At 39.8% G+C, this 72,089-nt stretch overlaps 1 protein-coding gene across 1 annotated transcript; it reads right to left on the bottom strand.

Annotated features, from left to right (window-relative positions):
* Positions 1-38,280: 38,280 nt before the first annotated feature.
* LOC308427543 (ATP-binding cassette sub-family G member 3) lies at positions 38,281-71,553 on the bottom strand (the record flags this gene model as incomplete). The annotated part of the gene is made up of 15 exons (XM_080925690.1): positions 38,281-38,989; positions 41,116-41,201; positions 42,299-42,388; positions 47,940-48,094; positions 51,067-51,191; positions 52,551-52,640; positions 57,316-57,398; positions 60,624-60,871; positions 62,313-62,414; positions 63,202-63,353; positions 66,927-67,063; positions 67,970-68,122; positions 68,614-68,728; positions 69,322-69,381; positions 71,351-71,553. 15 exons carry the CDS (start codon positions 71,551-71,553, stop codon positions 38,800-38,802), a joined length of 1,989 nt encoding a protein of 662 aa, XP_080781816.1. The 3' UTR covers positions 38,281-38,799.
* Between the last annotated feature and the right edge of the window lie 536 nt (positions 71,554-72,089).

The raw sequence follows: 72,089 nt of genomic DNA, 5'->3' as shown, positions 1-72,089 counted from the left end.
TAATATTACTCTACCATCAAATGTTCAGTGGTGCCAAAAGCACTCTCCACACATCAATAGTATATAGGAACATAAAACTTTCTAGGACAAACTCTTCCTCTACAGGCAAACATGTAGATGAAGATTATTATCAATGGGATAAACTAACCTGTACTACTGAATGTTTGCAACTTATACTGCTTTAGCTACAATTTCGTTTTCCACTATTTTTGTAATTTTTAAAAAAATATTCATCATTCATTTAAAGTATGACAAAAACTTAGTAGAAAAACATATTCACATACTTTACACAAAAATTCCTTTGCATTATTGGTAATTTTTCTTTATTTTGTAAAATTTGACAATTTCATACATGTTCATAATACATTTCAGCCATTCCTGCTCTGTCCCACCTGTCTTATCTCCCTTACACTCCCCTCAAATACTCCTCTTGAAAAGTCTCTTTCTCACATTCACATCTTTGGGTTTGTTTTGTGGCCCACAGAGGTTATCTTTGGGATCCGGACTGTCACCATTTCAGTTCACCACATTGGAATACTCTCTGACTAATGCTGGCTGTAGCATTTGTCCATGCTTATGATGATGAACATTCAGAAGGTAGTTTGTTATCACATCTATTTAAACAATTGTAGACAATTTCTCCCCCAGTACCCAAGAACTTCTAATATCTTAACCTGTAATAACTTTACATAGTTAATAGTTAAGAAGATAATCATTATACAAATTAAAGCCAAGTGATTTTCTCAGAAGCCCCATGATGAGTGATCAATGCCCTGGATCATCAAGAATTCTTCACCAGTGCATCTGTAATTCAACACACACAAAGTTAATGTCAAAGTTTATTCAACATATTTACTGTTGCTTCCCTTAAAAATTCATACTTTCAACACATTAAAAATTACTCCCTTTTATTTAAATGACAGTAGTTATGATCTGATATGTACAGGGTCATTTGACTTATCTATGTGGATAAATGATATTGTACCAATTGGATAAGAGTATTTGGTGTAGTCTTTGATGTGGAGAGTTAATTGAGATCAAAACAGGGTATAATGTCGGGATGCACATGGAATTGAGATTTGTGTGTGTGCAAGGTGAGCAAACAACCTGCCAAGGGAATGTGAGGGATAATAACACACTAGGACAGTCATGGACCAACCGGGGCAGGTGTAGAGGACCGCCTGGGTCAAAGGAAGCCAGGGTCTGTGAGTACATGGGGGTGGAGTGAAGCTGCTGAGGTAAAGATATCTTGTAGTGCCATGTGTCCCCACATTGGGCACCATCTGTTGCAGTAAATAATAAGTTTTGCTTCCAAATGTGTTATGTATAATGTCAACCGACTGAAACTACTTGAGTCTGTCACCTTAGTTAATTTCTGAAACTATCCAGAGAAGTGTAGCTGCGATATCCACTTAAAAGCATACAGGATGAAGGCCAAAAACTGTGGCTAGTTTACACAGTCACGCTATGATCCAACACTGTAGTCTTCATGGTGACCTTCTTTTCTAAGTCTGTAATGCTGTTCTCTTCAATAGGTAAAAGCATGGATCATGTATTGTTTTTACTCCTGAAGCAGAAACCCCAAGCTCTTTACTGATGCAGAAATTCCAGAGAAATTAAAGTTTTGTCAGCATTTTGCTGACCCAGCTGACAGTCATGCACAAGAACAGGGGCATGGGATTAGAGATCTGGGACCAGAGGAGATTAAGAGGTTGAAGCAGGAGTCAGTGAGTTGCTCCCAGATCCTGTAGTAAGACTGAAGGGACAACCACAGCTGCTTACCTAGAAGACATCCCTAGAAGTGCAGACTGAGCCTGTGGGAGCAGTTGGGAGCACAGCAGCACACAGTGGCCCTGACACAGGTTAGGACAGGAGCTGCTGCTAAGAATTCTGCATACAATTACATCTGCTGCCTGTGTATTTCCATCTCTGGGACCCCTGTTCCCTTGCATTTCTTAGGATTTAGCAGATAACAAATCTTCTGAAAGAGCACATTTCTTCCCCTTTTGAGGACAGAGTCTGTGGGTAGACTCCTCTGCTTCCATTTTCCTAGCCATGTCCCCCTTACAAGGAACTGGTAAGAAGGTTGTATTCAAAAGTCGCCAGTCCACATTAGAGGAGAGAAGATGTGAGGAATAGGATCTGTCTCCAAACAGGTATTCTTATCAGCATTGAAAATGAAAACTAGAATTGCTATTATTTATTATTTTGAATATCCATGAGAATTATGAGAATATTCTTCTCTCCCATTTATATCAAAATCAATTATGAGAATAATCAGAAGATAATGGTATTCTGACTTTAAAAAAGTTTAATTTTACCAAAAATCGGTGTTTGTATTTTAATAATATTACCCCCCCCCCAAAAAAAAGATTTTTCTCAATGCAGAAATATTTCTTTTCTTGCAGGTCATATTCTCTGATAGAAGATTTTACACACACACACACACACACACACACACACACACACACACTTTTGATTTTTTGAAGTCTTCTAGAGTTTGAGGCAGAAGAAAGACCCTGAAAACTGGCAGGCAAACTCACATTTTTGTTCTGTCATTAACAGGGTCAGCTACATACCCCCGCCCTGTCTGATCCAGGGACCAGGAACACAACATTGGAACCTCTAATTCTACCCAGCGAATTTGGGGCGCAGAACAGGGCTCGGTCCAGCTACCACCTGGACCAGTGGAGATCCAGAGACACAGACCAGATACAAGGGAAAGACAAGAACATATTACTGACAACAAGATGGCAAGAGGAAAGCAAAAGAGTATATCCCAAGGAAACCAAGACAACCTGGCAACACCATAACCCAGGTCTCCCATAACAGCAAACATTGGAATGCCAAACACTCCAGAAAAAGAAGACTCAGACCTGAAATCATACCTCAAGACGCTGATAGAGATACTTTTTTCTTTTTATTTTTTTTTTACAATTTATTTTAAAAAACAAAGATAAATGTACAGATTTTAAGCATTTTTTTTGCATAGAAGTATACAATACCTTTTTGTCAGTACTAGGTTTTTTTTTTTTTTAGAGGTTTGATAGTTTGATTATGATCTTACTAGTTACAATGAGCATAAAGTACATGTAAAAGAAGATGTAACCTGAAAATAGTCAAAGTTTTATTGGTGTGTAAAGATTTTTTTTTTTACAATGAGCAAACATTACATGCAATACAGGGTGTAACCTGGAATTTGTCAATGTGTCCTTGGTGGGTAAGGATTGAGCATGGCTTTTTTGTTTTGTTTTGTTTTGTTTTGTTTTTTTGTTGGACTTCACACGGTCTGTGAGTTGTTTCTGGGGCACTGCTATCCTCTGGGGTTAGCATCCCACTATCAGTGACTGCATATTATGTCTGTTCTTTTGTGACTGGGTTATCTCACTCAGGATGATATTCTCTAGATGCAGCCATTTTCTTAAGAATTTGTTTAAGTCATTGTTTCTGGTGGCTGAGTAGTATTTCATTTTGTAAATGTACCACAATTTTTGTATCCATTCATCTACTGAAGGACATCTGGGTTCTTTCCAACTTGTGGATATTATAAATAGAGCTGCTATGAACATTGTGGTGCATGTATCTTTGTTGTGTATTAAAGTGTCTCTGGGGTATATGCCCAGAAGTGGAATAGCTGGGTCTTCAGGTAGTACTATATCTAATTTTCTGAGGTATTGCCAGACTGATTTCCAGAGTGGTTGTATCAGTTTACTACCCCACCAACAGTGGAGAAGTGTTCCTTTTTCTGTGCAACCTCGCCAGCATCTGTTGTCATCTGTGTCCAGGTCCAGACCGGTTCAGCCCAGGTCCAGACTGGTTCAGTGCAGAATTTTATCAGACATTCATTGCTGACATAACACCAATACCCTCCAAACTTTTCCACAAGATAGAATCAGATGGAATACTACCTAACTCATTTTTTGAGGCTACAATAACCCTCGTTCCTGGACCACACAAGACCCTACAAGGAAAGAAAACTTAAGACCAATCTCACTTATGAACATTGATGCAAAAATACTCAACAAAATACTTGCAAACCGAAGCCAAGAACACATCAAAAAGATCAGTAACCATGACTAAGTAGGCTTCATCCCTGGGATGCAGGCATGGTTTAATATAAGGAAATCCATCAATGTAATTTACCATATAAGCAAAGTCAAAGAACAAAATCACATGATCATCTCACTAGATGCTGAGAAAGCATTTGACAAAATTCAACACCCCTTCACATTAAAAGTCCTGGAAAGAACAGGAATCCAAGGTCCATACCTAAACATAATAAAAGCAATATACAGCAAACCAAAAGCCAACATGAAACTTAACTGTGGGAAACTTGAAGCAATCCCACTAAAATCAGGGACTCGACACGGCTGCCCACTCTCCACCTACCTATTCAACATAGTCCTGGAAGTCCTGGCTGGAGCAATTAGACAGCAAAAGGAGATCAAGGGGATACAAAAGGAAAGGAAGAGGTTAAAAACATCACTCTTTGCCGATGACATGATAGTGTATTTAAGTGACCCCAAAAATTCCACCAGAGAACTCCTACAGCTGATAAACAAGTTCACCAAATGGTTGGATACAAAATTAACTCAAACAAATCAGTAGCCTTCCTATAGTCAAAGGACAAACATGTGGAGAAAGAAATTAGGGAAAAGATACTCTTCACAATAGTCACAAAAACTATGAAATACCTTGGTGTGACTCTAAGCATGTGATGGCAAGGTATGACAATAACTTCAAACCTCTAAAGAAGGAAATTGAGGAAGATCTCAGAAAATTGAAAGATCTCCAAGCTCATGGATTGGAAGGATCAACATTTTAAAAATGGCCATCCTACCAAAAGCAATCTACAGATTCAATGCAATCACCATCATAATTTCAACCCAGTTCTTCATTGAGTTGAAAAGATCAATGTGCAATTTCATATGGAGTAACAAAAGACCTACAATAGTGAAATCCATCCTCAACAACAAGAAAACATCTGTGGGAATCACTATGCCTGACCTCAAGCTATATTACAAGGAAATTGTGCTGAAAACTGCATGGTACTGGTACAGAAATAGGCATGTGGATCAATGGAATAGAATAGAACATCCAGAAATGAGCCCTCATATATATGGTCACCTGATTTTTGACAAAGGAGCCGTATACATTCAATGGAAAAAGGACAGCCTATTCAACAAATGGTGCTGGTCCAACTGGCACTCAGCATGTAGAAGAATGAAAATAGACCCTTTCTTATCTCCTTGTACAAAGCTCAAGTATAAGTGGATCAAAGATCTCCACATTAAACCAGATACACTGAAACTATTAGATGAGGAAGTAGGGAAAACCTTAGAACACATAGGCACAAGAGAAAATTTATGAACAAAATACCAATGGCTCAAGCTTAAGTTCAAAGATTAACAAATGGGACTTAATGAGATTGCAAAGTTTCTGTAAGGCTAAGGACATTGTCAAGAAAACAAAACGGCAGCCAACAGAATGGGAAAAGATCTTTACCAACTCCACATCTGATAGAGGCCTAATATCCAAAGAATTCAAAAAGCTTGACACCAGAGAATCAAAGAACCCTATTAAAAAATGGGGTACAGAGCTAAACAAAACTTTCTCAATTGAGGAATATGGAATGGCTGAGAAACATCTAAGGAAGTGCTTGACATCCTTGGCCATCAGGGAAATGCAAATCAAAACAACCCTGAGATTCTACCTCACACCAGTCAGATTGGCCAAGATCCAAAACTCAAATGACAGCTGATGCTGGCGAGGTTGCAGAGAAAGAGGAATACTTATCCACTGTTGGTGGGGTAGCAAACTGATACAACCACTCTGAAAATCAGTCTGGTGATACCTCAGAAAATTGGACATAGTACTACCTGAAGACCCAGCTATTCCACTTCTGGGCATATACCCCAGAGACACTTTAATATACAATAAAGATACATGCACAACAATGTTCATAGCAGCTCTATTTATAATAGCCAGAAGCTGGAAAGAACCCAGATGTCCTTCAGTATATGAATGGATACAAAAATTGTGGTACATTCAAACAATGGAATACTACTCAGCCACCAGAAACAATGACTTAACCAAATTCTTAAGAAAATGGCTGCATCTAAGAATATCATCCTGAGTGAGATAACCCAGTCACAAAAGAACAGACATAATATGCAGTCACTGATAGTGGGATGCTAACCCCAGAGACTCGCACTGCCCCAGAAACAAATCACAGACCATGTGAAGTCCGAGAAAAAAACAAAACAAAAAAAAGTCATGCTCAATCCTTACATAAGAACACTTTGACAAATTCCGGGTTATACCCAGTATTACATATACTTTTTGCTCACTGCAAAAAAAAAAAAAAAAAAAATTGTATTGATTGATATTTTCTACAACAATCTTTTCTTTCTGTTAAACTCTCTAAAATGTTTTTCTAAAGTCTTGGACAACCGAGGGACTATTGCTTGCAAATTTTTCACTGCCTTATTTACCATGTGGAAAGAGTTTGGTTAAACTCTGTGTAGTAGAAACACTGTGCTTCTCCTTTAGATGTTTTGTGTACTATTGTTCTTTCTAGGAAACCCCATTGTGGTCTTTATTGTTGCTATGTGCCCTTTTACCAGTAAAAGACACTCTATGAAAAAGAAAAAAAAAAACAGGGTCAGCTCTTAGACACCCTACCTTATACATTTAGAAATCCTTTCACATTGCTAACCTATCAGAGAAGCCCATGTTAAACTCAAATATTTTGAAACAAGCAACTCAAATCCACAATCAAAACACCAAAACTCTTTTTCTAAGAGGCCCTAAAAATTCTTTCTGCATATTACCTACAACACAGAGAAGTAGGGTCAAGATATGTGTCCTCTGGTGCACAGAGAATCAGGCCAGGGAACAGGGAAAGGACAGAGTGTTAACCCTGAACAGGCAGGTCCCTTTAAGTCTACTAGCATTCTATTCCCCGTTATAACATGGAAATCAAGCTTACATTACATAGTTCTGACATCTACTGACTTCTTCTGTTTTGTATTCTGGACAGAAGTTTTGTGACAGGAATTCATAGTGCAGCAAAGCCTGTAGAGAAACAGGGAATTGGAACTTACATTTCCATATGTTTTAAAAGAATAAGCACAGCTATAAATTCAAGTACAATCTTTACCACTACTTGCAAAACATTAAAAAATAACCTACCAAGTTCATAGTCTGCTCAGCACACTAGTGTCCCTGCCTGGACAGCTCCAGAATTCAGAAGCTAGTGATTGAAAGAATGTTGTTTCCCATTGGCTAAAATGTGAAAACTCTAAATTACCCCACACATCCTTCTTCTTTGCACTCTAAGAAACACTCCACTGACTTAAATACCAACCAGTGAATACACATGAAGGGACCCATGGCTCCAACCACATATGTAGCAGAGTATGGCATTGTCTTGCATCACCAGGAGGAGAAGCCTTTGGTCCTATGAAGGTTTGTCTCTTCAGTGTAGGGGAGTTCCAGAGCAATAAAGTGGGAGTGGGTGGTTGGGAGTGGGTGGTTGAATGTGGTCACATCTTCATGGATGCGAGGGGAGGGGGAGAAGAGAAAAGAAGATAACATGTGAAATGTAAATACATAAAATATATAATAAAAATATTAAAAAAATAAAACCTAAATGAAACCTACTCCATATGAAAGAAAAAAAGAAAGAGAGAGAGAGACAGAGAGAGAGAGAGAGAGAGAGAAACACTGAGCTGCTGAGAAAGCTGTGAAGCCAGTATGGCTGTGGGTATTATTCAGTTTCTGTTAATTTCCTGATATGAAATATACATTGTAGTTTCTGTTCTGTCATTGATTCTTCATTGGGCAGAAACACTGTGGCTTGTTTCTTCTTCATCATATCATCTACCTTTCTTCTTTGCTCTGAGCTTTCTCTCCCTCTTCAATTATCTCAAATAACACATGATAGGGGAAAGGCACACGCTTGACTTACTGATATTAGGCTAAGTAAAACTAATACGAAAATGTTCATCTTTTGCTCCTGGAAGGAAATTCCTGGGCAGGAGACAGTTCGAGATTATAACTGATGAAAGGACTTGGGTGGGATTCATTTCATGCACTATAATTAGAGAACTCAAGCACAGTAACAGAGAGGACAGCTTACCCTCAATACCTAATGAAGGATGCTAAAGTACTGAATCCATGAGAGGTAGGGCAGGAAGCTTCCAGAGTACAGTGACAGGCCTGAAAAAAACTACATAGAGCAGAACCACTAGTTAGAACCAATGGTTAAGAATTCTAGATAAGTTGATCCCTCTCCAAGACCCCCACACATCCTTCTGACCAATTCTGCTCTTGACCCTCAGATCAGATCTTTAAAAATCGTTCTTCCAATTAACTCTGAACCAAAGTCCTCACTCTTGGCAAAGCCAAGCTTCTCTGTGGCTTTTAATAGTAGGATCTGTCACCCCACTCTGTAGACACCAGAACATATAGATGCTTATGCTATCTTTAAGATGGCATGCAATCTGCACACATCCCTTAAGCTCTCAACAGTTCCATGCTGCATCCATGTGAAAGTCCACCTGCCTACCTCCATCGTGTTTCAGTTCAGATCTCATGTCAGGGTTTTTAATTATCTCCATCCCCGTTTCTGTTTTGCCAAGTTACACATTTTTCACACACATTTGGCACAAACCTGTGTAGACTCCTACCTACTCTTGGTTTCTATTGGTGTTAAAAAAAAGTCTTCATGACCAAAAGTATGTGGGCAAATGGGTTTATTTACCTGGCCACTCTGACCATAATCTGGAGGAAAGAGCTGAAGCAGAGACTCTGAAGGATGCTGATTACTGGCTCATACCCATTGCTAATGTAAGACCCTCAAAGCAAGGACCCCCATGCTTTGTCCCAGGAGAGGCTACACCCCAAACCACTCATGAGAAGTGGTCTTGATGCAAAGTGCAAGAGGATTTTTATTCCAAGTGAGCTGGGCCCAACAACAATACACCATGCAAGGGTAGAGGACTGCAGAGCCTGAGTTCAGGATCGGAACAGCATTTATAGGATTCACAACTAAACCAGGGAATCACAGACCAATCATGGCAAAGCCCGCAATTCATAACCCAATCATTTTACATCATTTAAGTGAAGGAAAAACAATAGCAAGTTGAAGGTTCAGACAAACACAATCCTCACCAATGGTTTTAGACTCTTCTGCCATAGGTAGACTCCTTCCCGATGAACGGTACATATTTCTGTGATTGTCTGAGGATACAAACGAGAAGCAGGCCTGACAGAGTACATAGAGCTCTTTAGACCATGTTCCTAAGAAACAAATGAACATGTTGAGCTGAGGATCAGTGTTATCTGTAATGAATGAAGAAAGAAACAGAAGAGAAGGCAGACTTTACTTAGTTTAAAAGAGTATTATGATATGGTATGAGTTCAGAGGCAAAAACACATGACCAGTGATCACCATTAACACCTCTCCCTCCCCCCCTCTGTGTGTGTGTGTGTGTGTGTGTGTTAGAGAGAGAGAGACAGAGAGAGAGAGAGAGAGAGAGAGAGAGAGAGAGAGAGAGAGAGAGAGAGAGAGAGAGAGAGAGAGAGGGTTTGCATGTGGTGGCATATGTGTGAACTTGTGGGAGGTAAAAACACCAATGCACATCCAGATTGAGCTGCTCTGTAACAGGGCAGCCAAAATATACAGTTGGTTCTAGGAACAGTGTCAGTAATGTGCAGATCGCTTCAAAGCACAAAGCCGGTACCTAGTATAAGGTTCTGAACATATGGGAGAGCTCAAGTGGGCCATTTCAAGTTGGGCTGATTGTGGTCAGCAGAAATCCTGAGGATGGATTTGTAAGTTTGTGGCCTGTCTATGTGACAATGCACACCTCAAGTGGCCTGATGGTGGCTCAGTGGGGACCCAAAAAGGGCACTGCATTGTTCATAGCTCTGGTGTTTTGGACAAGCATACTAGCTTGGTTTCCTGACAAGGTTTCAATCATCCCTGTGTGAGGAGGAATCAGGATGGAGATGCAGAAGGAGGATCAAGATCCAGGTGCTCTTAGTTGGTTGTAGGTAGATATGAATATTATAAAGCAAAGTGTATAGTATATGAGGGCTAAATATGGAGAGGTTAAACATGGAAATTTTGGAACTTTGCAGATAAAGTTTTAAAACTCAAGGGAAAGCATCCCTAGCCGACTAAATGAACTGAAATATAAACTACCTGGACTTCAAAGACATGGTGATGAGTTATTGCTCTCAGAGAAGAAAAACAGAAAAAATAATATGCCCAGAGACCTAAAACCTAAAATACTCTCAATACAAAATTGTATTAAAAATTTTAAATCACACAGAAGAGTATTTCCTCTTACACAATGTTAAATAAATGAATATTTAAATAAATTACTATGATAAAAATGATCTGGTGATGCTGGCTGGTGGTGATAAATTATTTCTTGAAAAACATACTTGTTTGTTAAATTAACATTGCTATATTAACTTGTATCTTCTATTCTATTATTTAAAGTAGCCGACAATTTGATTGTTGAAACTGAAATGGTATTGCATCTATGGCTTATTTTCTAATAAACACTTTATTGAATATATTTGCAGAAAAATAGCTGCAAAAAATAATTTGTAGAAAATACATACTGGACGAAGCCACCTAGGCCCTGTTGGGAACAATGATACCATTTCAGGATGATTGCTCTTGCAGTAATCTGCCCTCCAAAAAAAAATGCATAAAGGGTGCATGGAAGTTTGAGTTCAGATCACCTGCATTCACTTTCTTCAAGGACTGCTGAAATCAATACAGACACACCTGGGGGGAAAAGGGCTCTTGTTTTGCATATATCCTGGTCTCCTTATCGCAATCATGGTCTCCTGGATGTTAAAGATGTTCTGAGGCTTTATAAGGGCTTAAACATTAAGATTTCTTTCCAAGTCATTCCTTCTTGTAAAAGATATTTTATCTCATATAAGATGCAGAAAAAAGGGTATGAATCCATTTTCTGCCATGAACTGTCAAAATTCATCTCAGAATTGGCTCAATTATCTACACCTTCTATGGTGACAGTGGAAAAGGTCTTACCCTACAGACCTCAACATATCTCTCCCATAAAAGGCCCACCTGAGCTTCCAGAATGCCACCTGAAAAGCTAAGAGCCATCCCTGCTGAGCTGAGCTGGAGCCCCCCATTGTCCCTGATCCCTGAGGTCCTCAAACTTGGTTCTTTGCTCTTCTGCTACAACTAGTGATTCATAAATGCCTAAGTCACATAACCCTTCCTACTAGGCCCCTACCCACTCAAAGGTCAGGGAATCCCTGAACCAGCTCTGGACTCTCTTCTCATCTCTGACTGCTTTCCCCATCCCTGAGCAGTGTCTTGGCAATCACCTGAAGCCCAACACCTGCCAGGTGATGTTATGGGAAAAGAGTCACGAATGTCCCAAGTTCTCCTTAACAAGAGGCTCAGCCTACTGGAAAAGCGAACACAGACTGACAGAATCACTGGCCAATCAGGTCCTGCATGAGGGCCTGCAAGTCAGAAGGGGGAGGGTAGTTTTGGGAACCAAATTGCAGGGTTTATGCACTTGAGCAGGTGTCCTTGAATTGGTGTGTTGTACTTTGACCTCTCTACTGAGTACGGAGGGAAGCTTCCACAGGCCCTGAAGTTTCAACATGGCCAGAATATGCTCACTGCCCACACAGGTGAGGAATGGGGGTTGTTTTTGGGTCCCACTCAGGGCAGGATGGGAACAGGCAATTGACCCAACCACTAGACCCTTGGTAGTGCCTGAATAACTTCAGTATCTGGGCTGAATCTGTGCAAAGCATTTTGAGCAGTGGCAGTGTATACAATATCCTTGGCAGGATGCTAATGGCAGACAGGCTTAGTTTCTCTAATAGCGTCCACATTCTCTTCTCTTCCATTTAACATTGTTTGTGATTGATACGGAATTAATTTTGTCTAGCTTGTAAAAGGCATCCCACGTAAAGAAAGAACATTCTTTCAGGATTTCTATTTTGTTTTTTTAAAGCAACAACAACAAATCATACTAATCAGAATATGCAATATTCATTTGAACAGCTGCAAGTGTAGCCTTTTATCGAATTGTTTCTGAGACAATTTGTTATCACCTGCTTCCCATTCTCTTGCTCTCCAGGTCAATGACTCTGCATTCCTCTCAATTAAACTTCCTAAATTCTTTAGTTAAAGGGCTATATCACAGGCCAGCTTTAGAATTATTCCTTCACGGTGAAAGGAAAGTATTTGCATGTGGATCATGGCTTTTACCTTCAGATCAGAGTAGGGTGAACAGTTTACTGTGTACACTGCAGGGTGAAAGTGTGTTGACAAGAAATGGCTCACAGAGTGAAGTTTAAGGAGCCCTCTGAAGGGCACCCTTAAGAAGAGGACTTAAAATGAGGTGAAGTCATCCACTTTGTATTTCTCCAGCATTTGTTAATTCATATGTGTGAGTAGAAACTGAGTGTGTAGTTACACTTTAATTTCATTGTCTTAGAGGATCACAGGTCTGATCAACTATTTGTTCCTATTCTCAATGTCTCTGGGGAATTAAGAATGTTGTTCCGTTTTCTCGACTCTTTTATTACTTGATTCTCTTTGGGACAATTCCTTCTGTAACTCAGTCTTGCCTCCTACTTTTTAATGTCCTTGAACACCAAATCCTGCTTCTGCTACCAAATACATGGAGAGAATCTTGTGAATCATTCCAGGGGATTAGTAGTTAGTAGTCAGCAAGAAAAAAAGAGATGATGGAATGAATGTCCCCCCACCACGCTGACCTCCATGGAAAAACTGTAAATAAATATGGATTTCAGTATAAATTGGATTTACTGAGCTATTTTGAATTGCTATTTAATTACAACACTATTTTGCTTTTCTTCTTTTATTATGTTTTCATTTTTCTTTCAACTTTCATTCAAGATACACTAAATTAATTTTTTCATTTAAAGTAGATTACTGTCTCATAAAGTATATCAGCAGCATTTTCTCCTCTCTCTACTCCTTCCTCCTCTCTTATATTGCTCTTCCCAAGATCCCAATCCCCTCTTTTTCATCATTAGAAGGGAGCAGATTTCAGAGGAGAGCCAAGCCGAACAAAGAAAATAGAAAAGACGTGTTGAAAGTCCCCAGTGTGAGGCAGGACATGACAAGCATATAGGAAGAAAAGAGCATCAAGATCAAGAAAAGGAATCAGAGCCATACTTCCTCCCAGTGGCAGGGCTACTACAAATAACCAACATTATCAGCACAGCACATAGAGTGAGACCTGGCTAGGGCTGTGCAAGCATTGTTTCTGTCATTTATGTGTCTGTGCGGCTCCTGAAACCTCAGCCAGTGTAGGGACTGTTTTCCTTTTGATGTCCACTTCCTCACAGTAAACTAAATATTGGTTGGTCACTCAGGAAGTTCCTTATCATTTGGGATCATCACATTTTACAGGCAGGAAAATGCAGGTGGAGATTGTTATAACTTATATTGTGTCCATAACTGAAATTTTGATGGCGATTGCATTGAATCTATAGGTTGCATTAGGCAAGATAGCCATTTTTACTATATTAATCGTGCTGGTCCATGAGCATGGGAGATCTTTCTGTCTTCTGAGATCTTCATCAATGTCTTTCTTCAGAGACTTGAAGTTCTTGTCATACAGATCTTTCACTTGCTTGGTTAGAGTCAAACCAGGATATTTGATATTATATGCAACTTTTCCCTTTTTTTCTCTCTCAGCCTTTTGTTCTTTGAGTATAGGAAGGCTACTGATTGACTTTAGGATTTCCCTTGGTGTATTCTTAGAGTCACTAAAATATCTATAACATATCATTAGCAGATAGTGATATTTTGACTTCTGCCTTTCCAGTTTGCATTTCTTGATTTTCCTTCATTATACAGTTGCTCTGGCCAGTCTTCAGTACTATATGGCTATATAGAATTGGTAGAAGTGTGGGCATCCTTGACTACTCCCTGATTTTACTGGGATTAGTTTATATTTCTGTCCATATAATTTGATGATGGCTACAGGATTGCTGTATATTGCTTTTACTATGTTTAGGTATGGGTCTTGAATTCTTGATGATTCCAAGACTTTTACGATGAAGGTGTGTTTAATATTGTGAAATGCTTTCTTACCATATAATGATGAAAACATGTGATTGTTTTTCTTTGACTTTATTTATATTGCTGATTACATTGATAGATTTCCACATATTGAATCATGCTGACATCCTTGAGATGAAAGCCCACTTGATCATGGTGAATGATCAATTCATGTATTTTTGAATTTGGTTTCTGAGAATTTTATTAAGTATTTTTAAATTGATATTCATAAGAGAAATGAATCTCAAATTATCTTTCTTTGTTGAGTCTTTGTGTGGTTTCGGTATAAGTGTACTTGTGGCTTCATAGAATGAATTGGGTAGTGATCCTTCAGTTTCTGTTTTTTTTTAATACTTTGAAAAGTATTGATATTACATCTCATTTGTAAGCCTGGTTGAATTCTGCACTAAACCCAACAGGTCCTCTGCTTTCATTGATTGGGAGACTTTTAATGAATGCTATTATTGCTTTAGGGGTTGTGGGACTATTTAGATGGGTTATCTGATCCTGATTTGCCTGTAGTACATGGTATTTGTCTAGAAAATTGTCCATTTCCTCCAGCATTTCCAGATTTGTTGAGTGTAGTTATTCCTGTTTTGCTAAGTATTGATAGGATGTAGGAGTTCTCTGGTAAAAATTTTGGGCGCACTTGAGTATACTATCATATCATTTGCAAATAGTGGTACTTTAACTTCTTCCTTTCCAATTTGTATTCCTTTCACTTCCTTTTGTTGTCCAATTGCTTTGAATGGGACTCCTAATAATGCATTGAACAGGTAGGGTGAAAATGGGCCGAATTGCCAGGTCTTCAGTTTACTATATACCCTATTTCTTAACTGGAATGTTTTTTAGCTTTTCTTTCTCCTGAGTCATTTTTATTGGTTATTTTATTTACTTACCTTTCAAATATTAACTGCATTCTCAGTTTCCTCTCTGAAAAACCCTATCCCCATGCTTCTTTGGGGGAGCTCTCCATCCTACCCACCCACTCCTGCCATCCACCCCAGCATTTCTCTGGCTTGGAGCACAGAGTGTGCACAGGAGAGGGCTTACTTTCCAAATGATGCAAGATAAAGCAGTCCTGTGCTACACAAGCAGGTTGAACAATGGGTAGTTACATTTATATTCTTTGCTTGGTGGTTTAGTACCTGGGAGCTTGTGGGGTCAGGTTGGTTTATATTATTGTTCTTCCAATGTTGTTGCAAACCCCTTCAGTTCCTTCAGTTCTTCCCATCACTTCTCCCTTGGGAAGCCTGTGCTCAGTCTGATAGATGTCTGCAAGCATCTGCATTTATATTGTTCAGGCTCTGGCAGAGCTTCTCAGGATACAGACATACTGGACCCCTGTCAGGAAGCACTTCTTCCCTCAGCAATACTGTCTGGATTTGGTGTCTACAGATGAGATACATCCTTGGGTGAGATGGTCTCTGGATGGTCTTTTTTCTCTCTGCTCCCTCTTTATCCAAGTAATTCCTTGAAAAGAAACAATTCTGTGTTAGTTCATTTTGAGATGGATGGGTAGCCCCATCCCTCAAATAGGGGCCATGATAACCTTTGGATATGGTCTCTACAAGTTCTCTTCCCTTTGTTCTGGGAGCCTTCTGCATTCCTCTTACCTGGGACTTTGTAGTTGCTACCCCAAGCTCCTGATCCCCCACTGATACAGGCCTCTGTTCAATTTCCTGACCATTTGTATTCTTCCCCCATTTTCTCCCACCATATGCCTGACATGAGGGTTTTCTTCATCTTTTCAGACAGTGAAGAGGGCAGCTACACCCATGATCCACCTTGTAAAAAAGATACAATGTCAGGAAGCTAAAAGAGCAGGGACATTCTTTAGTTCAAGGTAAGGCTGGGACCAAGTCCAGGCCCAGTAGCATAAAAATGGACATGTCAGGGCAGGGTCCCATTCAAGTATTATAGTAAGTTTGCTTACCAAAGCACACAGATCTCTGAATGCTTTTGCAATGTTAAGCAAATATGTTAGCGCTCTGTTGTTGAAGGGCCTTAGTGATGGGATTTTTAATTTGAGATAATATAAAGGAAATCTGGAGGAACTGATTACATTGACAAGTAAAATGTAAGACTGTTGTGCAGGAGATGAGCTATCCTGAAAAACATTTAGGATTAAAAGAGCTGTCAAGGAACTCTCTCTCTCTCTCTCTCTCTCTCTCTCTCTCTCTCTCTCTCTCTCTCTCTCTCTCACACACACACACACACACACACACACAGAAACATGCAAATAGCAGAAAATAGAGACTCTTAGAGTAAATAGAAAACAATGATCAGAGGACTCTCTGTACAGAAAGCAGAACAAATAAAGAAGCAGACTGGAAAAGCTTTATAAAGCCGAACATAGGTATCAGCTAACAACAGTTTGACTGCTAGTCATCCATTGTGCTGTTCCTAAATCCCTCTTTTCTCTGGCCCCATCTCAGATCAAAGGTTGGTCCTTGGAACCACTTTCTAAAGATGTTGTGTATTTCTTAGTGTGTTTATGTGGGTTCAGAAGAAAACACCAGGAGTTAATTTGTAGTTGGAATCATCTCTGGGACTTGAATACTGTTCTATTAATCAAAGTGTGTGTTTAAATGCCACTACCCTGTAGTTATTTTATTGTTCCAGGTTGGTTTATCTCTCTAAGATAGTTGTCCTAAGACCTACAAATAGTCTTGCAAGTCTATAAACCCATCTTTTGGAATATTGATGAGGATTTCACTGAATATGAAGATTCCTTTCAGGAAGATGGTTAGTTTTACTGCATTGTTCCAACCAAATCATAAGGAGGAAAGATTTTACTTTCTTCTATATACTACAATGTCTTGAAATCAAATTTTCATGATGCAAGTCTTTCACTTTTTAAAAAATTTTGTAATATATTTTTGTTTACTTTATTTCTTACTTATTACTTTATTTCTGTCATATTTAGTCTACTTTTAATTTTAATATAGGAGCCATATTTTAGGCTTCATGGATTGTATGGGGAGAGGATTTCAGTTAATCTGGTAATCACCACCTTTCTGAAAGTGTTTCCAAGCTATAGAAAGCTGGTAGTAGAAATTTTAGTGTCACTAACATTTACTGTCACATCATCTCTCAATTAGGATATGTTTTCTTCTTATGCTCCAAATTATATAAACTTGATCTTCTTCAATTGTCTTATTGCTGAAAGTAAAAGAACTTCACTTCTCAGCTTTGCCTTGTTACTCATTTTAAGGAACTCTTTAGTTTATCTCCATTTAATTTCATGTTAGTATAGGCTTATAGTAAAGTTTTTTTGTCTTTGTTCACATCCTTTGAATGCTGAAGGCTTTTCTCAAATTGTGACCTTATTCCTTTTGTGTTCTGAGTGCTGAGATTGAGGGAAATCACTAAGATGCACAAAAATTTTTATGATTCTCCCTCTGTCTCTGTCTCTCTGTCCCTGTGTGTGTGTGTGTGTGTGTGTGTGTGTGTGTGTGTGTGTGTGTGTGTGTGTCTAGCTCTCTCTGTCTTCTGACAAATGTTTTGCTCTTATGCATGGTTTTGCCCCTTGTTCATGCCTGTGGTACAGAAAGTTGAAATGATTGTGTTGAAACCCCTGAACTTGAGATTACATATTGTGAAGTTCATTACATACAAGGAAGGAATCCTGGATGCTTCTGAAGAAATGTCTGTCTTCTAATGTTTTTAGTCCAAGAAAGTCTATTTCACTTGCAGATTGAACTCTTCCTCATGTCTCTTTATGTATCAAATGGTAAATCAGACCATGCTAAGAAAGAGTAAAAACCTATTGCTGATTAACTTTTTCACCTGGTACAGAATGGGAAGGGGGTATTTCCTTGCATATTTAGAACAGAGTACTGTATGGGGAAATTTTTCTTGGCAACAATCAGTGCATTCTTTCCAATTCTAGATGCACAATATGTTTTGACTAGAGAGAAACCATTTTATGAAGTACATGTGACCAAAATAAGGGTTCTTATTTAGAAATGATGGGATTTAATGTGCTGTCTAATAAATGGCATATACATTTCCCCTAAGGATTAGAAACAGTCTAAGGAAATGAGAGTATGGGATACTTGTTCAACAGAAGTAGGATAAGGTCAGCCTCTACAACAAAAGTTAGTTAAAGTCTGCCTTTAAATATCAAAGAGGTAACCAGGTCATTAACAAAATATATTCCCAGCATTTTGGATTTAAAAAAAGGTATTTGATCTCCTTCATTGAGAAGAGTCCTATGTGGAGTCATGTTTCTAGCAGGAGGTGAAGGGAAGTGAGTGAGTGAAAATGATTAGACAGAAGGAGCAATGGCCAGTACAGTGGAATGCACACTGGTCAATAGAAGCCAGTGTCTGCTTTTAAGTACTCTAAAGCTGATATTAACACAATTGAGCACGTGACCTTGTTATTTGTTGGAGCATCTCTTGGGTATGTACCCAAGAGTGGTATAGTTGGGTTCTCTGGTAGTACTATGTCCAATTTTGTGAGGAACCTTAAGAATGATTTCCAGATTAATTGTAACAATCTTGCAATTCCCCCAACAAAGGAGAAGTGTTCTTCTTTCTTCACCTCCTTGTCAGCATATTCTGTCACATGAGGTTTTAATCTTAGCCATTCTGTCTGGCATAGGATAAAATCTCAGGGTTGTTTGGATTTTCAGTTCCCTCATGACCTTTTCTATTAGGAACCTTTTTCCCCTTTCCCCACTTAGGATCTTTCCATTTTCCCTTTAGACACTTTTGCTACTTAAAAATAAATATTATAATCTCTTTTTTAAATGTCCCCTTTTCTTCCATTGACTTCCTAGTAGTTGTCTAAAATTTAGAGCCCACAAGTTTCAGCTGAGATAGTACAAAGTCTATTTATTTAATCCCTTGCTTTTTATCTCATAAGACCTAGTCTTACCCCAAAATCTTGTAAGACCAAGTCTTACCGTCTGCCAATGCTCTTCCTCCTCTGCTGCCTCAGGAAGAATCAACAAGAAGGAAGAACTGGCATGCCGAGGCTGGCTCCCTGCAATTTCCACATGGTTGATTTCAGCCATGAGTTTGATCATCTAGGCCATCTGCTCTTCTTGAGTGCATTTGCTTCTTTCTGTTCTAGAGCTTTCAGGTGTGCTGTCAAGGTACTTGTCTATGCTCTCTACAGCTTCTTTGGAGGCACTCAGACCTATGAGTTTTCCTCTTAGCACTGCTTTCTTTGTATCCCATCAGTTTGGGTATGTTGTGTCTTTATTTTAGTTAAATTCTAAAAAGTCTTTAATGACTTACTGTATTTCTTCCTGGAACAATTGTTTCTTGAATAGAGCACAGTTCTGTTTCTCTGTATATGTAGGTTTTCTGTAGTTTTTTGGTGTTATTGCAGACAGCATTAGTCCCTGATGATTTATTTATACATATTTTATATGTGCAGAGCATGGTTGACTTATTTATTAGACTCTTTTAGTCTGTTAATTGGCATTTCTCTTGCAAGCATTTCCCTCATTCAAAAAGTGAAGAAATGAGATTTGAACCACATAATTTAGTGTCCTTCTACAATGAATTAGTAATTACATTTCAATTTCTCTATCATTTAAGAATTGGGCAAAACTGCAAGATAATATAAATGTATTGTCAATGAAATCTACTTGTTCAGTATGTAAACAGAATGCTTTTCTTTGTACACATGAATGTGATATTTGAGAAGGCAGTTACAAATGATGATGTGTATGTGAACTTTACTCGGGAAGAATGGGCTCTGCTGGATCCAAGCCAGAAGAGTCTTTACAAGGATGTGATGTTGGAGACCTACTGGAACCTCAGTGCTGTAGGTAAGACTCTCAGTGTTTTTTTTTTTTTTTTTTTTTCACTTTGAATATAGGGGGCTACTGTTCCTGTTTGTTTGCTTCATTGCTTTGGTTGTTGATATTAATCTTGCTCTTTAATTTCTATTGAGGAGGAGGGAGAATGAGGTGAAAGGAAGCAGGCATGGTTCTAAGCTTCACTTAGGATAGAACCTTAAAATTTCCCTAAGTTCCAATAATATGTCATACATTTTTCTTGTACTGTGTTTTAGGTGATTACTGGGAAACCCAAAATATTGAAAAAATTCATCAAAATTCTAGAAGACGTGGAAGGTAATTTTTATGTGCATTCTGATTCATATATACTGCCCTAGTAATCTTAATGTTTTCTTGAAATTTTAGTTAAAAGCATCAGTGTAAATCAGCAGTGCTTTAAAAACATTGTATATTAAATTCTTTTTTTCACTTTTTTTAATGACAAAGATAAAAAAAATTTAAACATTTTTGCATAAATGTATACAAATACATTTTTTACAGTGCTTTGGTTTTTTTTTTTTTTTAAGGTTTGATACTCTGCATTAAGGTCTTACTAGTTACAATAAGCAAAAAGTACATGTACAACAGGATGTAACCCAGAATTTATTATCGTTTTCTTGGTGTGTCAGGAATGAGCATAATGGGGTTTTTTTGTTGTTTGTTTGTTTGTTTGTTACTTTTCTTTTCTTTGATTTTCTTTCTTTTCTTTCTTTTTTTTTTTTTCTTTTTTTTTTTTTTTTTTTTTTTTGAGCTTCACACAGTCTGTGAGTTGTTTCTGGGGCAGTCAGAGCCTCTGGGGTTAGCCTCCCACTATCAGTGACTGCATATTATGTCTTTTCTTTTGTGACTGGGTTAATTCACTCAGGATGATATTCTCTAGATGCAGCCATTTTCTTAAGAATTTGGTTAAGTCATTGTTTCTGATAGCTGAGTAGTACTCCATTGTGTAAATGTACCACAATTTTTATATCCACTCATCTACTGAAGGATATCTGGGTTCTTTCCAGCTTCTGGCTATTATAAATAGAGCTGCTATGAACATGCTGGTGCATGTATCTTTGCTGTATATTGGAGTGTCTCTGGGATATATGCCCAGAAGTGGAATAGCTGGATCTTCAGGTAGTACTATGTCCAATTTTCTGAGGAATCGCCAGACTGATTTCCAGAGTGGTTGTATCAGTTTACAACCCCACCAACAGTGGAGAAGTTTTGCTCTTTCTCCAAAACCTCGCCAGCATCTGCTGTCATCTGAGTTTTGGATCTTGGCCAATCTGACTGGTGTGAGGTGGATTCTCAGGGTTGTTTTGATTTGCATTTCCCTGATGGCTAAGGATGTCAAGCACTTCCTTAGATGTTTCTCAGCCATTCCATATTCCTCAATTGAGAACGTTTTGTTTAGCTCTGTACCCCATTTTTTAATAGGGTTGTTTGATTCTCTGGTGTCTAGCTTTTTGTATTCTTTATATACCTTGGATATTAGGCCTCTATCTGATGTGGAGTTGGTAAAGATCTTTTCCCATTCTGTTGGCTGCTGTTTTGTTTTCTTGGCAATGTCCTTAGCCTTACAGAAACTTTGCAATCTCATTAAGTCCCATTTGTTAATCTTTGACCTTAGAGCTTGAGCCATTGGTGTTTTGTTCAGAAAATTTTCTCCTGGGCCTATAAGTTCTAATGTTTTCCCTACTTTTTCATCTAATAGTTTCGGCATATCTGGTTAATGTGGAGAATTGATCCACTTACACTTGAGCTTTGTACTAGGAGATAAGAAAGGATCTATTTTCATTCTTCTACATGCTTAGTGCCAGTTGGACCAGTACCATTTGTTGAACAGGCTGTCCTTTTTCCATTGAATGTTTACTGCTCCTTTGTCAAAAATCAGGTGATCATATACTTGAGGGCTCATTTCTGGATCTTCTAATCTATTCCATTGATTCACCTGCCTATTTCTGTCCCAGTACCATGCAGTTTTCAGCATAATTGCCTTGTAATATAGCTTGAGGTAAGGGATAGTGATTCTTGCAGATGTTTTTTTGTTGTTGAGGATGAATTTTGCTATTCTAGGTCTTTTATCATTCCAGATGAAATTGCACATTGCTCTTTCCAACTCAGTGACGAACTGGGTTGGAATTTTGATGGGGATTGCATTGAATCTGTAGATTGCTTTTGGGAAGATGGACATTTTTACAATGTTGATCCTTCTAATCCATGAACATGGGAAATCTTTTCATTTTCTGAGATCTTCCTCCATTTCCTTCTTTAGAGATTTGAAGTTCTTGTCATACAGGTCCTTCACTCGCTTAGTTAGAGTCACACCAAGGTATTTTATAGTTTTTGTGACTATTGTGAAAGGTATCTTTTCCCTAATTTCTTTCTCCATATGTTTGTCCTTTGAATATAGTAGGAAGGCTACTGATTTGTTTGAGTTAATTTTATATCCAGCCACTTTGCTGAACTTGTTTATCAGCTGTAGGAGTTCTCTGGTGGAATTTGTGGGGTCACTTAAGTACACTATCATGTCATCTGCAAAGAGTGATATTTTTATTTCTTCCTTTTCAGCTTGTATCACTTTGATTTCCTTTTGCTGTCTAATTGCTCCAGCCAGGACTTCCAGTACTATGTTGAATAGGTAGGGGGAGAGTGGGCAGCCTTGTCGAGTCCCTGATTTTAGTGGGATTGCTTCAAGTTTCCCACCGTTAAGTTTCATGTTGGCTTTTGGTTTGCTGTATATTCCTTTTATTATGTTTAGGTATGGACCTTGGATTCCAGTTCTTTCCGGGACTTTTAACATGAAAAGGTGTTGTATTTTGTCAAATGCTTTCTCAGCATCTAGTGAAATGACCATGTGATTTTGTTCTTTGAGTTTGTTTATATGGTGGATTACATTGATGGATTTCCTAATAATAAACCATCCCTGCATCCCAGGGATGAAGCCTACTTGGTAATGGTGATTGATTGTTTTGATGTGTTCTTGGATTTGTTTTGCAAGGATTTTGTTGAGTATTTTTGCAACAATGTTCATAAGTGAGATTGGTCTGAAGTTCTCATTCTTTGTAGGATCTTGGTGTGGATTAGGAATGAGGGTTATTTTAGGCACAAAAAATGAGTTAGGTAGTATTCCATCTGATTTTATCTTGTGGAATAGTTTGGAGAGTATTAGAGTTATGTCCACAATAAATGTCTGATAAAATTCTGCACTGAACCCTTCTGGACCTGGGCTTTTTTGGTTGGGAGGCTTTTGATGAATTCCTCTATTTCTTTAGGTGTTATGGGATTATTTAGATGGTTTACCTGGTCCTGGTTTAACTTTAGAATCTTGTATCTGTCTAGGAATTTATACATTTCCTCCAGATTTTCCAACTTTGTAGAGTATAGGCTTTTGTAGTAGGATCTGATGATTTCTTGAATTTCCTCAGTTTCAGTTGTTATGTCTCCACTTTCCTTTCTGATTTTGTTAATTTGTATACTCTCTGTATGCCCTCTAGTTAGTCTGGCTAGGGGTTTATCAATCTTGTTCATTTTCTCAAAGAACCAGCTCTTGGTTTTGTTGATTCTTTTGATGGTTCTTTTTGTTTTTATTTGGTCTGTTTCTGCCCTAAGTTTGATTATTTCTTGCTGTCTACTCCTCTTGGGTGTATCTGCTTCCTTTTGTTCTAGAGCTTTTAGCTGTTCTGTCAAGTTGCTGATGTATGCTCTCTCAAGTTTCTTTTTGGAATTGCTCAGAGCTATGAGTTTTCCTCTCAGTACTGCTTTCATTGCATCCCATAGGTTTGCGGATGTTCTATTTTCATTTTCATTGAATTCTAGAAAATCCTTAATTTCTTTTTTTTTTTTTTCATCTTTGACCCTGCTATCGTTTAACAGAGCGTTGTTTAGTTTCCATGTGTATGTGGGCTTTTTGTTGTCTTTGTTGTTGTTAAAGTTCAGCCTAAGACCATGGTGATCTGAGAGGATGCATGGGAGTATTTCAATCTTCTTATATCGATTGAGGCTCGTTCTGTGTCCAATTATGTGGTCAATTTTCGAGAATGTGCCATGGGGTGCTGAGAAGAAGGTGTATTCTTTTAGTTTAGGATGATATGTTCTGTAGATATCTATTAATTCTAGTTGGTTTATAGTCTCTGCCTGTTTTACAGTGTCCTTGTTCAGTTTCTTTTTCCATGATATGTCCATTAGTGATAGTGGGGTATTAAAGTCTCCCACTATAATTGTGTAGGGTGAAATGTATTTTTTGAGCTTTGGTAGGGTTTCTTTTATGAATGTGGTTACTTTTGTATTTGGAGCATATATATTAAGGATTGAGAGTTACTCCTGAGAGATATTCGAACAGCCACACGAGCTTGCTTCTTGGGGCTGTTTGCTTGGAAGTTTTATTCCCAACCTTTTACTCTGAAACAGTGTCTTTCTTTGTCTCTGAGATGAGTTTCCTGTATGCAGCAAAATGCTGGATTTTGTTTATGTATCCAGTCTGATAGCCTATGTCTCTGTATTGGGGAGTTGAGTCCATTTATGTTAATAGATATCAAGGAATAGTGGTTGCTGTTTCCTACTATTATTGCTTTTGTAGGTTGAGTTGTGTCTGTGTCTCGTTCTTCTTTTGGTTTTCTTGCTTAGGAGTTTTCTTGTTTTTACTAGGATGTAGTTCCCCTCATTGTATTGGGTTTTCCACCTATAATTCATTGTAGTGCTGGGTTTGTGATCAGATATTGTGTAAATTGTGATTTGTCTTGAAATATCTTCATCTCTCCATCTCTGGTGATTGATAGTTTTGCTGGGTATAGCAGCTTGGGCTGGCACTTGTGCTCTCTTAGGGTCTGCATGAAGTTTGTCCAGCTTCTTTTAGCTTTCATAGTCTCTGTTGAGAATTCGGGTGTGATTCTGATTAGTCTGCCTTTATATGTTACCTGACCTTTTTCCCTTACTGCTTTTAGTATTCTTTTTTTGATTTGGGCACTTGGTGTTTTGACTATTATGTGTCGGGAGGTATTTCTTTTCTGGTCCAACCTATTTGGAGTTCTGAAGACTTCTTTAATACTCGCGGTCATCTCATTCTTGAGGGTAGGGAAGTTTTCTTCTACATTTTTGTTGAAGATATTTACTGTGCATCTTAGTTGATATTCTTCTCCCTCTTCTATTCCTATTATCCTTAGGTTTGGTCTTCTCATTGTGTCCTGATTCTCCTGGACATTTTGGGTTAGGATCTTTTTGGTTTTTGCATCTTCTCTGACTGTTTTGTATATGTTTTCAATGTTGTCTTTGGCCCCTGAGATTCTCTGTTCCATCTCTTGTAGTCTATTGGAATTGCTTGCATCTGTGACTCCTGATTTCTTTTTTAGGTGTTCTACCTCTAGGGTTATCTGTTTTAGTGTTTTCTTTATTGTGTCAATTTCCATTTTAAATTCCTTCTTCCATTCCTTCATCTCTTTGGTTCTGTTTTCCTCTAGTTCTTTGAGTTCTTTGAGTATTTTTCTTGTTTCCTATTTAAACGCCTCTGATTCTTTTTGCTTTTTCTCCTGCTCTTGTTTAAGGATCTCTGTCATTGTCTTGAGGTATGATTTTAGGTCTGCGTCTTTTTTTTCTGGAGTGTTTGGCATTCTGTTGTTTGCTGTGATGGGAGAACTGGGTATTGGTGTTGCCAGGTTGTCTTGGTTTCCTTGGGATATGCTCTTTTGCTTTCCTCTTGTCATCTTGTTGTCAGTGATATGTTCTTGCCTTTCCCTTGTACCTGGTCTGTGTCTCTGGATCTCCACTGGTCCAGGTGGTGGATGGTCCGAGCCCTGTTCTGTTTCCCGAAGCCCTTGGTTGGGAACAGAGGTCCCAATACTGGGTTCCTGGTCCCTGGATCAGGCAGGGCAGGGTCGCGCTTTCCGTGCACACTCAGCAGAGTTCTCTCTGTCCCCTGCCTGCTCGTATCTCCTTCTCACCAAGCCTTAACCTTTGGGAACTGCTGGTTTAGGTGTTAGATGGGCCGAGCCCCTGTATATTAAATTCTTACAGATGCATTTAATTCTGTGTTAGGTATTTGATTCGTGTTTGCAAGGCATTCCTTTTTAAGATAGAATACATAAAAACCAAATCTTATCAGGTAATATGATCTTAACTACAGCTCCATTGGTGCTACTCTATAGAAATACAAGTCAGCCTAGTCTTTTAACACTTAATATATAATACATGTATACACTTTGAACAGTAACTGCTTACACGGCCAAAACCATTGAATAAGCAGTTATTGCAGAATAAAGCAGATAGTACTCATATACTTGTAGTAAGGTGGGTAAGTTAAAAAGGCCAAGACAGTTAAAAAAAAGTTGTAGAGAAAACTTAATCAATATACCACATGTTTATGAAGAGGAAAATCATACTGTATGAATGCAACATAGATACATTCGTTATTCTTTTGTTTCAGTGTTATAAGAAACAGTTATTTGATAATATGTATGTTTATAAAGATGAATCAATCCCTCATCTTTCTGTTTATCTGTGTATCTCTCTACCTACTTTTGTAAATACCTTTTATCTGTCTTTCTGTCTGTCTGTCAGTTTTCCTATCTGCCTTCCTGCTTGCCTGACTTCCTACCCATCTATCTACCTGTCCAGATATCTATCTATCTATCTATCTATCTATCTATCTATCTATCTATCTATCTATCTATCTATCTATATTTCTATCTTTCTGTCTGTATACCTATTCATTTATCTACATATTCATATATTTACCTATTCATCTATTTATATATCTATTCTATATAAAAAAATACAGGACTCTATGCCTAAGGGACATGGACAGAAATACTTTACCTGTCTCTGTCCCCATACAATTAGAAGATATTTAGTGTACTCCACTTAGTGTAGGTTTGTTTAGCATGATATAACTTGACAGTTAATTGATATTTCCAATTTAATTTTGCATACATCCAAAGCCTCACATTGCAGAAAATACCTATGAGTACTAGTAACATAAATTTTTTTGTGAATCCTGGTTGAAATTGCAAATGTTGAATGACCCACATTATGAGAAAACATGAATGCAATCTTGAGGTAAGTTTCTGAGTTTCTGCAGTTTTGTCATATATTTGAAAATTCCCACATAGGAACAGAATGCTATAAGTGTTCCGCATCTAAACAATGTGTGTACCATCACAGGGAATATACAAAGTTTAGCTTAATGAAGGAAATCACCATGGATATAAAGAAAGTGATAAGCACCTATTGTATCTGATTATTTTTTATTATTATTAAGTACAGTAAAATCAATTAATGAAAGGAAAAATATTCATTAATATATTGAATGAAGTTAACTAAGCATATGTGCCTGTTACATACTCATGCAGGAAACAATTCATGTTGTAGAGACCTTTGAATATGCAAAACTGATAAGGGTTTTTTATATCACAGGCATCTTCCCTGGAATGAAAAAATTCACACTGGAGAGAAACCCTATGAAGATGTACAATACAAAGAAGTGTTTGCAAGTCACAATGATCTTCATGCACATGAAAGCATGCCTACTGAAAACATTGTGTATGATAGTAGCATCCAAATAAATAGAAAAAAAGAAATAGGACAGCAAACTTCCATTTTTAACCCATGTCATAAAACCTTTGTATGCTATAGCCATCACAGATGCCGTGAGAGAAGACATACCGGAGAGAAGCCTTTTGAATGTAACCAATGTGGCAAAGGCATTTCATGTTACTATAATCTGGAAAGACATAAAAGAACACATACTGGAGAGAAGCCCTATAAATGTAAACAGTGTGATAAAGCCTTTGCACGTCAAAGCGATCTGCAAAGTCATGAGAGCAGACATACTGGAGAAAAACCCTATCAATGTAATCAGTGTCATAAAGCCTTTGCATGGTACAACAGTCTGAAATTCCATAAAGGAACACATACTGGAGAGAAGCCCTATGAATGTAACCAGTGTGGAAAAGCCTTTACACAACACAGCAATCTGCAAATCCATAAGAGAACACATACTGGAGAGAAGCCCTATGAATGTAAACAATGTGGTAAAGCCTTTGCAATTCACAGCAACCTGCGAAAACATAAGAGAACACATACTGTAGAGAAGCCCTATGAATGTAACCAGTGTGGTAAAGCCTTTGCAACTCACAGCTATCTGCAAAGACATAAGAGAACACATACTGGAGAGAAGCCCTATGAATGTAAAGAATGTGGTAAAGCCTTTGCATGTCAAAGCTATCTGAAAATTCATGAGAGCAGACATACTGGAGAAAACCCCTATCAATGTAATCAGTGTCATAAAGCTTTTGCATGGCACAGCCATCTGCGAATCCATAAAAGAACACATACTGGAGAGAAGTCTTATGAGTGTAACCAGTGTGGAAAAGCCTTTGCACAACACAGCAATCTGCAAATCCATAAGAGAACACATACTGGAGAGAAGCCCTATGATTGTAAACAATGTGGTAAAGCCTTTGCAACTCACAGCCATCTGCAAAGCCACAAGAAAACACATACTGGAGAGAAGCCCTATGAATGTAACCAGTGTGGTAAAGCCTTTGCAATTCACAGCTATCTGCAAAGACATAAGAGAACACATACTGGAGAGAAGCCCTATGAATGTAAAGAATGTGGTAAAGCCTTTGGAGTTCACAACAATCTGCAAAGACATAAAAGTACACATGCTGGAGAAAAAAACCTATGAATGTATCCAATATGGCAAAGCCTTTGCTCAATCCTGCAATCTTCAAAGACATAAAAGTACACATACTGGAGAGAAGCCCTAGGAATGTAACTAATGTGGCAGTGTTTCATGTCACAACAATCTGCAAGTCCATGAAAGAGTGCATACTCAAGAGAAGCCTTATGCATGTAACCAAGGAGAGAAGCCTTCCTGTGACACGGGAGTCTGCAAATGTGTAAAATATCTGTTAATGGACATAATCCTTATGCATTTAACCAGTGTGTTAAAGGATTTGTTTATCACAACCATCTTCAAAGCCTTAGAAAAGCACACACTCGAGAGGAGCCCTATGCATGTAACAAATGTGGCAAAGACTTTGCCCAAGACAGAAATTTTCAAAGGCATAAAAATAATCACATACTGCTGAAAATTTCTATGAATGTAACTAATGTGAAAAACTTTTTGCATATTTTCGAGATCTTTAAATGTGTAAAAGATCAGATGCTGGAGAGAGGCCCTATTAATTTAGCCATTAAGGTAAAGATCTTTCCATTCACAGTCAACATGAAAGTCATATAAGAACACATGCTAGAGAAAAACCGTATGACTGTAACCGATGTGGTAAATCTTTTGAACATTATAATAATTTTAGAGTCATAAAAGAACATAAACATTAAAGAACACATTAGAGTCTAATCAATGTGGTGAAGGCTATGCATACTATAGCATCTGCAATGCCATAAAAGACCACAAAGAGTAAAAATGTGCACTGACTGTAAGGACTGTGGTAAATCCATTGTACATATCTGCTATCTTCAAGGCATAATGAAAATGCTCTAAAGCCTTTGCTCATTATGCTGGTCTTTAAAGGCATTACAAAGGACACTCCGCACTTACCCCCTATGCATATAGCTAATGTGATTAAGTGTTTGTATCAGACTCACCTTCTAATGCATGAAAGCAATTAAACTGAAGCGGTTTTATGGTTTGTGTTTGTGATGTGTCAGATCTACCAATGCGCTTCCAAGTATTTAGTTACATTGCATAGCTTTGACATGAATATTTTTCTTTATTCTTATTTTCACATGTGGTGTAGTGTTCAGTTCATATTCTCAGGGTTCTGCTTTTTTTTTTTTAATGAAATGTAGAAAGATCGCATCTTGGGGTAAATATCAGTTGGTAGAATCAAAGAAGTTTACTGAGGGTCATTTAACCCAGGAGCAAAACCTTCATCCTATCATATTTCCTACTCTAAAGATAACTTAGAGTTAGTGGTAGCACAGAAGTTATGGGAGTTTCCATATATTGACTGTTTTAATTGGAGGCCCATAACAGCAGAAGGAGCCTAAAACTGACAAATCTTCATGGAAGTAAAACATTTAGGGAAGTAGTGGTAGGGCAAGTGCTCAGAACAGCCAGGATGTCAATTCATGTAGTAGCAGACATTTTCTGCTTCTGGTATTTTATAAAAGTTACCCATTTTTTTCCAGAGTTTCTTTGAGACTTCATTATCTGGAAATAAATGAGCAAGTATGTCTGAATTAAAACATTCTATTTCATGATATGCAATTGTTCAGTCCTGTGATTTTTTTTTCCCCTTGACTTGGTTATATGTTTTCTCTGACTTTAATGTTTATGCTGTGATTATTTGTTTTTGTTGATAAATTTAAAGCAGACTATCAGTTTGTTTGTTCTTTAATCATGGTCAACTTTCTGATTTTGAATATTACTATTTTTTCTCCTGTTCAATTAAGTTTCCCTATATAACTTCATTTTCTATAGTTATATATTCATACAGTATGACAATGTCTCTTGCACTGTGTTTCTTTCCCCAACGCCCACGTAAACTCCTGCATGGTGGCACATTTCTGTAATGGGAAAGACTAATGAAGGATCCTTGAAATGCAGTGCAAATTCACCCTGTCTGAGTTACAGACCTTCAGGTTTAACAGGAGATCCTGAATCAACAAATGAAGTGTAGTACAGCTGTGAATTATCAAGCAGCTATAATATTGTAAAGTAATACACAATTATGTATTACTTATCTTCCTATTCAATGAATGTTCACTTAACATACCATATCTTTGATGTGACCTCTTGACTTCAGTCCTGTCCAAGAGAATATGCAGTCATATAAGGAACCATAGAAATATCCAATAATGATAATCCTCCCTCTGGACAGCTTAAGAAACATACCTGCTCTTTGATCTTCAAAATACAATGAGAAATAAAGACCTTAAACCCTTCATCTTGACTTATCTCATTTCTGGGATTAGTTTCCTTACCTACTACTGTAGATTTAGACAATACTGCAGGCAGTCCCATGCCAGTATTGCATTATATTTTGCAACCATGATACTGGTGAAGGTTACAGAGTTTGTAGATGACTGATTCTCATTATTCACTTAATAAATAACTGCCAGCATCATGAATGATGCCAATATGGGTGAATCTTTGGTTGGGAACCAGCTAGAATTATTTGTGTACAATCCCATAAGAAACTCTGATCATCAGAAGCAGTGTCTTACCTTCAGGTTATGGATAGTAACTAATGACCTTGGATGGCTGATGCTATCTAGGAGGAAGAACAATTTGTAGGTGACATTCTTTGAGATCTAAAACCATCTTGTGTGGCTATGATGAGTATATCCTAAAGAGGCATGGTGCCAGCGGTAACATCCCCATTTGCTTCTTGCTGCTGATATTGAAACATGGTTTCCCAGGTTTATCATTGCAATATTCCTCATATTTTACCATGGTGTAATTAGGTATAGGGAGACCCTCATGGACCATAGGCTTGTGTGATTGCTTACTGATTAAAAGCCCAATCTATTGGGAAAAAATACTACAGACAAACTGGAAGATGAACTTTCCTGATATAAAAGCTTGTTGAGATCAATTAACAATTTTGCAGAAACTGAGATCTGATTTGAATAAGTTTAGAAAGTCAGGCTAGTTGTTACAAATATTAAGAGTATAGAAAGTTGTTTTGTAGAAAGATGAAAATGGAGTTAAAATTAATAGAATGTGCCCCTCCCTTGTAGAACACTGAGGGCTGCATAGGTTAGGAAAGGAGTAGAGTAAGCTTCCATGCCTTACAAGCATGTAGTTGACTTTGGAAGAGAACTATAGTTTAGAGTTTGGTGACAATATATGACTCTACACACTTTCTCACAAAAACCACAGAAAGACTGACTCCAGTGTGCTCTAACATATTTTGGATATCACAGGTTTGGTGGCCAAAACAACTGCCCCAACACCTAAGTTAACTCGAACCCTTTTGATCCAAGAACAAAAATTTCTGCCTAGTCACAGGCATAAGTTCCTTCCACTTAGAAGGTATAATAAGTCCAGATCTGGCAGGGACGAAGGTCTGTTGAGACTGAGCTGCGAGTAGCCAGGGCTCAGAGAAGTCCAGGCCAAGAGCAGAAAGCTTTATCCCACCGCTGATTGGTTCAGGGGAGCAGGAACTCTGCTGTAGGGACTCAGTTTTTACCCAGAGGACCCATGTGTTCAGACCAAACACTCAGGCCATCTGCCACCGGGAACCTTTCCACAAATCCACCCCTACAATGTATAGTAGATGGAAAACTCCAACACAAGTAGGGAAAGTGCACACTAGAAAAAGCAATAGAGTAATCTTTCAGCAACCCAAAAGAAGATATCCAAACAAACATAATCCCACCTCTAATAACAACAAAATAACAGAATAATTATTATTCTTTGATATCTCTTAAAATCAATCAATTCACTTCCCCAATAAAATGACAGAGACTAACAGCCTGGAAACATAAACAGGATCCACCACTTTGTTGCATTCAGGAAACACACCTCAGTGTCATAGTCATTACTGCAGAGTAAAAGGCTGGAAAAAATATTCCATCCAAATGTTTCCAAGAAACCAGCTGGAGTAGCCAATCTTATATTAAATATAATCAATATTCAATCAAAAGTTATCAAAAAAGTAAGGAATGACACTTCATACTTATTCAAGTCAACATTTAATCTATGCTCCAAATTCAGAAGCACCCACATTCATAAAGGAAACTTTACTAAAGCTTAAAGCACACTTTGCACCTTACACAATAATTGTGGGTGAATTCAATATTCCACACTCAGGAATAGATAAAACATGGAAACAGAAACTACACACAGAGAGAGTGCATTTAAAATTTAATGAAAGTGACATCACAGCATACCAAAACTGAATGAACACAAAGAAACCAGTGCTGAGAGGACAACTCATAACTCTCAGTGCCTCCAACAAGAAACGTGTGGAAGTGTACATTAGAAGCTTTACAACATACCTGAAAGCGCTAGAATAAAAACAAACAAAAAAACTAAAGAACCCATAGAGGATTACACAGAAGGAAATAGTCAAACTCAGGGCTGAAACCAAAGAGAAAAAAAGAAAACTGTACAAAATAATCAAGAAAAACAGGAACTAGTTCTTTGAGAAAATCAACTAGATAGATAAATCCTTAACAAGACTTATCTGAGGACACAGAGACTGTATCCAAATTAACAAATTACGAAATGGAAACAGAGATGAAACAAGAGAATTTAGGAAATTCAAAAGAAATATCAGATTCTACTATAAAAGTCTGTACTCAACAAAACTGAAAAATCTGCATGTAATGGACAATTTTCTAGAGAGCAGGAATCAAAATTGAATCAGGATCACTGAAATTATATAACGTAAATGTATATTTAGAATATGTGCTCACATATTTTTGCATTATGGATTTGCTTTATCCTAGACTTTAAATTATTTTCATCCTTTACACACACACACACACACACACACACACACACACACACATTCACATGGAAACAGAGTAAACAAGGGTACATACTGAGACTTGGGAAGAAAAGGAAAGAAAATCTGATAATTTACATAACATTTCACTTGAGATTCCAATAAAAATTATTGTAATAGAAGTTTTTTGAAGTCATTATTTAGTAATGCATCATGATGATATTGAGCAGCATTGTGAATACATCACTATGTTGTACATTTTAAAATAGAACAAATCAAGCTGCTTGGAGGAAGTTCATTTAGCAACGTGCCTACTGTTCAGCATGGGGACTTGAGTTTCTGTCAAGAAAAGATAGGATCGTGGTTCATGTCCATAAAGGGTAGGAACACCTGAGGATCCATGATGCTCACTTAGTAGCAACTCTAGTTGCATCTAGTATACTTCAGGCTAAAATGAGATGAGAAATCAGAGAATAAGGTGGAGTGCATGGAAGGGACTCACAGTCCAGTGACAGGATCATTGGAGGATCAGTGAAACTTCAAGTTAGGTACCAGTTTAATGTATTAGTGTTCACTGACATGAGTAAATCAGATCTTCAGGAACAGGGTCCTACTATCAAATCATGGACAGGAACCAACAGCCTTGTCAATAGTCTGTGATGTTTGTGGGAATCCAATGAATCCCCTTTGACAAATGACTCAACACGATGTAATCCATTCCTAGCACTGAAGGTAACAGAGATCGTACTTGGTAATATAAACTGTCTTGATGTACCTTAGTCTCCTCCATTATATGGTGACTCTATTTAAATTCCTTTCATAAATGTAGAAAATGTAGTGTGATAGTATGGTATGTAGTAGAAACAGTGGGGCCTCAAGCATCTGCAGGAGAACTAATTGAGGACAGCCTGAGAGACAAAGGCTAGCTGGTGCAGATAATGCCAGAAAATCAGGAACTTATTTTTAAGGGAGATGCTTTTTCAGAACCAATGAAGCACAGGTAGGAGGTATTAAAGGAGCTCACAGTGTTAAGAGAGCTTGCTGGTACGTTTCTCACCTGCTTCCAGAGTTTGTGTCCTTGACTTGTGTGCCCTGGAAATGATCGGATTAAGACATGAGCCTATAAGTACAGAGGAGCTATCGCTATTTTTGTAGTGCATGGAACTGGGAGACCACTTCCCATGCCTCAGGGGATTTAGTTACTGTCAGAAGAAATTCCACAGGTAGGGTGTTAACATGCAACAGCTGTTACATGAGTCCATGGACCAGTGGGACCTTCAGGTCCTTTGGTGTCCCTGGTGCCCGGCCTGATGTCACTAAGCGAAGAGATAGCTGAGAGGCAGAAGGGCCCTGTCTTAATTACTGCTACAAACCTCTCTGCATCTGATTTACTGAAGCAGGACAAAGAGCATGTTGAGAAAAGGAGACAGCTAGAGAGTACGGCTGTATCAATCTGTCTATGATAATGGGCTTTTTTTTATGGTCCACTTGCAGATTGAGACCTTGACTGCCTATATTGGGTCTAACTCTGTTATAGTCCCACCACCTCCTGCCCCTCGACTCTCTATGCCAACCTTGACGGTATGAACCAAGGTGGTGCCTTTGGTTACTGTGGTACCCGAAGTGGTCTCCATAGTAGATAATCTGTTCTCTAATTAGGATCTCAAGAGTGATGAACACTCCCATCTAAACCTTATAGAAATGTATTTTCTAGATATAAACGCAACCAAGTCTTCCCTTACCAATTCTTGTTGTCTCTGCTATGATTCAGTTTTCATACATTATGAGAGAATAGCGGCCTCGGGCCCCATAAGACAGAAGCACACAGATGAGGGGTGCCAGTGGAGGTCCCCATAATCTCTCCTCTTGCAATAAGTTTCTGGGCAAGGACTATGCATAGGCACTGTCCTCCCAGAGAAAAGGTTTCTTTGTGACTCTACTCATGACTATGGTATGTGATTCACCTGAGGATACCTGGCGGGCTTGCTCTTCAGGATTGACCCCTTGGGTACATTTACTTGTCCTGAATCAGACTAAGGAGTTTTGTGTCTTAGTTTAGATGATGCCTTGGCTCCTCTATCATGAGGCTCCGAGATCTTTGAAAAATTTAAAAAATGGACCGGGTCTAATTCAGAGAATGAAAGAACCAATTATATCTTTAAACCGGATTGTGCTTCTGGGAGCCAGCCTGGGAGGGCTAAGAATGGGAATTTCCTCCCTGGCAATATTATCTAACCACTGCTCCAGTTTCTGTGCAGCCATAGACCTTGAAATCCAGAGGATAAATTATTTTATGTCCCACATTCAAAAGTCGCTCACCTCCCTGGCAGAAGTAGTTCTTCAGAACAGGAAATGGTTAGACCTATTGTTTTTACATCAGTTTCAACTGTGGTAGCTCCTTTGATCTTCTATGTTTTCTCCTAAAGTTTGGTCTTTATTTTCAATTGATCAGTTGCTTTAATCAAGTAACACCTTAACTCTCTGCAAATAATGGTCCTCAAAAACAGTATGAGGCTGTTGGAAAATGATGACCTTTGATTTCAAGATTGAAATAGTGGCCTAGAAAAAGTGGGTTTGGTGAGGGGATAAAGAAGTCACAGTAAGAAATTATCTACCCTTGGCTTCCCTGCTCAAAACATTCCTTAATTCTCCTTCTCCCCGTCCAGCAGCCAACCCTACCTTGGCTTACTTAGTTCATTAAAGATGTTTTTAAGTTGCTCCTGTGGTTTTGTTTTATTGTGAGGTAGTGTCTTCAAGTGGATGTTTCTGAATAGGGCAGAAACAAGTGCATATGGTGAGACTGCCTCTCATGGTTTTTTGCTGGGACATGTCCTTGGAGAGGACACATGATGTTTGGACAGAGTATAAATAGAACTCAGCGAACAATGACAGCACACTTGAATAGCTAGCTTTGCAACAATTTGTTGGTGTCTTGTCTTCATCTTCACTGATCCTCTATTTGTGAAGAGTGAAACATCTGAGAACTTCTCCTGGTATCCATGCTGGTCCAGGTCACTCTCTATGACTTCTACAGAATCTACAGAGGCCTGGTGGTTTCTGCTGGATCGTGTCACTGCTTTTGATTCATGTTTGGTTTTCTGACATTACAGAATTGGATTGTCTCTATCCTGACAAATAGAGATTGTAATCATTCCAAGGGAAAACGTGTAAATGGGTGTACACTCCCTTGTCCTATTTACCATTTTTCCCTCTAGAATTTGATAATTGCCTTGAAGGGAGGGTCAAACAGTTTGAGGACACTTATTAAACGTAAATTTTAAAAAAATTTAAGCCTACATCCTCTTTTGTACCCAAGGGTAGCATCCAACATACTATGTGGCTGAGATTGTCTCTGACCACCCCCATCTTCCCTTCTCCCACATGATAACACAATTAAACATCCACCTTGAAACTAAGTTGATTGTTCATTTGTAACTATAGAAATAACAGATTTTTGATTGATTTTATATTATACACAATTAAAGATAATTAGATTTTTTATACCTAATAATGGTTGATCATGCATTCATTGTCCATTGAATTTAGGTGATGATAGTTGTCTTAGTCAGGGTTTCAATTTCTGCACAAACATCATGACCAAGAATCAAGTTGGGGAAGAAAGAGGATATTCAGCTTCCATGTCCACATTGTTATTCATTTGGAAAGTCAGGACTGGAACTCAAGCAGGTCAGGAAGCTGGAGCTAATGCAGAAGCTATGGAAGGATGTTGTTTACTGAAGTGCTTTTCCTGGCTTGTTCAGCTAGTTTCTCAGAGAACCCAGGTTTACCAGCCCAGGGATGGCACCACCCAAAATGGGCTGGGCCCTCCCCATTGATCACTAGTTGAAAAAAGTGCCATGCAGCTGGACCTAATGGAGGCATTTCTTTAACTCGGGCTCCTTTCTCTGTGATAACTCCAGCTTTTGTCAAGTTGACAAAGGGAACCAACCAGTACAATAGTTTATATTCTCATGGCAAAGATGAAGAAATTGACACCAATGTCCGAGACCAGCTTGGAATCTCAAGAGTTCCACCCGGAGCCGGTGTGAGGATTGAAAGAAAAGGAAAAGTTAGTTAAAGCTGCAATATGGCTTTGGACTGACATGAGGCCTAAGTCTCATGGCCTAAGTGAAGTTCGGCTTTATTTGTTGGCTTTTAAATCGTCTTAATCACATGCAAAAATGATAACAACTGTTCTGAGACAGAGATCAAGTAAGTTAACAATTAAAGATCAGGGGAAAAGTTCAGAGACAAAAATGGATACTTCTGTGCCTACATTCCAAAATCCACCCTGCCCTGAGCTGCATTTTTTCAGGATGCTACCCAGAGCTAGAAATACAAACCTACTTCCATATGCCACATTCTAAAAGGCCCTGCCCGAACTTCAGATGTAGATGTGCTTCCTTATAACCCTTAAAGGGAGTAGCACAGAGGACAGAATCCTGCCTTAGCAAGCCCCAAAATGTTCTGGGATAATATTAATATTACTCTGCCATCAAATATTCAGAGGTGCCAAAAGCGCTCTCCACACATCAATAGTATTAGGAACATAAAACTTTCTAGGACAAACTCTCCCCTTCCAGGCAAAGATATTGATGAATTCTGTCTCAAGATTATTATCAATGGAATAAACTAACCTGGATTACTGAATGTTTGCAACTTATGATGCTTTAGCTAAAATTTCATTTTCCACTATTTTTGTAATTTTTAAAGAAATATTCATCATTGATTTAAAGTATGACAAAAACTTAGTAGAGAAACATCTTCATATACTTTACACAAAAATTCCTTTGTATTATTTGTAATTTTGTCTTTATTTTTTAAAATCTGACAATTTCATACATGTTTATAATACATTTCAGCCTTTGCCCCTCTGTCCCACCTGTCTTATCTCCATTACACACCCCTCAAATACTCATCTTGAAAAGTCTCTTTCTCACATTCACATCTTTGGGTTTGTCTTGTGTCCCACAGAGGTTATCTTTGGGATCCGGACTGTCAGCATTTCCACTGGAGTCTGGGAGGCTCAAATGTGAATATACATGTGAAATTAATGACTGCATCTCTCCCATGATCTGCCAGTAGCCAATCGTTGAGCAGAATGGGGGATGGACCATTGAGTTCCCCTCTGTTCCTGTGCTGATGAGGAATCCATTTTGGGTAGCTGTAGAGTTGGAACAAAACCATGATTGTCTTGGCTGTACATGACCACAATATTGAATTTCCATTCCTTCTCTCATCTTCTGGCTCCTGCACTCTTTCTCTTCCTAGTCCACAATGCTCTGATCTGTGGAGGGTGTGCTATAAGTATACTGTTTGGAGATAAGCAAACAAGAGCCCCTTAGCCTTGCACCATGAGCATCATGCATGTGTACGTTCACCACAGTTCACCACATTGGAATTCTCTCTGGCTAATGCTGGCTGTAGCATTTGTCCATGGGTATGATTATGAACATTCAGAAGATAGTTTGGAATCACATTTATTTAAACAACTGTAGAAAACTTCTCCCCCAGGACCTAAGAACTTCTAATATCTTAACCTGTAATAACTGCACATAGGTAAGAGTTAAGAGGATAATCATTATACAAACTAAAGCCAGGTGATTCTCCCAGAAGCCCCATGATGACAGATCAATGCCCTGGATCGTCAAGAATTCTTCACCAGTACATCTGTAATTCAACACACACAAAGTTAATGTCAAAGTTTATTCAACATATTTACTTTTGCTTCCCTTAAAAATTCATAATTTCAACACATTCAAAATTACTCCCTTTTATTTAAATGACAGTAGTTATGATGTGTACAGGGTGATTTGACTTATCTAAGTGGATAAATGATATTGTACCAATTGAATCAGAGTATTTTGGTGTGTTCTTTGATGTGGTGCCTTAATTGAGATCAAAACAGGGTATAGTGGCAGGACCTATATGGAGTTGAGATTTGTGTGTGAGCAAGGTGTGCAAACAACCTGCCAAGGAATGTGAGGGTTAATAACACACTAGGACAGTCATGGACCAACCAGTTTGGAAGCAGACCGGGCAGGTGTAGAGGACCACCTGGGTCAAAGGAAGCCAGAGTCTGTGAGTACTTGGGGGTAGAGTGGAGCTGCTGAGATAAAGATATCTTGTAGTGCCATGTGTGCCCACTTTGGGTACCATCTGTTGCAATAAATAATAAGTTGTGCTTCCAAATGTGTTATGTATAATGCCAAGCGACTGAAACTACTTGAGTCTGTCACCTTAATTAATTTCTGAAACTATCCAGAGAAGTGTAGCTGCCATATCCACTTAAAAGCATACAGGATGAAGGCCAAAAACTGTGGCTAGTTTACACAGTCACGCTATGATCCAACACTGTAGTCTTCATGGTAACCTTCCTTTCTAAGACTGTAATGCTGTTCTCTTCAATAGGTAAAAGCATGGATCATGTATTGTTTTTACTCCTGAAGCAGACACTCCAAGCTCTTTACTGATGCAGACATTCCAGAGAAATAAAAGTTTTGTCAGCATTTTGCTGACCCAGCTGACAGTCATATAGAAGAACAGAGGCATGGGATTAGAGATCTGGGACCAGAGGAGATTAAGAGTTTGCAGCAGGAGTCAGTGAGTAGCTGCCCGGTCCTGTAGTAAGACTGAAGTGACAACCACAGCTGCTTACCTACAGGACATCCCCAGCAGTGCAGACTGAGCCTGTGGGAGCAGTTGGGAGCACAGCAGCAGGCAGTGGCCCTGACACAGGTTAGGACAGGAGCTGCTGCTAAGAATTCTGCATACAATTACATCTGCTGCCTGTGTATTTCCATCCCTGGGACCCCTATTCCCTTGCATTTCTTAGGATTTAGCAGATAACAAATCTTCTAAAAGAGCACATTTCTTCCTCTTGAGAGGACAGAGTCTGTGGGTGGACTCCTCTGCTTCCATTTTCCTAGCTATGTCCCCCTTACAAGTAACTGGTAAGAAGGTTGTATTGAAAAGTTGCCAGGCCTCACTAGAGGAGAGAAGATGTGAGGAATAGGATCTGTCCAAACAGTTAGTCTTATCAGCAATTGAAAACACAAACTAGAATTGCTGTTATTTATTATTATTTTGAATATCTGTGAGAGCTATGAGAATATTTTTCTCTCACATTTATATCAAAATCAATTATAAGAATAATCAGAAGATAAAGGTATTCTGACTTTAAAAAAGTTTAATTTTATCAAAAATCGGTTTTCGTATTTTAATATTATTACCCCCCCAAAAAAGATTTTTCTCAATGCTCAATGCTGAAATATTTCTTTTATTGCAGGTCATATTCTCTGATAGGAGATTTTACACACACACACATACACACACACACACACACACACACACACACACACAAACACACACACACCTTTGATTTCTTGAAGACTTCCAGAGTTTGAGGCAGAAGAAAGACCCTGAAATCTGGCAGGGAAACTCACATTTTTGCCCTGACATTATGAGGGTCACCTCTTAGACACCCTACCTTATACATTTAGAAATCCTTTCACATTGCTAACTTATCAGGGAAGCCCATGTTAAACTCAAATATTTTGAAACAAGCAACTCAAATCCATAATCAAAACACCAAAACTCTTTTTCTAAGAGGCCCTAAAAATCCTTTCTGCATATAACCTACACCACAGAGAAGTAGGGTCAAGATATGTGTCCTCTGGTGCACAGAGAATCAAGCCAGGGAACGGGCAAAGGACAGAGTGTTAACCCTGAACAGGCAGGTCCCTTTAAGTCTACTAGCATTCTATTCCCCATTATGACATGGAAATCAAGCTTACATTACATAGTTCTGACATCTACTGACTTCTTCTGTTTTGTATTCTGGACAGAAGTTTTGTGACAGGAATTCATTGTGCAGCAAAGCCTGTAGAGAAACAGGGGATTGGAACTTACATTTCCATATGTTTTAAAAGAATAAGCACAGCTATAACTTCAAGTACAATCTTTACCACTACTTGCAAAACATTAAAAAATAACCTACCAAGTTCATAGTCTGCTCAGCACACTAGTGTCCCTGCCTGGACAGCTCCAGAATTCAGAAGCTAGTGATTGAAAGAATGTTGTTTCCCATTGGCTAAAATGTGAAAACTCTAAATTACCCCACACATCCTTCTTCTTTGCACTCTAAGAAACACTCCACTGACTTAAATACCAACCAGTGAAGGGGCCCATGTCTCTAGCCAAATATGTAGCAGAGGATGGCATTGTCTGGCATCACCAGGAGGAGAAGCCTTTGGTCCTATGAAGGCTTGTCTCTCCAGTGTAGGGGAGTGCCAGAGCAATGAAGAGGGAGTGAGTGGTTGGGAGTGGTTGCATCTTCATGGATGCGAGGGGAGGGAGAGAAGGGAAAAGGAGATAACATGTGAAATGTCAATATATAAAATATCCAATAAAAAGATCAAAAAAATAAAACCTAAATGAAACCTACTCCATATAAAATAAAGAAATAGAGAGAGAGAAAGAAAAAAAAAGAAAAGAAGGAAGGAAGAGAAAGAAAGAAAGAAAGAAAGAAAGAAAGAAAGAAAGGGAAGAAAGAAACAATGCACTGCAGAGAAAGCTGTGAAGCCAATATGGCTGTGGGTATTACTTGTTTTCTGTTTCTGTTAATTTCCTGATATGAAATATACATTGTAGTTTCTGTTCTGTCATCGATTCTTCATTGGGAAGAAACACTGTGGCTTGTTTGTTCTTCATCATATCATCTACCTTTCTTCTTCGCTCTGAGCTTTCTCTCCCTCTTCATTTATCTCAAATAACACATGATAGGGGAAATACACAGGTTTGACTTACTGATATTAGGCTAAGTAAAACTACTAGGAAAATGTTCATCTTTTGCTCCTATTAGGAAATTCCTGGGCAGGAGATGGTTCGAGATTATAGCTGAGAAAAGGACTTGGGTGGGACTCATTTAATGCACTATAATCAGAGAACTCAAGTACAGTAACAGAGAGGACAGCTTACCCTAAATCCGTAATGAGGGATGCTAAAGTACTGAATCCATGAGAGGTTGGGCAGGAAGCTTCCAGAGTACAGTGACAGACCTGAAAAAAACTACATAGAGCAGAACCACTAGTTAGAACCAATGGTTAAGAATTCTAGATAAGTTGTTCTCTCTCCAAGTCCCCCACATCCTTCTGACCATTTCTGCTCTTGACCCTCAGATCAGATCTTTAAAAATAGTTCTTCCAGTTAACTCTGAACTAAAGTCCTCACTCTTGGCAAAGCCAAGGTTTTCTGTGGCTTTTAATAGTAGGATCTGTCACCCCACTCTGTAGACACCAGAACATATAGATGCTTATGCTATCTTTAAGATGGCATGCAATCTGCACACATACCTTAAGCTCTCAACAGTTCCATGCTGCATCCATGTGAAAGTCCACCTGCCTACCTCCATCGTGTTTCAGTTCAGATCTCATGTCAGGGTTTTTAATTATCTCCATCCCCCTGTTTCTGTTTTTCCAGGTTACACATTTTTAACACACACATTTGGCACACACCTGTGTAGACTCCTACCTACTCTTGGTTTCTATTGGTGTTAAAAAAAAAAGTCTTCATGACCAAAAGTATGTGGGCAAATGGGTTTATTTACCTGGCCACTCTGACCATAATCTGGAGGAAAGAGCTGAAGCAGAGACTCTGAAGGATGCTGATTACTGGCTCATACCCATTGCTAATGTAAGATCCTCAAAGCAAGGATCCCCATGCTCTGTCCCAGGAAAGGCTACACCCCAAATCACTCATGAGAAGTGGTCTTGATGCAAAGTGCAAGAGGATTTTTATTCCAAGTGAGCTGGGCCCAACAACAATACACCATGCAAGGGTAGAGGACTGCAGACCCTGAGTGCAGGATCGGAACAGCATTTATAGGATTCACAACAAAGCCAGCGAATCACAGACCAATCATGGCAAAGCCCGCAATTCATAACCCAATCATTTTACATCTTAAGCCCCTCCCCATCCAAGGACAAATCATCTTAAACTATGTAAACCCGGTAAGGTGTGGAGCCCTTCCCACTAGCAATACCGAAGCCCAGCCCCTTTTCAATCCACACAAGACAGGTGGAGGGTTAGGTTGTATTTTTCATCCTTTCAATTCCTCAGCCTACTTTCTTACCCAACACAGGATAACCATTTCAAAATGGTACTGTCCACAGTAGGCTGGACACTCCCACATTAATTAATCCAGAAACTACCACCAAAGTATTGCTTATAAGTGAATATGATGCAAGTATTTTTTCCACTGAGGTACTGAGGGTGGGTCCCTCTCCCTCCCCTCTTCTTCCTCCTCTTCCTCCTCTCCCTTTTCTCTCCAGGGTTTCTCTGTGTAGTCCTGATTGTCCTGGAACGTACACTACAAACCAGGCTGGCCTTGGGCAAGCCCTGCCACCTTCTGGCAATGTTCCATCTTCATAATGACCAGAGTTTCCTTCTCGTTGGCAATAGAACCAACCAGCCAAACCCACACACAATCATAACTTCTCTATTGCATTCTTCATAGCCTAGGGTCTCCAGTGGATTTCTGGTAAAATGTAGGATGGTTAGAGTTTAGTCTCTCAAGACTACTCCATGGCCTCTCTTAAACAGACCATTTATTAGAGGGGGTCCCATTGTCCTGCATCCTGTTTGAACTAAGAAGACAATGACCAAAATACTGCATGCCCTGTCTGACCACTAATCTTTGCTGTAGCTTTCAAGCTTTGTTGGAAACAGGACAGCTTTAACAGTGCTGTCACTTTAATAGTGCAAGTGGTAGCTAAAGTTCAGACATTCTAAAATGGATTTGATTCTGTCTTCTCAAGTAGTTAAGTCAAAGAAAGGCAGCAAATCCATGTTGGCTACATGTATTTTTGGTTTGGATTTGTGATAGTTGAAATGAGTTGCATAAAGCTTTATAAGCCAGTGTTTCTAACTGCTACCATGAGTTGGTGACACTTTTGACTCTGTTGATTTAAATAAATCATTGTACTGACCACTCACTTACAAAGTGTAATATTCTGTCTATCATCTCAAGAGTTTATTGCTTACATATGTCAAATAAATTACTTGGTCACTTGCAACCTATATAAACTTTTTAGTTTTTCTTTCTGTTCTGGAAATATTTAGTTTAATCTTTGTACATAAATGGTTCTTTACCACTACCTCCTCCTCCTCCTTGTCCTCCTCTTCCTCCTCCTCCTTCTTTCGTCTTCCTTTTTATGTTATGTTATTTTTGTTTGTTTGGGAGACAATTTCTCTCTGTTTATCCCCTGCTGCCCTGGAACTCATTCTGTAAACCAGGGTTGTGTCAGACGCGCAAACATCTACCTGCATCTGCCTCTCAAGTGCTGGGATCAAAGCTGTGCTCCAACACACTGAGCATCATTTTTACATTCTTATTGCATCTTTTATACTAACTTTTAAAATTCCCATGGTGTTGCAGTAAATATTAAAAAATGGAATCTCTTATCTCTTTATCGCCCCCCACTCACTCTGTGGGTGCTGCTTCTAGTACGGATTTGGTAGACAGACTCTGTCACTGTGTCCAAGCCACCCATGATCTCACACTGCACAACTGCCTCCAAACCAGGTAAAATTACCACCCTGCCTAGCACAAACATAACTCTAAGGCCTGATATCTTTTCATACAAGATTATGTATCAAAGTCCCAATCCACAAACCCTATACACAATAACATTACATCAAATAGACCAAGATATAAACTGCCCTTCTATATGAGATATAAGACCTATAAAATCCTAAAAATGTTTATAGCTACCTAACGCTAATTAAGTCCACCGGAATCCAGTTCATCCTTTTTGATGTCCATCTTGTTCCTTTATCTCTTGGTCCTCCTCTGTCCTCCCTTGCTCTCCTTTTTTCTCTCCACTGATCCTCTCTATCCTCCTCCCTTCCCCTGCCTAATCACAGGCTCTTGCCTTTATTTTACAAATTAAAATGGGAAGGTATCTGACTAGGCAGCCCTTCTTTGGAAAGTCGGTTGTGTTGAAAAGTGTTTTGCTGAGGCAAACATATGAGGGAGGGTTTTCCTGAAGTGGACACAGGGAAAGGCTGAGGCACACTCTTGAAGCAACCTTTTGCTAATGGGAGGTTACAGGAGGGAGGATGTTCTGCTAAAGCAAGCACGTGAAAGGAAGCATGGTGAAGGATTCATTGATAATGACATGCACGTATCAGTCTGCTTTACACTGTGTAGATGAGCTGCATTTGTCAGGACTCCATAGAGAGAAATGCACCAAAAAACTTCTTGTGGTTTGCTCCCAAGGGGAGCACCAGAGTATGTTACAAGATTTTAGCTCTAAAAACCAGAATGCCAAGGCTTCCTTGATAGATACTTGATGGGCAGGCCAGCAGGCTAGACAGTGTACTGTGAGTCCAAGTCTGATGTTATTAATGGGCAGAATGTTTCATCACTTTTTCTGTCCCCTGTGTGTGCTTAGTCAACATTTTGATTGGCATTGAGTTAAAAGTGCTGAAATCTGGGGGAGGGGGCTTCAGGAGTCATGTGGTGAAATTGAAAGTCTGCTCAAGGACAGTGACAATCCCACCTAACTCTTCTCTACTTTTCTTCAGCTTAGGTGAAAAGGACCCACATGGGAGATACTGGGCAAACTACTTCAATGACAGTAATCAAGTATTCATTTTTCTGATTCTATTATGGCCTGTTCTACAAGACAACACTACAGCTAGTGAGGTCATAAGCATCAGGGGAGAATCTGCCATTATTCTTCTAAATGTATATGGTGTTAAACTGACTTCTAATGAGTTATTTACACTTGTAGATGAGTACATCTCAGACATTAATTCATAGAAGCTTGGTTTTGCTTCTTTGATTGACAGAGACCCACAATATCAATAGAAGGTAAGGTGATGGATTAACACAGACCCATAACCTGCAGAGAAAAGAGAATGCAAAGGATCCAGAACTGAAAAGGGGAGTCTGTATTATACCTCTCCTCTCAAGGCTTAAAGATCACAATGAAAGAGAGGATAGAAATACAAAAAGAGCCAGAAGCAGTGGATAACTACAGTGAAGCAGTGTCATCCAGTCACAAGTGTGCAGTGACACATATGAATTCAAAACAGTTGGGACAACATGTGAAACACCTGAACTAGACCAAGCAAGAAACATCTCAGAATGGAGGGTAGAGGTGGACAAAAAGTACCCACCCTTAGCTGGGGAGCAATTGCAGCTGCTGGCTGCTGGTAATGGGGAGATTTCTTTAAAGGAAACCTCTAGAAGCCACCCGTTGTTCCAGTATATGTCCCTAAACACAGGCACACACAGGTTGTATAAGGTGGCTCTGTTGATAGAAATTAAAACAAAGCATGAGGCAGAATGGCAAGAGAGGGTGACAGGAAATGGAGCAGCTACTTTTCAGACGCTTGTACTGTGCCACATGTAGAAGAGTTTGTTCAGTCTTCAGTTTCCAGAGTGATAAGTCTTGGCAGGGGGCTATGGCAGCAGGCAGCAGGCATGGATGTGAGATCAGGAAGCTGAATGCTCAAGTGTTCGTGTGATTGCACAAAGCATAGAGGGTCCAACAAGTGGAATAAGACCACAACCACCCAATGCTACCCCAGTGACATACTTTCCCCTTTATGTCTCTACCTCACAGAGCACAAGCAATTGAAATCTCAGTGTCCCCTGAGGCTCAGGGACAATTCTCAAAAAAAAAAAAAAAAAATCCTCATGAAGAGGAATTTGGAAGGAAGAAAATAGAGTAGACTTGATCAAAACACCTTAGAGGCATTTATACAATTCTCAAACAAAATTTAATTAAAAACCTATTTATTGAAGATCTATATTACTGAATGGCCATATGTATATGACCATTTAAATAAGAAATATAAACAAAACTGAGCACTTTCTCAAAGTCATGCATCTCCCACTGCCAAGCTACAGGATGCTCTTGCACCAGAAGTAATGATGTAAATTATAGCCTATTCAATGGATCTATTTCCCTGCTCTACTTGGTGAAAAAGAATAGAATGTGGTTCCGTTTGTCTGTTGATTCATATACATTAATGGCATATTTATGCACATGTAAGACTGAATAGTCAACTTTACAGAAATGATCAGAAGCATGCTAGCACAGGAAACTGACTTACTATTGAGGACTCTGGAGTCTCCCACTATTCCTAATAATTTCTATCTCAGAGAGCCTGGAGATAGAATCCTCCTGATGAACACTTACATTCTCATGACCTTTGCTTTCCCATTAGAGGGTAGTGAATGAATCAAGTCATCTCTGCTGTGGCTAAAATGGCAGCAAATGTCTTACACCAACATGAAAGCAAAGCAGAAATCTGCTCCCTTTGCGAGAGAATCAGCCAATCACAACACTTTCCTGAATTCCAAGGTATTATGGTTTCTAATATGATCCCAAGAAATGTCTTTTAAGAACCCACTAGAAATGGCCTCTTAACCACATTCCAGTACTGAAATTAGAGCAATAGTCACAAAAGATGAAGAAAGGCAGCTCCTTCTCTACTACAATAAGCTTTAGCATATGGTCTCATCTTCCAAGTAATGATTTATCAAGCAGGTTACCTATCCAAGAAGGAACAGAGAAATTTTTTTCTCTTAGAAAAACACACTCACCAACATGAACACGAAGTAGATGGTCACAAACAGTGTTGGAAGAGCCACTGCATTCTCCCCGGCTCCCAAACACAAGGGCAGGGAACTGGCAGAATAAGCCAGAATCATGATAGTAAATATCATAGTGAAGAAACAGTTTATACTCGTTTTCACTCCTTAGAGGAAAAAAATGAATTAGTCCAGGTACCCAAGTCCAGAGAACTGTATATTGTTCCGATAACACTTCAATCATCACAGGAACTGGTTACCATTCTAAAGCCACCCAACAACTCCGGGTCTCCTGTTTCATTAATTCCTTCCATGTGGCCACAGAGAGTTGTTAGACAGAATTTAATTCTACTTTTATATATGTATTTATGTGTGTCTGTTTGAAAGTATACCACATGTGTGCAGTTTCCCTTTGGAGGCCAGAGAGAGCATCAGATCTTCTACAGCCATAGTTTCAAGCCATTGAAAGCTGACCAATGATGTGTGTGCTGGGAGCCAATGTGGGGACCATGGAAGAATAGCAACTGTTTTTGCCTGATGAGCCATCTTTCCAGCCCCATCATATGGCTATCTTTTTAGACTTGTCAGAAATATATCTTTCCATATGCTACCCATTTTCATTTATACATAATTAAGGACAACTTATGAGATCCCCACATGGAGAGCTCCAGGCAACACAACTGACCGAAATTCTATGCCTTCTCTCACAGGAGAATCACCAGGGGAAACCACTCCTGTCCACATTTTCCTGTGTTTATTATAATCCCATGAATATGGAAATTGAGATCAGGATTGTGCTGGTTAGTTTTTACCATCTATTACAAGTTACGGCCATATGGGAAGAGGGAACCTCAGTGAAGAAATGTTTCTGGCTTTTACCCCAAGCAGGGGTGTGAGAGGCAGGTGGATCTGTGCGAGTTCAAGGCTACCCTGATCTGCAAAGAGTCCAGACAGCCAGAGCTTGATATACAGAGAAATTGTATGTTGAAAAGAAAAAAAAAAGAAACTACTACTCTGGATCTCCAATTTCATCATTGCCTTCCCCGTAACCACAGAAAATTACAGAGAATTGTTATACAGGGTTTTTTTGTTTTGTTTTTTAAGATTGATTTATTTATTTTGTGTATGTAAGTCGGTACACTGCCATTGTCTTCAGACACACCAGAAGAGGGCATCAGATCCCATTACAGATGGTTGTGAGCCACAGTGTGGTTGCTGGGAACTAAACTCAGGACCTCTGGAAGGGTAGTCAGTGCCCTGAACCACTGAGCCATCTCTTTAGCCCTACAGGTTTCATTATCATCATCATTATTATTATTACTATTATTAGTATTATGTTGTTGTTGTTGCTGCTGCTGCTGCTATAAAATGTGGTGTACATGTGTCATGGTGTACTCTCGTCTTTAGAAGCAAGCTAGCTAGTAGGAAGCATTACTCCATGGCCTCAGCTTCAGTTCCTGCCTCCAGGTTCCTGATTGAGTTCCTATCCTGACTTCCCTTCATGTGTTGTAAATAGTCTAAGGCAATGATTTAAACAACCTTGCAACTAGTGGTTTTAACACCTAGAGAATGGGAGGGTGCTTCCAACTTTATTTTTCCCTAGGAGATTATGAAACAGCTATAGAGGAGGGCTGATTCATAATCTTTATGGAGCTGATACATGAATCATACATTGTTGTGTGTTTTTATAATTGTCACAGGAAAGCAAGATGGAATCTGGGGGAGGTGAATTCAATCCCTAATTGTGTAGAAATTAATCTTATTATTATCATGGAGTGGATATGAGTGTACATGTATCATGGTATTCATGTTGTAAATGTGCCATGGTGTTCATCTGCCAGGGAGTGCATATGTCATGGTGTGCAATGCGATGGTCTACATGTGTCATGGTGTGTTCTATGGTGTGCATGTATCATGGTGTTTACTGTTAGGGTTTGTATGTGCCACTATATGCATGTATCATGGTGTCCATGTGCCATGATATGCATCTGTCATGATGTACATGTGGCATAGTTTTCATGAGTCATGTTGTGTATTTGGAATGGTGAACATGGGTCATGGTGTGCATGTGTCTGTGAGTGAATGTGTTATGATTTGCATGTGCCATGGTGTGCATGTGTTATGGTGTGCATGTTTCATGGTGAAGATTGACTTTCTGGAATGATTCTTTCTTCTATTTTGGATGCTGAGGTTCAAATTAAGGTCGTCAGCCTTACAGAACAAGTACATTTATCCATAAGCCTTCCCATGACATAAATGAGTGATTCTAGATGATAAATCATTTATTACATGAACTCCACGCTTTATCCGTACTCATTTTGGGATGGTGGATGTGTGTGTTAAAAATTTGGAAATCCTAGAGAGGCTAGGATGAAGCCTAACCATAAAACACGAAAATCTGTACGTGTTCTAAATAACTATTTATATTATTTCCTTTCAAAAAAAATCTCAAATTCAATGTCCTCTTTCTTTGCAATCTGGTACCGTAAGACAGTGTATACATTTAGTCTCTTTACATACATGCATATGTATGAGACATCACCCACTTTTCAATAATTTACTTACATAAAGACCCACAAAAACACAAAGAAAAACGTATGACTCGGCTAGAGCGGTGTCTCTGTGATCCAGAGCATGTGCTATTGTTGCAGAAACCCTGGATTCGGTTCCCAGCACCCACGTGGTTACTCACATTCTCCTGTGACCTAAGCACTGTGTTCAGTTAGTACACACACACACACACACACACACACACACACACACTGGGAGGTGTGGATGAGGAGGGAGAGGTAGGGCAAACACACAAATAAAAAAATAAAAATAAATTTTTAAAAATACATATGGAAAGATATCTGATAATAAATGTTCTTGCTCCATTAGCTCTGCATGAAACTTGAGAGCTATTTTTACATTCATTGTCATATACAAAAATCTCTCAGTAAGAACACAGTTTAATAAACAGCTTATGACATTCTTTTGTTAAGGAGTCTTGGAGACTGTACTCAGATCAATCACCTGTTGTAGATCACACACAGTGGAGAAACATTTTTTTTTTTTTTTACTTTAAGGCTTATCACAGTTGTACAAACCAAAACATGCTCCCAAGACTAAAGACACATTCTCTGGTTTTGTTGCTTACCTGCTATGTTGTATGTTATAAGAGTAAATATAGTACTTGGCAACAGCCTCCTGGGTACTAGCTCAGCCAGCAATTTCCCAAAGAAATATGATGACACTCTGTAGTATCCACTGGTATGTTCATGTCTACAGAAGCAAAAGTCCTCCTTAGACATCCATAGATTAGTCCAACAAACATAGGTGAGATGCTGGTTACTTTTGACCCTGATATCGAAGGGAGGCTTTGAGGTCAGTGTCCCTGTGCTCCAGGCTGACGCCCATACACCTCCCACTCTCTGAACCAGCATCTCTAGACCACCATCTTTATGGCATTCTCACTGTGACTCCCATCAGAGAACTCCTGTGTGGTCCACTAGGCCACAGGACAGCCCCTGCAGGGAAACAGTCCAATGCCCCAGCTCTCCTCAGAGACTCTGCTCCTCTGAGACTGGCTCCATGATGTACCTTGTCTCTCAGTACCTCACTTCAGAGAGTAGTCATGGAGAAGGTGACACTGGCCCTCTGAAGTCACCTTGCAGCCACTACATCATTCTCTTCTGCATCTCTCAATTTAGGAAAAACTTCTTCTTCAATAATCTCAGTTTATAAAGAAGAATCCTTACCAAATACCACACCTAGTCCTTCCTTTCCTGGAATCCATCCCTAAGACATTTCAAACTTCAAGATCTTCCACTGCCAGTGTCTTCATTACATCTCTGGTTTGATTTTTGAGAAAAGACCACTACTGCAGGCTGGCCTCAAACTCCGAATGAAGCTAAAATGACCATCCTCCTGCCCCACCACCAAGTGCTGGCATTACAGGAATATTCCCCCGCTGAGGTTTATGTGGTACTGTAAATCTACCCCAGGGTCTCACGGATGCTAAGCAACCATTCTGCCAGTTGAGCTATGCCCTTGTCTCCTCTCTGATAATTCTTTCCTTGGCATGCACTTGTAGTCAGATTCGAATCCTAAGAATAGGCCACCAGGAAAGTCTTCTTCCATGTTTGGAAAACACAAGAGATCAGACAGCTGTTCATTATAAAGCATCTCTCGGCCTCTTTCCTGCCCTTCATCCAAGGGGGCTGCACGCCACATTCTTGTGCAGGTTTACATCCATGACTTCAATTAGCTGCTAAACCCACTACCCTTGAGCTCTATCAGAGTCCTGACATCATTTTAGGGGTTCACAAATGATTTTCATTCCCCTACTGCTGCTTTGTCTACAGCACTAAGACCTGGTGACCACATCCCAACTGAGATGCAAGTACCTCTGCTCTTGAATTCCCACCCACTTCCTCAGTTAATATTATTAACCTCTAGACATACTTCAAAACACATGGTACCCTGTGGTAAACACAAGTTTCATAATTTGTTAACATTTTGTCCTCCAAAACAAGTAAAGAAAAATACTGGTAACTTGTGAAATAAAGGTCTAAGTACAGCTATAAATGTAATAGTTTAGATCACCAGCTGCTGATGCATGGTACAGCAGGGTCTACTTACAGAAAGCGATTCTTGTCAATCACAAAGAGCTCCCCTGCAGACACACTTGTGATGCACTGGAAGACTGTGAGCCCATAAAGCAGGCCGGCTCTGTTGGGAGAGAATGGAGAAAACGTAAAACAGGAAATCCAACATTATATCAGTTTCCTACCAACATAGCTTGCTCTGTAGATTAAATGACACTGCAGAAATTTCTTTTAGATAGACAGATAGGTAGGTAGGTGTGGGTTGATGTTAAGGTGATACATGATTAGACAGTGGAGAGATAGGTGGGAAAAAGGCTAGGAAAACTGAAGAGGAGGATAGAGAGGAGATTCCAGGATGAACAAAGATGGAGGCAGATGTTTGTTTCTCTCTTTGCATCTCTTCATAAATAAGGGTGTAACGAATGTTTTATAAGGGATGAAAATGTACAAGATCATCTGACTTACAAAGGTTATCAAATTATACCTATTGGGTCAGAGTAGTTTGGTGTGTTCTTTGATGTGACCATTTAACTGAGTTCAAAGGGTGTAGTGGCAAAATGCCTAAACCCCACCAGAGAGTTGGGATGTGTGTGTCTAAGGCTTGGCAAGAACATGCCAAAGGGAAGTGAATGAAAACAACATGCCAGGGTAGTCATATCCCCCCACAGAAGAGAAGCAGCAGGGGCGGTAGGATGAACTTCGACAGAGTTCATAGAGGCAGCATGGAATGCCAAGTTAGAGTTCCCAGAAGTGCCAGATAGCCCTGCACAAGAACCAGTAACCAGTGGGAACCTAGAGGTACAGAAAGAGCCCTGGTGCTAGCACTAGTGTGAGATAAAAGGTTTCCACTTTTTAATATTTACTGCAACAGGTAGGTAGATAGATAGATAGACAGACAGATGGATAGATAATAAATTATTGATATCAATAGATGACAGATAGATGATAGATATGTTAGATCCATAGGTAGACAGACAGACAGACAGACAGACAGCAGCAGGCCCGGAGGGAGGACTTCACAGCAAAGAGTGCTTGCAAAAGACCCAGGTTTAGTTGTTAGCACCCAGGTTTAGTGGTGGATCACAACAGTCTGTCATTAGAGTTGCAGGGGATGCTGTACCAGCTAGTTTTATATCAGTTCCACACAAGCTAGAATTATCTGAGGAGAGAACTTCAACTGAAAAAATGCTTCCAAAAGATCCAGCTGTACACAAGCCTGTAAAGCATTTTCCTAATCAGTGACTGATATAAAAGAGCTCTGCTCATTTTGGTGGGGCCATCCCTGGGCTGTGCTTCTGTCTAATTATTTCTTTTAATGCCAGTTCCTTCCTATTTTGTTGCTATCTCTACTCTATATGGCTGTTTAACCAAAGGAGTTCATATGACACAAAATTCAAATCCAGTTCCCAGTTAATACCAGTTGAACAAAGTCAAAGGCAACAATGGATGCAAACATGAGAAGTAACTTCTGGCCCCCTGAACACTAGTGATGGTTTAAATAGTAATACTGACCCTGAAAATCATTTAATAGACGATGCTGAGGAACTGTTTCTAACTGTCCTGCTTAGTTTTCTGTTGCTGAGGTGAACATTTTAACCAAAAGCAACCTTGGGAAAACCGGGTTTATTTGCCTTACATATCCCAAGTCACCCCCTCAGGGAAGTCAGAGCAGGAATTCAACGCAGAAACCTGGAGGCAGGAATGGAAGCTGAGGCTATGGAGGAATGCTCCTATTGCCTTGCTCCTCGTGGTTTGCTCAACCTGCTTTCTCATACAATTCAGAACCACCTGCGCAGGGGTAGCACTGCTCCCACTGGGCTGACTTCAACCAAATCAATCACCAATCAAGAAAATGCCCCACAGACTTGCCTACAGCCAATCTAATAAAGGCATTTTCTCAGCTGTGGTTCATTTCCCCCACATGACTCTAGCTTGTGCCAAGTAGACAAACAATAAGCCCACCAGCCAAAAGAACCAAACACCACTCAGGAAGCATGAAATAAGTCACACACAAAGGCCATTTTCACACAGATCCAACTTCTTCTAAAACACCATAAGAGAGGAAGTGAGAAATAAAAATTAAGAGTATTTCCTAAGTTCTAAAAGCCTATTTAAAGACAGATAGTAAAGTTCTTCCTTATGTGCATTTTCCAAGAACATTCCCACTTCAGGTTTTTCAAGGTTTGTTTCTGAAAGATTTCTGTGACAGTGTCTGCACCTTCTATCCTGTGACCTAAACTCTACACAGGCACAAGCCAAATTCTAGAAGGATTGGAAAGTGTTCAGACTTCAGAGAAGATGTCTGGAAACAGCTGTAACAATGTCTCTGTGCAGATGTATGGCCAGTCTACATAGGAGGAAACTCACTGAAGAGCTGATTTTATTCCCCTTTCTTTCAAAACTAATTGATTTTTTTTCCCCACACCTCAAACAGATTTGTGGGGCTGGGCAGGTGGCCTGTTCAGCAACGTGTCTGCCATGCAACCCTGAGGACCTGAGTTCAGAGCTAGAACCCATGTGAAAGCCAAACACATACTTCACACCTGTACTACACAGATGAAGGATACAAAGGTGAATCTTAGAACTCACTGCTCAGTCAGCCCCACCAATCAATGAGCTCCGGGCTGGTGAGAAACCTGTCTTGAAATAGACAGTGGAGAGTCAGCAAGGAAAACCTAGCCTCAACCCCCGGCCTCCACATGAAGACACATGTATGTTGACCCACATGTACATGTACATACCCATGTGGAAACACGAATGAAGCCCACACAAAAGTCTATATAAAACATACAACACTGCACACTTACACCTAAACACACGCTCATGCACACTAACACACACAGTCTGTCTCACACATTTATACACATTCTCATACACACACACATCCTCACACATACATAAACACACACTGTTGCACACCTCACATACACATGCTCACACACACATATTTTCCATCATACACACACATGCACACACACTCATGCACACGAGAAGCATCCTGACATTTCTTTAGTTGTCAAGCCTCCTCTCTGGCCATTGTTAGGTACCTGATCTGCAGACATGTAGCAGGGAGCACAGTGTTGAGCAAAGCATTTGCCATATATCCATTTCAGTGAGAATTTTGATAATGGTGATGTTGCTGAGAAACTATATTTGGAATATGCTATAGTTTAACATGAATGAATATCTTTAAGGCCACATTATAACTCAAAATAGACAACAGCCACAAAAGTGACATCTATATGAGGAGTCAGAATAACTGACTCACATCCTGTTACCCAAAGCTCACTTTCCAACAAACCAAATATATTCAGAAAAATTGATCTGGAAGCAACAAATGCAGAATAATTAGGTAAGCTAAAGCCATTGATGCACCAAGGACATTATCAACAGAATAAAAAGTCAACACTCGGAAGTGAAGAAAATGTGTGTGCATCATACATCTGGTGGAGGTTCATATCTCAGAAACAAAAATAGCTATAACTCAACAGCAAGGCAGAATCCAAGGCCAGTGAGATGGTTTGGCAGGTAAGATGACTATCCCTGCAAGCAATCCCTGACGCCCGTGTGGTGGGGGATCAGCCCTTGTATGTTGTCCTCTGTCCTCCAAATGCAGGCTGTAGGCCATACATTCTCACACGGACACACACACTAACTAATAAATAAATAATTTGGTATGAAAAGAAAATATTTTAATTTAAAATAGGAAAATGGGTTCTACAAAGGATTCATAAAGCACCCAATGGATACTGGTTTATTTTCTTCTAAGATACCTTGTTCAAAGCAAGAAAGAATATGTTTGGATGAGAATCTGAACATACTTAGCCCTTGTGTTCTGCTGGTAAGAATATAAAATAGTACAGTGGGGATAGCAGTGCCTCAGATAACACAGTGGCCTTATGATATGTCAACTCTAGATCTCTGTCTCAAGGACAACATTCTGGGGCAAACATGTGTCACACACTCTGCAGCATTGGTCATAGTAGCCAGAGGTGAAATAAAACCACATTTCCAGGCTCAGATGAATAAGAAAAAACAGCATGTGCACACAACGGACAATTATTCTGCCTTATAGAGCCCAAGAAATCCCCATACACGCCTTTTTGATGAGCCCTAAAGACATTACACTAATGGAATCAAGTCAGTCAGAACAAACAAGAACCTAGTCAAACCAACAACAAACCACAAATACTTTATGACTAATTTAGGGTCACATATTAGTCAGATTTAAAGAGCGTAGAGTGATGGTTGCCAGAAATTGGGAGTGATTTGTACAAGGGGACAGGGTCTTCTACCAGAACTATGGGACTCCGACTAGGAAAGTGACAAACTGCCCCTACATTTAGATTGTGGTTAGAGTCACATACACCAAGACCATGTCCTCCTTTGGGGTTGCCTTATCCAGCCCTGGGATGAGGGTATATTTCTAGTCTTCTTGAAGCTTTTTATTCCATGTTTGGTCGGTGTCACTGGGAGGCCTGCTCTTTGTTTTGGAGAAGAGATGGAGGAGGGCATCTGGGAGAGAGAGGAGCTATAGAGAGAAACTGGGGAAGGGAAAGAAAGGTGAAATATCGTAGGGATGTAATATATAAGATAAGGATTTAAAAATGTGAACTGTGCCATACGTATGGTATCATTCTGTCTACTGGTGAACTCGTAAAAAGTGAGCTCTTCTCAGAGTTCAGCATACAATACACTCAACCACACAATAAACGCTTACTCGTCACAGACGCCAAGTCTCAATGGATTTATACAAGCTTGAACAAAATATCTCAAAATTGGAACCCAGGTCTGCTTACCTCGTCTGGACTTCAATACAATCATTCTTTAGGACACGGAAAGCAGTGCCTACCGCTGCGGCCAATATGACTGTGATGGCAGCCTATGAAGAGAAAATGGGAGGAAAGGGAAATTTCCATAAGGAATTGAAAGTGCTTGACATATTGTCCATTACTTTAAGATATGTGCTTTCCTAATCATATCTCCACACAGAGATGAACACCATATGTTGACCAGAATCCTGTGAGAATATAAACCACACATGTTTATAGACTGATAGCATGTTAAATTGAAAACTGAGGCCCTGCAATCTGAAGCCCTAACAGTACAGACCCTGAAAAAGCTCTGGTTTCTCCCTGTACCCCCAGGAGGAATGGCTAGTGAGGGTCAAATAATAAAAGTAAAGACCACCACGACACAGTTTCTAACAGTGGATCTGTGTGCTGAAAGGTGAGCTTGTCCTCAACTGTGCAGCCTCTGGGAAGTCTGAGCTTCTGCAACAGAGTGTTGCTGCGGCCAGAATGGACTCACACGGCTAGCTCCGCAACACCCCGTGCTCCCATTGTCCATCATCCATGGCTAGCTCCGCAACACCCTGTGCTCCCATTGTCCATCATCCATGGCTAGCTCCGCAACACCCCGTGCTCCCGTCGTCCATCATCCATGGCTAGCTCCGCAACACCCCGTGCTCCCGTCGTCTATCATCCATGGCTAGCTCCGCAACACCCCGTGCTCCCATTGTCCATCATCCATGGCTAGCTCCGCAACACCCTGTGCTCCCATTATCCATCATCTCTGTCAGTGCTACTTCATCACCTCAACACTGGGGCCTGTGATCAACAAGTCTCACCCAACTCCTCCAGACCCCCAGCTCCCAGTCAACTCTGTGAAGACTGCTCACTAGGAGGTTGCTTTAAAGCAGGCTTCACTTAGCTGAGGATGAAGGTGACATGAGCTGCCACTCATTTGAGAGATTCTATTATTCATCTGGTTACTTTTTAAAAACATGGTTAACTTAAATTAAAATCCCAAATCCCAGAGCTTAGAGATATAGCTCAGCACTTAAGAACATCTGCTGCTCTTGCAGAGGACTGGGGGTCAGTTCCCAGCACCTTAAATTTCTTTAATTTCCCAGCACAACCACCTGATACTCAAGTTCCACAAGATCTGATGCCTACTTCTAACCTCCATTGACATTCAAATGATGCACAATTATACATGCAGACAAAACCCCCATACATAAAAAGAGTAAATACATATTTACAAATAGTCTTCCATTCCTACCTTTGATAACAGGTGTGAACAAACACACTCACACACTCACATACACTCAGACTTTCTCTCTCACATACACAGATACACTCACACACTTTCACACTCACATAAACATACACTCACTCACACATGCACACAAAGTTTCATACTCACATACATTCACAAACACACTCACACAGACTCACACTCCACACACTCACACATGCATATACACCCACACACTTTCATACTCACAAACACACACATTCACATACACTCACACTTTCTCTCACACACACTCACACATACACATACACACACACTTTCATACATACATTCCCAAACACACTCAGACACTCACACTCACAAACACACATACACTCACATTCCACACACACTTTCTCTCTCACACACACACACATACACACACTCACTGAAACATACATATACACACAACACTTTCACAATCACATACACACTCACATTTACACATACACATACACACACACACACACACACACACACACACACACACAATTCTTACATCATGCCATTGCCTCATTGTTCAACAAGGAATGACACAATTTGAGGAATGTAACTACTCACTTGTTTTCAAATCGTATCAGATCCTTTTTTCCCAACAAGATATGACATAAAAATGCCCCTTTTATGACATAGAAGTCCAAGTATAAAGACCAATGTGGGGACTGGAGTTAAGGGGTTAAGGGCACTGAATGTTCTTCAAATGTCCTGAGTTCAAATCCCAGCAACCACATGGTGGCTCACAACCATCTGTAATGAGATCTGATGCCCTCTTCTGGTGTGTCTGAAGACAGCTACAGTGTGCTTAAATATAGTAAATAAATAAATCTTTTTTTAAAAGACCAATGTGTTTGAAGCAAATGATAACGATTCTCACATACACACAGAGGAGGCAGCAGCACTGAAATATGAAAATGGCTGTGCATGTGTTAGGAACTAGGCATGCCTTCATCACAGCCATCTTTCTGTATTCAACAGAAATTACATGTCTGATAAGAAAGTAACAACCCACAATACAACCAGGTAAGCTGAGTATAGCAATTGCACAGGAATGGGGATCTAGACACACAGCAGAGGGCTTACCCTCTGATGGCAAAGACCCTGAAGTCAACAGATAACACCACAGAACCACCATCATCATTGTCGTCATCATCAAACAAAAAAATGAATATGTTTTGGCCCAAGTAAGCTGGCAGAACTACATTTCCATGACATTCGTGTTAAAATAACAGAAGCATTAAGGCAGGATGGCCATTGTTAGAGAGACAGTTTAAAGAAAAGTAGAGAATAATACTCTCCAGCCAGTTTCCAGTTAGCAAACAGGGAGGGGCCTGGCTAAGTCTGGGTGCACTCTGTATGAACTGTTCTCTTTGGATAGCTACTGCTTCCAAACACCAGCCTCTAAAGAAACAGCGTGCTACAACAGGAACCATAACCCAGACAGGAGATACACAGGCTCCCCTCAGTGGTGTTGGATGCCATTGTTTCCTCAAAGCCTGACGTCAGCAGATCACCCTGCTTTTCCTCCCTTCCTACAGTCGTCTTCACACCTTCTCCACTTAAACTTTCTCCAAAGTCCACTCTTCCATGTGACGTGTCACAGACTCTATTTGTGCAGTCACCACCCATCTACCCACAAGGAATGCTGCATCGGGAAAAACCCTGTGTGCACACTTCACTCATACCTGTACCTGACCTTGAGGATGTGCTAGTGACTTAAAGAATGCAGCTAAGAGGCACGCCCACTTATGCCTCTCGTTACTTTATGCAACCATTGAATTAAATTTCCTACTTGGATCAGTCATTACAGTTTCTCTAAGAAACAACCACCAATAATGGGGAAAAAAACCACCACTAAAAGCTTTTTCCATAAGTAGGAAGTTGATCACATTTCTACATGCCAAGTACAGAGAGACCACACACACAAGGAGAGTTAGCAAAAGGCAAGTGTGACCCGGAAGTCACTGACACGGACACAAATTGTTCCCACTTGAGTTTTTCACAGAACATTTAAAATAATTCATCAGATTACCTGAATCACAGTGACCCATGAAAAACCCCTGATATTTTTGGATGACCGGCAGATAATCCATCCGAGCTGATGCCAGAAAGGGGTGGCACATGTGGTCTTCACGGCTGACACCCTCTCCATCTTCTGTTCTCCCAAGAGTTGATCCAGTTTGGTTTTTGTGTCAGTGTGTAAGGCGGATTGGGCATACATATTGGCCAGTTTTTCTGTGACTTGAGACTGTCTCTCAAAAAACTCTTTGTACTTGTCAGCTTTGGGATGAAAGTGGATAAAGACAAGAAACAGCAGGAAGTAATTTAACTGATTTTTCTGTTGAGTTCCTAACTGTATTTTTTCACATGTGTTTTGTATTGATTTTTCTTTGAGACAGTCTTATGTAACCTAGACTTTCCTCAAAGTCACTATGTAGCCAAAGGTGACCTCTAACTTCTCTTGGTCCACCTGAATCTATGTCTCAAGGGCTGTGATTATCAGCACGAATCTTCTTCACACCCAGTTATATAGGCCGAGGAACCAAATTCAAGGCTTTGTGCTTGCTAGGTAAGCATTCTCCTGGAGGACCTACATCCTCAGCCCACAAAAAAAAAAAAAAAAATTAAGAGTAAATAAAACAATTGCTCCTGCGTAATTCCTTTACATAATAGAAGAGCATTCCTAACTGTGATGGTTATTCCTGGTAGTCAACTTTACTACATGTAAAATGAACTACATGGGGACTTCTCTCAGATATCCTTCTGTTGCCCTGTGTCTTCGACATCCTGTAGCTTTGGATCTACCATTCACAAGCTCCAGCAGATCAAAGATGGAATAGATGGCTCTCTCAAAGCCCTGGGCCTGGGCCTCAGTGGTAACTGAGCTGCTCAGCCCACCATCTCTCCAGTGTCTTCATCACTAGGGTGACCTCTCTAGCACTCCTCCAGCTAGCTCACCCAGTGCTGCAGCCAGAAAGGGACAGGGACAGTTCTCCCAGCTCCCGTACCACCAGAGTCAGCTCTACTGTGGTGGCCAGGTGAGGTACAGGGCCCACTCGCTAGAGTGTTGCTGCCAGAGGAGGCAAGACCAGCTCCCCTGTTCTCACTCCCTCAGGGCAGGCACACCTGTGCTTTCTTAACACTGGCCAGATGTGTGCAGGTGAAGGGCAGGGCCAGGTTGCCTACTCTCTTGCCCTAGGGCTGGACTACCTACTCCAGTGCCACCAGGGCCAATTCAAAGGGTCAGGCCCTCCCCCACATCAATCACTAATTAAGAAAATACACTACAGACTTGTTTATAGTCCAAGCTCGTGGGGGCATTTTCTTAACTGAGGTTTCTTTGTCTCAGGTGACTTTCTGTGACAGGCTAGCATACCCTGTAATGCCTGAACTTGGGAGGTGAGGTAGAAAGAGCACAGATAAAAGGCCAGCCTGGCTACCTATGCAAGCCTTATCCAAAACAATATAAGAATAATATGCCAAGCAATGAGTGCATTTAATTTCTAACAGAAATTTCCATTACTACTGACAATATCTTACAAATGTTCTTTTTTAATAAGTTAAATAAAAATCATCCAGCACCAACTAACAGCAAAGTCTATTATCTAACTTTGGGACACCTAATTAATTAAAAAAAAAAACTACAGTCAAATGAACCACATTGTTGTGTTTTAATACATTTAGTTAAGCAAAAAAGTGTGACTCTAGAAAGCTCACATACCTTCATGGCCATCTTCCTCTGTGTCTAATATATCAGAGAAACCTCCATTAATAACATCCAGGAAGAAGTCTGCAGGGTTGTTGTGGGACTCATAATTGTAACCTACAAAGAATGCAGCCCAAGAACACAAACCTGAAAACATTATCTCAGAGAGTGGGGAAGGGGAAGTGTGTATATATATGTATACACACACACACACACACACACATTCATATGACATTCATCACTCTTTCCTGTCTAATATATAGAGAATGTATGTTTATGTGTATGATATGCATATATGTGTTGACAATGGTTGGTTAATAACAGATGAAGAGTGCTGGAAGGTAAATAGCTAAGCCTATATACTCTTGGAGTCAGAGAAGTCTCCATGTTGCATCCGTACTTCTAAATAATAAAGCTAAATGCATGAACCTTTGGGGAAAAAAAATCTTACCATGCAATCTCACTGTGAAAAAAAAAAAAGGCAGTCCAAAAATATGAAGTCAGACTTAAGTCTCTATAGCCCGCACGCAAGGCCAGAACCCAAAATACACAGTTACCACTAAGTTAAGTAACAACTCAGCAGTATCTTAATGAGTCAGATGACACACTAGGGGAAAATTGAGAACCACCACCTGCTACCTGAGCAAGAACACTATGACACTGGGCCTTTCCTAAGCTATTCAAATGATGGCTAATGGGCCCCAAGGCCAAAGAAGAGACCTGAATATCAAGCCAGTACTTTTACACTAACAAAAATCCTGTCACCAAATTAACCACTGGCATTTGAAACGAAGAAACCAACACACAGTGAGTCCTCACAAGAGTCAAACAGCATCCCTGATATCCCGGTTCTCTTTGCAGATCCTGTGAATGGAGGAGCTCTCCTAGCAATAGGCAACCATACCTGCAGCTCTGAAGTACTCCAAAGCATCCTGTGCAGGTCCGTGAAACATGAGTTTTCCTGAAGCCACTAAGGTGAGGCTATCAAAATATCTGAAGATAGAGTACTGAGGCTGGTTGATGGAGAAGATGATTGTTCGTCCCTTCTTCGACATCCTAGATCCAGAGAGGGAGGCAAGCTAAGTCACTGGACACCAGAACTTCAAAATTCTCGACAGAATATTTCATTCCTGAAGTTACACTTGATTTCAGGTGGAATTTTTCTAATAAACGCCACATCTCATTTGTTTTATATACCTGATGCTCCTATTTAAAAGTCTAGATTTTGTTAATGTATGAAACACCAGTTGTCCTCAGTCCACCAAAGTTTTATTTACAATGTATATCCCTGAGCAGTGTAGATCTCAGGATAAATTGAACCACTAATAGGCATGGTAACTGATCTGAAGGTTCACCCAAGATTGAGAACCAATGACAGAGCAGGTATTAAACCTTTGATTATATTGCACAATTCCCTTTGATTACTGACAGTTTCTGCCTCTTCCAGAATTGGTTTTGTTTGTTCTAATAATGTGATTCACATTTTCAACCACATGATCTTCCTGCTAAATGCTTCATTGATAACTTCTTTTCCACTTTAATAATATTGGCATAAGGGAATTTTAAGATATTCTCCTCTTTCTAAGTATAAGCATTAAAATGCCAAGCCACAGGTGAAGGGATTAGTTAGCGAGGGGCAAACCTGAGATTTCATCACTAGTTTAATTCCATGACAGGGAAATATGAGCTGAAAAGTACACTTTTAGGGAGTCATATCTTCTGGTAGCAGAACCAGTAACTAAAGTAATGTCCAAAACCACTATTAAAATGTTTTCATAAAAACTGGGTATGGTGGCATGTCTGTATAATCCAGTCAACAGGATGATCTTGGAAGTCTAAAACCCACTTAGACTACATAAGACTCCAATTAAAAAATACGGAGAGAGGGGCAGGGTAGGAAAGGAGGGATAGGGAACTGCTGGTGGCAGTGCACATCTTAAATTCCAGCATTCCAAAGGTAGAAGCACAAAAGTGAGTTCAGCCTGAGCCATGTAGTAAAACAACAAAAACAGAAAACGCCAAGAAAAGCATTTTATACGCAATGCTCAGATGGAAATGCATCCAAAGGAAGAAGGCCTCCCTATTTTCATAGGCTGAAACATGAGGCAGGTGGTGGCTGAGAGAGCAGATGTGACCAGAGCCTTCCTCAAAGCAAGGACCAGGACCAGCCTTAGCAGCAGCAACATCTCCTCTCATAGTGCAACTAGGAATCCTGTCCATCTCACAGTCCAAAGAAAGGTGATTTTTTTTCTGCCTTATGTGTATTAGTGCTTTGCCTGAATGCCTGTGAGCACATGTGTCCCTGGTTCATGTGGAAATGAGAAAGATGCTCTGGGTCTAAAAGAAAGATGGTTGTGAGCTATCATATGCATGCTGGGAGTTTAACCTGAGTCCTTTGAAAGAGCAGCATTTCTCCATCCCAGTCAAAGAACTTAATTGTTTTTTGAAAACTTAAAATGTGAATCCTAGTTGAAGAAAAGAATAGGGCTGAAATATATTGTATGAGATTCTCAACGAATTATCAAAGGCATAAAAATCATCACAACAAAGAAGCTTCCACTAGCCCGGAAAATTATTTACAACTTAGAAAAATGAAGAATAACATAGTACAGCCCATGGTACAAAATGGGAAGTAAAAAGAGAGCCCGTTCCACACCGAAAGCCATGTCAGCCTGTGAAGTAATTAAAACAAGAGGGAAGTTACAAGTTCACACGAAAGTTGGTTGATGGAGACCAGACAAGGCGCAGAATAAAGGTATAATAGGTGAGTGTTTTCCCTGACAAACTAGATAAATCACAAAAGGAAAAACTGTAATTCTGGCATGATTAGATGAGAAAGATTCATATAGGAAAGCCAGGTGACTAAATGGCTAAGTCACTTGCTGACAAGAGTGAAGACCCAAGTTCCGTTCCCAGAACCCACTTGGTAGAAGGAGGAAACCAAGTCCATTGAGTTGGCCTCCAACTTCACGATGCATGCCAAACACATACAGACAGACAGATACACGTACATATCTGTACACACACAGACACACCTGCCTACAACTACATAAGTGTAAAAAAATAAAGAAAATTCTTTGTGTAGGGTGCAGTTCCAGGAGTGATGGAGACCTAGGAGGACACAGCACATCAGGGCCTGAGTCTGCTCCCAGGACACTGGGATAAACCACACTTCGGCTGTTCCCACACAATGAACTAAGAGTACCAATGGCATGAGAAATGGACAGAGGGAGGTGTTGGTGACTTCCTCACTGGGGCAGCACAATGGAGAGTGCTCTTGCTTCTTGGAGTTACAGAATGGGTGTTAGGGTGATGGATCACAATGCCAGAACAGGGAGATGGAAGGAAAGACAGAGAGAGCAGTAAATGGGAACAGGCAGAGTGGATGGTCCTTGTATGGATCCTGAGGTTATCCAGTAAGTTTGAAACTCTTATTGATTTTTAACATGGACAAAACCTAACGCTAAGACAATATTTCCTACAAATTCTTCATCCACAGGCTTTCTTCTTGAAGGAAGGAAATGCCACTTCTTTTACTTCATTCTTCCCTGGGTTCAAAAACCAGAACTTAGATACTACTCCCTCCAACATTACATCCAGGACGAATCCCTGAGATGGCCTGATTTATACTGCCTTGGAAACACACACAGAACCCAGCATTTCCTATCTAAGAAACCCACATCTCAGCCTCCTGGGGGCATCTGGTCAACCCCATAGTACAACTGTGTACCCTTCTCCATGACTGCATTGCTCTGCTCTTAAGCTCAAAAACCTTCCCACCTCCCCTACCATGAAAAAAACCTTACTGCTAACAGTGGTCCGGATGATCTAGGCAAGCTACATCTAACACAACTTACACCCTTCCCACTTCAATTGTGAGTGTGCAGGGCTGAATTCCAAAGACTCCTTTGTGGAAGTCCTTTCATCTAAGCACTTAGAATGCAGCTATAATGGGAGACAGACTCACTAAAGAGATCACACTTAAATGAGATTACCAGGATGTCCTAATGTAACTGGCATCCATTTAAGAGATGACAAATCAGGGCACAGACACACAGAGAAGGAGAATGCACGGTCAACAACTCAGTGAGACATGCTCAGCAGACCCAGCCTGTGGATACCTTCAGATCTGTCTTCCAGTGTGGGATGATGTCATTACACAACAAAGTGGGTCGAGCCTATCATTGGATGAGAAGGAAAGGTGGGCGGGGGGCAGGGAGGGGAGGAAGGCTAGGAAAACAAAGCGGAGGAGGCAGGAGATTCACCAATAGATGGGTTCTAGTCTACCCTGTCCCTTGGATGTTCCAGACACATTAAAGGTGCTTTACCTCCGAGAAAACCCATTTCTTCTGCAGCTGTCGCTCTGTTCAGATCTCTCCACTCAGCCCCAGCTCACTTGTCACATACTTGAGGGTTTAGGGACATAGTATTTAAAGCAGTGTTCCACATTCCCCACAGCCACCTGTCTTGTGCTCTTCTCTGTGTTGTTGATGTCTCTTCGCTGTTCCTTTGAGTTTCCCTCTAATAAACAAGAATTCTGTTGCCTACTTCTGAATCTCCTGCACCGAAAACGCACACAAGCAACTAGGCATTGAGTAAATAAAACCTTAATGCTCCTTTAGCACGTACCTTCTCAGGACTAAAATGACGTCAGCCGTAGTTCTCAAGTCTAAGCCAGTGGTGGGATCATCCAAGAACAAAATGGGATGCTCAGCGACCAGCTCCATTGCTATACTGGTCCTTTTCCTGAGTTCCTTGGATCTAGGCTAAAGCACAAATGACTATCATCATCAACAAGAACAAAGTCACTGTCATTTGTGAATTAGTTTTTTCCAGCAATAAAAGATTGTGTTAAGTCATTATCCTAAAGAGCCAAAATATGGGCACCTGCTAACACCAGCCTTTGGACTTCTGAGTTGGTAGTATTTTATCACATACTTGCTAAAGATATTTTTTACTGGAGCATCTCAGGATGAGATAAAAACACAAAAAGAGGGGCTATGAAAGATAACAAGCACTAAATAAATGAGAAGATGATGCTAGAGACCAAGTAGAATCCTCGAAGAAAAATTAAGGTAGGGTGAAGCACAGAGCCAGAGTCTTCAGTCTTGCAACATAGGTCAGTTCCAGAAATACATTTGCAACAAGAGAAAACAGTCCTTTGGATCACGGCTTCTCAACCTGTGGGCCATGACCCCATTAGGGGGTCACATATCAAACATTTACATTAGGATTCACAACCACAGCAACATTACAGTTATGAGGTAGCATTAAAATAATCTTGTGCCCATAAGTTACCGGGAATGAGGAACTGGATTTAAGAGTCACGGCATTAAGAAGGATGAGAACCACAGCTGTAGAAGGGAAGATGAACAGAAATGGAACTCCTCAAGTTCTCAAATGAGTCATGAGGTTAGAGGGGTTCATGTAAGGAAGACTTGAAATGACCCTGTGAGGAGCACCTTTCCCATTCCCAGGCTCAACCATTGTGAAGATGGCTTCACAGTTTTATTTCCACCTTAACATCATGTAGCCAGTCACTGAGTCATTAAGGGAGAAAGCAGCCCACACCAACTACAGGAAAACAGCTTGTGGAGGGGTCATGTCATTCACACACGGCTCTTCCTCTCCCTCCCCTCTCTCTGAATTTTCAAGGTTTTTCCTCACATTACCTTGATATTTTGTTCTTTATCCAGATGCAGAAGTTCAAGCACCTCATTAACCCGCCTTCTTTTTTCATCTCTCGTTACAGTCATGGGAAGACGAAGAGCTGCTGAGAACTCTAAATTGTCTCTTACGGTCACTGTGCCCAAGACCATATCATTCTTAAGGGCAAATGGAATTCTAATTAGATATAGTTATCACGAAGACTCTAACAAATGTAACCTAGTCCACACAAACAACACACCCAGTGTAATGCTCTGCTTAAAGTAAGCTTTCAATTTCACTAATCCCAAGCTCAGGGCCCGACTTTGCTCATTTTCTTCCTCCTCCCATTTGCCTTCAAAGCAGAGGACAGGAATATTGGTGACTACTGCCTGCAGTTATTTGCAGAGGCATCTTCTAGGAGTGTAGAAAGCTGGAGGAAGGGCAAAAGTGGACAGCAGTGGTCCTTAAGACTAAGTCACAGCTGCACTTGCTAATACTGTGCCACAGATGTTGAACTCAGGGTAGAGTCACTATGAAGTGTTGGCATAGAAAAAATGGGGCCTATGAGTGTGTAATATACTTAACTAGAAAGACACAAGTCCATAAACTGAGCAAATGCCCATACCCAAGCAGAAGAGGTCAAAAATTGCAAGCCACCAACACTTACTTGTGGTACATAGCCCGATGTACATTTGAAATTAGCAGGTCGAGGTTTGTCGTTTATCAAAATATCTCCTGATAATCCACCCGGATCTCTCCTTGCAGCTAAGACATCTAATAACCTACAAATGGTTAATATATTGTGTAGTTTATTTTCAACCTTCAATAAAAGCTATATCATCCTTTAGTGACTCAAAATTAAAAGTCTGCATATTAAGTAAATAAGAAACATAATGTTGTGAACAAGTCAACAGTTTAATAGAAATCACACAAGCACACTTTTCTCTTCATTATGTGCTGTAACTCAGCCCAGATTTATGAATGTAAGACATGATTTGCACCTCCCTGCTATCTGACCTTAAGACTGACCCAGGTAATGTGCTGTTGTATTTTGAGATTTAGGCCTACTGATGCTTTATTGCTCTCAGACTATGTCTGCTTTCTTTCTATTTCAATATGGTCTCCCCACTTCAATGCTTAAAAATTTCAACACCAGGTACCAATCACTTTATCCTTTCCTATTAGGAAAGTGGACCTAGAAAGAATTTCTGTTCTTTGTGGGAAATTAGAACACATCCCTCCTGCACATCATCCACAGCACATAGAATCAGGCTAGCTGCAATAACAACACTTAAACAACACCCATAAAGGTGGCTGGTTTTCAAGCACATAAATTGGTTGCAAGGAGCTTACGTATGTTTTCTGTCATACTCACAAAGATCTGCTCCCATCTTGAGGTCCCATAATAGCATTGAGGCCAGGTTTCATGATTCCACTGTAAACACAAAATCATACGGGTTCATTTTTCTATTTCAAAGAAGCTAAATTAGCTTAGGGTCTATACTGAAAATGGCCCTTGAAGTTGGAAGCAGTAGTAGACAGAAAATAAGGACAAACACACTGGAAAAATATTAATAGAGACTTATTATTTATGAAAGATGCCAAATGCTAGTAAGAACTCATCAGAAAATGTCTCGGCTATCACAAAATTCCTTTTATTATTTAAACCAGATGTCTTTTTTTTTTTTTGAAATACAATGTATCTATGATGAATGTTCTTTGATGGATGTAGCCAATTCTCATGAAGACTACTGAACACACAGCCTTCATGAGTCATGGCTGTAACAGCTCCCTGCTAATATGTGATGATCACTGTCTTCATAACCCGGCTTGCTACTTAGTAAATCTCTACATGAGAAACCAACAAGTCATAGGCTATCAGAAGTTCTGTTGTTGCTATTAAAATGGAATAGAACCAAAATCATACACCTTAATTAGAAATTCAAAGACTAGAAAGAGGACAGGAAAGCTCTGCCAGGATCAACACTCAAGAAAAACACCTGAATCAAAATAGAAAAGTACACCTCCCACAAAATGATGGGTTTCTTCTCTGATACATAAATTAGAATCAGAATCAAAACAGATTCTGATTACTCAGAGCAAAGGCATTTCTTATTGATATATAGACACAGCACAAACACAAACCAGTCTCAGAAAACTGTTTGAATGATTCAGCATAGTGAATATTCAGGCGGAAAAAAAGCATATGCTTATAGAAGCATAGTTACCTTCCCATTTGTTATTTCATATTCAGATAATGTGTCGACCCTTTGCCCTGCCCATGATCTTCTGGGTAAGAAATGATGGAAGTTGTATGTAAAGGAACAGAAATGGCCAGTGCCCAAGAACAGAGCGGAGGGTTGGGCTTGGGAGAAACAGAGTGTACAGACTGAGCTGGGGAAGGCTTGGTAAACATGCTCTCCTTAGGATGTTACAAGCAGTTCACTCTATGTTCCAGAAACATCTTTTCCACATTGTTTTCATTCTTTTTATCTGTTAATGAACGTTGAGCAGACACACCAGGCCCTGACTGCCTGCTGGTGGGACTTTCCCCATTGCTTCCATCTCATCACCTGTGACTCACCCAGTCAGCCTAATGGAAACTCTCGGTTCAGTTTTGGGAGGGCTGTGTGCATAGAAATGTGCACAACTCTTTTAGACTCTAAAATTTCTAGAATTTATATTTCAATATTCCCTTATCAAACAATATGTCTTCAGTATTACTTTTCTGGCCCTAAATTTATTGAATTAAAATTATTTGCCATGTTCCTTATTGATAAAGGTTTGATATGTCTAAGGGTTTGTCAAACTTCTTTGTATTTCCAAAAAACCAACTTATTGTGTCATTAATCCATTGTGTTGTTCTTTAATCTCCACCCCATTAAATTAAATAGGTCTTGAATCTATCTGTAGGTGGAACATGGTGAGTCAGCATCCATGGGTGAAGCACTTGATGGGTAAACACCGAAGTTAAACCCACAGAACTAACATAAAGTTGGGTGTAGTAGCAGGCATCTCTAAAGCCAGTACTCTGTGGAGAGAGGAGACAGAGACAGGAGAATCCCCAGAAGCTGGCAGGCCTCTAGCCTGCCATCCACATCAGAGACTCTGTCACCAACAAGGTAAAGGTGAAGATTAAGCTCAATGATGTCCTCTGAGAGCCTTGTGCCAGGTGTGTAATAACAACAACAAATCTGCACACATGTTTGTGTGTGTGCACGTGTGCATGCATGCCACACACATACATAAACACATACATAAACACAGAGACATATACACACATACACACAGGTACACATATATACACACACACATACGCAAACACACACAGTTTATTTCTAAAGAGAAAGTCTGTAATATTTTAAAACATTCATTACAGTGTTGCCTTTAGCTCACGGACATACTTGATGTTCGATAGTCTTTCTATCACATGTGTCTTTCTATGAAGTGGAAAGCCGGTCCGCACTGTTTCTCGGTAGCTGATGTTGTGAAAACTTAACACAGTCTCTTCAGTCAATGTCTTTGGGTCACTGCTGTTTATTTCTGAAATGTCACAGCGATGTCTTTCTAACATTGGGATTAGAATGGGCTCGTTGTTGGAAGCCATCTGGAGAGGTTCCACGTTACTGTGGAAGGAAAAACAATAGCAAGTTGAAGGTTCAGACAAACACAATCCTCACCAATGGTTTTAGACTCTTCCGCCATAGGTAGAATCCTTCCCGATGAACGGTACATATTTCTGTGATTGTCTGAGGATACAGACGAGAAGCAGGCCTCACAGAGTACATAGAGCTCTTTAGACCATGTTCCTAAGAAACAAATGAACATGTTGAGCTGAGGATCAGTGTTATCTGTAATGAATGAAGAAAGAGACAGAAGAGAAGGCAGACTTTACTTAGTTTAAAAGAGTATTATGATATGGTATGAGTTCAGAGGCAAAAACACATGACCAGTGATCACCATTAACACCTCTCCCTCCCCCCCCTCTGTGTGTGTGTGTGTGTGTGTGTGTGTGTGTGTGTGTGTGTGTTAGAGAGAGAGAGACAGAGAGAGAGAGAGAGAGATTGAAAGAGAGAGACAGAGAGAGACAGAGAGAGAGGTTTGCATGTGGTGGCATATGTGTGAACTTGTGGGAGGTAAAAA

The sequence above is a fragment of the Micromys minutus genome (genome assembly GCF_963924665.1).
Source record: "Micromys minutus genome assembly, chromosome: 11".
NCBI classification, from domain to species: Eukaryota; Metazoa; Chordata; class Mammalia; order Rodentia; family Muridae; genus Micromys; species Micromys minutus.
The sequence above is the reverse complement of the archived record's forward strand: the minus strand, read 5'-3'. Positions and strand labels throughout refer to the sequence as shown.